This window comes from Somniosus microcephalus, unplaced genomic scaffold (assembly GCF_052327205.1).
Source record: "Somniosus microcephalus isolate GS21.2 unplaced genomic scaffold, FLI_Smic_1.0 scaffold440, whole genome shotgun sequence".
In the NCBI taxonomy this organism is placed as follows: Eukaryota; Metazoa; Chordata; class Chondrichthyes; order Squaliformes; family Somniosidae; genus Somniosus; species Somniosus microcephalus.
The window spans coordinates 175,860-247,159 of NW_028225627.1; the positions used below are offsets into that span (position 1 = coordinate 175,860).

The 71,300-nt window shown below is 45.9% G+C and overlaps 3 protein-coding genes across 8 annotated transcripts; all 3 read right to left on the reverse strand.

Moving 5' to 3' along the window:
* Positions 1-12,155: 12,155 nt before the first annotated feature.
* LOC147081757 (ferritin heavy chain, oocyte isoform-like) lies at positions 12,156-15,354 on the reverse strand. The gene is made up of 4 exons (XM_085980706.1): positions 15,205-15,354; positions 14,336-14,482; positions 13,449-13,574; positions 12,156-12,614 (listed from the first exon to the last, which is right to left on the reverse strand). Exons 1-4 carry the CDS (start codon positions 15,304-15,306, stop codon positions 12,468-12,470), a joined length of 522 nt encoding a protein of 173 aa, XP_085836832.1. The 5' UTR covers positions 15,307-15,354; the 3' UTR covers positions 12,156-12,467.
* Positions 15,355-31,843: 16,489 nt separating this feature from the next.
* LOC147081758 (ferritin heavy chain B-like) lies at positions 31,844-59,052 on the reverse strand. 6 transcript variants are annotated; one of them, XM_085980713.1, is made up of 4 exons: positions 34,848-34,997; positions 33,979-34,125; positions 33,092-33,217; positions 31,844-32,247 (listed from the first exon to the last, which is right to left on the reverse strand). In XM_085980713.1, exons 1-4 carry the CDS (start codon positions 34,947-34,949, stop codon positions 32,101-32,103), a joined length of 522 nt encoding a protein of 173 aa, XP_085836839.1. In that variant the 5' UTR covers positions 34,950-34,997; the 3' UTR covers positions 31,844-32,100. The 6 variants fall into 6 exon arrangements, with proteins under 6 accessions (XP_085836839.1, XP_085836838.1, XP_085836837.1 ...); XM_085980712.1 differs by lacking the exons at positions 33,092-33,217; positions 33,979-34,125; positions 34,848-34,997 and adding exons at positions 42,570-42,695; positions 43,091-43,237; positions 44,547-44,704 and having other exon boundaries at positions 31,884-32,247; XM_085980711.1 differs by lacking the exons at positions 33,092-33,217; positions 33,979-34,125; positions 34,848-34,997 and adding exons at positions 50,171-50,296; positions 50,539-50,685; positions 58,907-59,052 and having other exon boundaries at positions 31,958-32,247.
* Positions 56,226-58,102, reverse strand: LOC147081759 (ferritin heavy chain B-like). Its single transcript, XM_085980723.1, has 4 exons — positions 58,085-58,102; positions 57,423-57,569; positions 56,892-57,017; positions 56,226-56,545 (listed from the first exon to the last, which is right to left on the reverse strand). Exons 1-4 carry the CDS (start codon positions 58,100-58,102, stop codon positions 56,393-56,395), a joined length of 444 nt encoding a protein of 147 aa, XP_085836849.1. The 3' UTR covers positions 56,226-56,392.
* Positions 59,053-71,300: the final 12,248 nt, after the last annotated feature.

Consider the following 71,300-nt stretch of genomic DNA (forward strand, 5'->3'; position numbering starts at 1 on the left):
ACTATGTATTTGCCTGGTGTGCAGATCAGTTCAAAGTCATATCTTTGCAGCTTCATCATGAGTCATTGAATCCTTGGAGACATCTCATTCAGGTTCTTCTTCATGACAGCAACCACTGGGCTGTGGTCTGTCTCAACTGTGAAGGTGGGAAGTCCATATATGTAGCCATGAAACTTTTCTAGTCCAACTACCAAGCCTAGACATTCCTTTTCAATCTGGGCGTATCGACACTCAGTATCAGTCATAGACCTGGAGGCATAGGCAACAGGCTTCCAATCTTCACCCTCTGCTTGTAGCAAGACCGCACCTAGGCCATCTTTTGATGCATCTGTTGACACTTTGATTCTTTTTGTTGGGTCAAAGAAGGTGAGTACAGGTGTGGTTGTCAGCACTGTTCTGAGGTTGATCCACTCTTGTTCATGTCTTTCTGTCCATGCGAACTCATTTGTTTTACGTAACAGGTCTCGCAGACAGGCTGTCTTGGCTGACAAGTTAGGAATGAACTTTCCAATGAAGTTTATCATCCCCATGATGCGTAGCACTCCTTTTTTGTCAGTGGGTCAGTGCATTTTGAGTACGGCGTTTACTTTTTCCATATCTGGCTCTATTCCTTTACCAGATACATTATCTCCTAGGAAAGTGACTTCCTGGACGCCAAACTGACACTTGGCTTTGTTGAGCTTCAGTCCATTCCGGCATATGCTCTGTAGCACTTTAGTCAGTCTCTCATTGTGTTCTTTCAGTGTGGAGCCCCAGATGATGATGTCATCAACATAGACCCGAACTCCTTCCAGACCTTCAATTATGTGTTCCATCGCTCTATGAAAGATTTCAGATGCAGATATTATCCCGAAAGGCATTCTGAGGAAACAATACCTGCCAAATGGTGCGTTGAAGGTACAGTATTTGGTGCTCTCTTCATCCAGTTTTAGTTGCCAAAATCCTTGTGAGGCATCGAGCTTTTTAAAGTATCTGGCACCTGACATTTCACTGGTGATTTCTTCTCGCTTGGGAATCTGGTAGTGTTCACGTTTTATGTTTGCATTTAAGTCCTTTGGATCCATGCATATTCTTAGATCATTGTTCTTTTTCTTGACACATACCATGGAGTTAACCCAGTCTGTTGGCTCTTCGACTTTCCTGATGACTCCTAGTGTGGTCATTCTGTCCAGTTCATTCTTGAGCCGGTCATGCAGGGGTGCTGGAACTCTTCGTGGAGCATGTACCACTGGCTGAGCATCCTCCTTTAGCTGGATCTTGTAAGTGAATGGTAGAACTCCAAATCCTTTAAACACATCCTGGAAATTATTCACTACAGAATCCACCGAGTCATCTGGTCTGCTTATGGCACAGTTTATACGGTAGACTCTCTTAACCAGTTCTAAGTCCTCACAAGCTTTGTCACCCAGTAGTGAATCAAGTCCTTCAGCCACAACAGAAAACATGAGATGATGCACTTTGTCGTTGACTGTCACTTTAAGTCTGCATACACCTAAGCTATCTATTTTCTGTCCATTATAGCCCTTCAGTAGTACTGACTTTTTCTGTATTTTGGGCTTTTCTTTCATATTGTTAATGTCACTCATACTGATTAAGTTTGCTTTTGCCCCAGTGACTAGTTTCAATGCAACTAATGCTCCATTTACCTGCAGTGGGATCATCCATTTGTCCCTTTTACTGCATTGACGTTATGTTCAGCATTGTTTATTCCTGAGGGCTGCACATTTTCTGTATCCTTTTCTATATTGTCACATGACATCATTCCTACAAAAAATGTCTCACTTAAATCAGTGTCCTCAATCACATTAACTCGGACTTCATAGAGTCATAGAGTCATAGAGTTTTACAGCACAGAAAGAGGCCCTTCGGCCCATCGTGTCTGTGCCGCCCATCCATCCCTGTCCAGTCTAATCCCATTTTCCAGCATTTGGTCCATAGCCTTGTATGCAATGGCATTTCAAGTGCTCATCCAAATGCTTCTTGAATGTTGTGAGGGTTCCTGCCTCTACCACCCTTTCAGGCATTGAATTCCACATTCCAACCACCCTCTGGGTGAAAAAGTTCCTCCTCAAATCCCCTCTAAATCTCCTGCCCCTTACCCTGAATCTATGCCCCCTTGTGATTGACCCCCCCACTAAGGGGAAAAGTTCCTCTTTATCTACCCTATCTATGCCCCTCATCATTTTGTACACCTCAATCAGGTCCCCCCTCAGCCTTCTCTGCTCCAAGGAAAACAACCCCAGCCTGTCCAGCCTCTCTTCATAGCTGAGGCGCTCCATCCCAGGTAACATCCTGGTGAATCTTCTCTGCACCCTCTCCAAAGCAATCACATCCTTCCTATAGTGAGGCGACCAGAACTGCACACAGTACTCCAGCTGTGGCCTCACCAGCGTTTTGTACAGCTCCATCATAACCTCCCTGCTCTTATATTCTATGCCTCGGCTAATGAAGGCAAGTATCCCATATGCCTTTTTAACCACCTTATCTACCTGCTCCGCTGCCTTCAGGGATCTATGTACATGTACACCAAGGTCCCTCTGACCCTCTGTACTTCCTAGGGTCCTACCATTCATTGTGTATTCCCTTGCCTTATTTGTCCGTCCAAAATGCATCACCTCGCACTTTTCAGGGTTAAATTCCATTTGCCACTTTTCCGCCCATCTGACCAACCCGTTTATATCGTCCTGTAGCCTGAGGCTTTCCTCCTCGCAATTTACCACCCCACCAATTTTCGTGTCATCTGCGAACTTACTGATCATACCTTTTACATTCTCATCCAAATCATTTATGTAGATCACAAACAACAAGGGACCCAGCACCGATCCCTGAGGTACCCCACTGGACACAGGCTTCCAGTCACAAAAGCAACCTTCGACCATCACCCTCTGCCTCCTGCCACTCAGCCAGTTTAGGATCCAACGCGCCAAGGCACCCTGGATCCCATGGGCTCTTACCTTCTTGACCAGTCTCCTATGCGGGACTTTGTCAAAAGCTTTACTGAAGTCCATGTAAACCACATCCACAGCATTTCCCTCATCCACCCCCGTAGTCACCCCCTCGAAAAATTCAATCAGATTTGTCAGACATGATTTACCCTTGACAAAGCCATGCTGACTATCCCTGATTAACCCTTGCCTCTCCAAGTGGAGATTAATTTTTTCCCTCAGAATTTTTTCCAATAATTTCCCCACCACAGATGTTAGACTCACTGGCCTGTAATTCCCTGGTTTATCCCTGCTACCCTTCTTGAATAATGGTACTATGTTAGCTGTTCTCCAGTCCTCTGGTACATCCCCTGTGGCCAGAGAGGTTCTGAAAATTTGTGTCAGAGCCCCTGCAATCTCCTCCTTTGCCTCCCACAGCAGCCTGGGATACATCTCGTCCGGGCCTGGGGATTTATCCACTTTTTGGCCTGCTAAAACCGCTAGCACCTCCTCCCTCTTGATGCTAATATGTTCAAGTATGTCACAGTCCCCTTGCCCGATTTCTATGTCTGCATCGTCTTTCTCCATAGTGAACACAGATGCAAAAAATTCATTTAAAACCCCGCCTACATCCTCTGGCTCTACACACAGATTGCCACTTTGGTCCCTAATGGGCCCTACCCTTTCCCTGGTTATCCTCTTGCCCTTAATATACTTATAAAACATCTTAGGATTTTCCTTTATTTTGCTCGCCAGTGTTATTTCATGGCCCCTCCTCGCCCTCCTAATTTCTTTTTTAAGTATGCCCCTGCACTTTTTATACTCCTCTAGGGCTTCTTCCGTCTTTAGTCTTTTGTAACTGCCAAAAGCCCCCCTTTTATTTCTAATGCATTTTTGTATATCCCTTGTCATCCAAGGTTCCCTTTGCTTGTTGGTCCCACCCTTGACCTTTACAGGAACATGCTGGCGTTCTACTCTCTCTATTTCCCTTCTGAAAGTCTCCCACTGTTTTGATGTGGATTTTCCTATAAGCAGCTGCTCCCAGTCCACTTTGGCCAGATCCTGCCTTATCATATTAAAATCGGCCTTCCCCCAATTTAGAACCCTTATTTCCAGGCCGTCTTTGTCTTTTTCCATGACCACCTTAAATCTCACCGAATTATGGTCACTGTCGCCAAAATGCTCTCCTACTGACACTTCCACCACTTGCCCGGCTACATTCCCCAGAATTAGGTCCAGTACCGCCCCCTCTCTTGTAGGACTTTCTACATGTTGGCTCAAAAAGCTCTCCTGGATGCACTTTAAGAATTCTGCACCCTCTAAGCCTTTCACACTCTGACTGTCCCAATTTATATTGGGGAAGTTGAAATCCCCCACTATTATTACCCTATTATTTTCGCACTTTTCTGAGATTTGCCTACATATCTGTTCCTCTATCTCCCCCTGACTGTTTGGGGGCCTATAGTACACTCCCAGCAAAGTGCTTGCCCCCTTTTTGTTTTTAAGTTCTACCCATATGGCCTCATTAGAGGAACCCGCTAATATATCATCCCTCCTTACAGCAGTAATTGACTCCTTAATTAATATTGCAGCACCCCCTCCCCTTTTACACCCCCCTCTGTCTCGCCTTTAGATTCTATACCCCGGAATATTGAGCTGCCAGTCCTGACCCTCCCTCAACCATGTCTCCGTGATAGCAACAATATCGTACTCCCATGTGTTCAACAACAACTTCAGTTCATCCACCTTATTTGCAAGACTCCTTGCATTAAAATAAATGCCTTCCAGCCCTGCCATATTCTCTTTTGCCTTCACATATTTGCTCTGCCTTCCCAGCTGACTTGTTTTTCCCTCTGTATTTGGCTGTAAATCACCCCCTACTATAGTTCCACTCTGTACCCCAACCCCCTGCCAAGTTAGTTTAAACCCTCCCCAGCAGTGCTAGCAAACCTCCCCGCAAGGATATTGGTTCCCCTCTGGTTCCGGTGTAAACCGTCCGACTTGTACAAGTCCCACCTTTCCCAGAAGCAGACCCAGTGATCCAGGAAACTAAAGCCCTCCCCCCTGCACCATCCCTTTAGCCACGCATTCATCTGTTCTATCTTCCTATTCCTATACTTACTAGCACGTGGCACCGGGAGTAATCCAGAGATTACAACCTTTGAGGTCCTGCTCTTTAATCCTTCACCTAGCTCCCTAAATTCTTGCTGCAGGAACTCATCCCTCTTTTTACCTATGTCGTTGGTACCAATGTGGACCACGACCACTGGCTGTTCACCCTCCCCCTCCAGAATGCCCTGCAGCTGCTCAGTGACATCCTTGACCCTGGCACCAGGGAGGCAACAAACCATCCTGGATTCACGTCTACGGCCACAGAAACGCCTATCTGTTCCCCTTACTATAGAATCCCCTACCACTATTGCTCTCCCACTCTTTTTCCCCCCTTCCTGGGCAGCAGGAGCACCCCCAGTGCCAGGAAGTTGGCTGCTGCTGCCTTCCCCTGGTGAGTCATCCCCCTCAACAGTATCCAAAGCGGTATACTTGTTTGAAAGGGGGATGTCCGCAGGGGTTCCCTGCACTACCTGCCTGCCTTTGTTGCTCCGCCTGATGGTCACCCCCTGTGCTGCCCTACCCTGAGGCGTGAACAACTCGCAAAACGTGCTATCCACGAGCCTCTCAGCATCGCGCATGCTCCAAAATTCATCCACCCGCAGCTGGAGCGCCACAATGCGGTCTACAAGTAGCTGCAGCTGGATGCATTTCCCGCACACATGGTCGTCAGGGACACTGGCAGCATCCCTGACTTCCCACATAGAGCAGGAGGAGCAGAACACGGGTCTGAACTCTCCTGCCATGACTTACTCCTTTAATTAATTTTTAAAATTTATTCAATACCCCAGTTACAGGTATGCTCTAGGGCGCTTTATTTACCAACTATCCCCACTACACCACAGAATTTTAACACCACAGAATTCAAGCTTGTATTGAAAAAAGAGAAATACTCACCAACCAATCACCTACCTGCTCCCTGGTGACGTCACACACTGATTACTTTTTACCTCTCTCCCCGCTGCTGAGTTGGTATGCCTCGCCGCTCTCCGGTTTTTATACCGGTCTCACCACGCTGCTCCCGCTGGCCCGACTGGTCTCGGGCCTCGCCGCTCTCCGGTTTTTATACCGGTCTCACCACGCTGCTCCCGCTGGCTCGACTGGTCTCGGGCCTCGCCTCTCTCCGGTTTTTATACCGGTCTCACCACGCCGCTCCCGCTGGCCCGACTGGTCTCGGGCCTCGCCGCTCTCCGGATTTTATACCGGTCTCACCACGCTGCTCCCGCTGGCCCCGACTGGTCTCGGGCCTCGCCGCTCTCCGGTTTTTATACCGGTCTCACCACGCTGCTCCCGCTGGTCCCGACTGGTCTCGGGCCTCGCTGCTCTCCGGTTTTTATACCGGTCTCACCACGCTGCTCCCGCTGGTCCCGACTGGTCTCGGGCCTCGCTGCTCTCCGGTTTTTATACCGGTCTCACCACGCTGCTCCCGCTGGTCCCGACTGGTCTTGGGCCTCGCCTCTCTCCGGTTTTTATACTGGTCTCACCACGCTGCTCCCGCTGGTCCCGACTGGTCTCGGGCCTTGCCTCTCTCCGGTTTTTATACCGGTCTCACCACGCTGCTCCCGCTGGTCCCGACTTGTTGCCCTTTCTTTGCCAAACAATGCTTTTCAAAAGTAAAAACAAAGTGATTCTTTCCATGACATTTTGTGCACATTTTCCCAAACGCTGCACATTGTTTTAACTGGTGTTTGTAACCACAGCGTTTACAATTAAAAATTCCTTCCTCCGATTGCTTTTCACTTCTGTTCTGCCCATGTTTCTTCCCCTTGTAGGACACAGCACCGACAGCAGCACTTACTGCAATCGCATCATCATTGATTTCACTGAAAGTCTTGGCATGCTTTTGAGCTAGCTCGCTAGCTTGGCATATTTTCACAGCAATTTCCAATGTCAGTTCGGTTTCTCTCAACAGACGTTCCCTGACTTTTTTTTATCATGAATACCAAACACAATCTGGTCACGAATCATGGATGCTTTCAGCTCAGAGAAATTACATGTCTGTGCTTTCAGTTTCAGATCAGTCAAAAAGCTATCAAAAGTCTCATTTTGCTGCTGTGTCCGAGAACGGAAGATGTCCCTCTCGTAGGTTTCATTCTTTTTGGGAGAACAATGTGTATCAAACTTCTTTAGCGCATCGTCTAATTTTTCTCTGTTCTCCTCTGGATTAAATACAAATGTATTAAATACCTCTATCGCCTGTGGGCCTGCAACTGTGAGCAGCAACGCTATTTTCCTTGTGCCTGGCTTCGTACCGTACCCGATGGCAGCAATGTAGAGTTCGAATTGTTATTTAAAAGTCTGCCAATTGTAGTTGACATTTCCTGTGAGTTTCAAACGCTCTGGTGGCTTCAAATTCTCCATGTTGCGTTGCACAATATTCAGCAGATCTTACCAATCCTGGTACCATGTTATGTTCATTAATAACTAGTCGTTTTTATTAAGAACAGCTAGCTTTTGCTAGACACTTTATTGAGCACATGTGGACTAGGTACAGTATCTGTAGAGGCCTCCATCTTGACTGCTGCCTTGTGGGTAGCCTAGTGTATCGTGGGTTGCCCACTCTTATATACAGACAGCACCACCTAGAGTACCATTCCAGAATGACAGGTTACTGATCATTACAAAAACCTCCAGAACAGAGAAGAGTGAATTACATAAACCATACAACACAGAAATAGGATGTTTGGCCCAACTCTCTTCCGCAAACAGCAGTTGATGCTCGGTCAAGTGTTAATTTTAAATCTGAGATTAATAGATTTTGGTTAACCAAAGGTATTGAGGGATATGGGGCAAAGGCGGGTATATGGAGTGAGGTCACAGATCAGCCATGATCTCAATGAATGGAGGAACATGTTCGAGGGGCTCAATGGCCGTCTCCTGTTCCTATCCAGCTCATGTTGTTTATTCTCTACACAAGCAGTGGTCCTAATCCCAAGTGGCTGCCCTGTTCCTATACCATGGCATCTAATCTCGTTTAGGTACATCATTGGAGAGAGGTTCAGTTGTAACTACAGTGGTGTTTGAACTTGGCTCCCACCAGCAGTAAAAGTGAAGGTGGTCTCCCCAGAGTGTTAGAACAATCATGGGTGTGCAAGACACATGACGCATCAATCGGCTGAGCCATTACAAATGTCCAAAGAGCTTTCATTTCCCTTGTGGTGTGGAAAACCAATGTATTTTCCAGTTTAACTCCTAGAAACAGTCCAGCCAACATTTTAATGGGCCAGAAATTCGTGAACGGGGCTTGCCGCGCGTGCAAGCCCCGTATATGCACTTACCCGACGCTCCTGCCGATCACCTCCAGGGACGCCTGGAATTGGTGTTTCAAAAAGAAGAATCCCGGGCAGCGTATGACGTCACGCCGCCCAGGAGTGCAGCCAGCGCGAAGCCTGGAGCGTGCAGTGCAAGTGAGACACGCCCCTTAAGGTCTCATTGTAGTAGGACACGCCCCCAATCTCTCCAAGCAGCTGCAGAGGACTTTGCAGTTGCACAGCTGCAGGGAAAGTAAGTTATCTGCTATTTTATGAATGTTTTGTGAACTTTTATAAAATTTTAAAAACGTTTACATTATTTTGAAGAATCTGAAGTAGTTTTAAACAGAATTAAAGCAATTTAAAGACTTTTAAAAGCCCTAAAAGAATTTTTTGAATTCCATGTATTTATTTAGCAATGTCGTCGTCATACGTGTCTTCACACTGTTCCCTTTGGGGAACTGTATGAAGTGGTAGAAGGATTTATGGCCATGATTAACGCTCATTCCGTGACCGTACCCATCTTTGAACCAGCCATTAGGGCGGTTAGTCCTATGGCGGGAGGGTTTTACGGGCTCCCACAAGCTATACAAGGAGGGGGGGCCACCCACACCCACGGACGCAAATATCCCACTGGATGTCAACCCAGGATTTAGAGCCGGAGCTCCGACTCCACTTGCCAGGACTGTCTGGAGCGGGGTTCGAAACCCTACCCTGATCTGGCCCAGCGGCGGGGATCCTACCGCTATGCCAAAGGCCCAATCCGATTAGCAACGTGAAATGGCTGGAATGAGCACAATTCACGGCATTAAAAGAACTCACAATTGAACTGATGATGACCTCAGCAATCTCCTCAAGGAGGTGGAGGCGCAGCGCCTGCTCATCATTGGTAATGAGAAGTCAAAGGCGCCGCAAAAAGGGCAGATGATAGCTTGGTCTTTCAAGTGGCAGCATAGGGCTCCAGTCACGGGGAGGGAAAAGGCGCAGGAAACGTATGGGTGTCACCTTTTGTGCGGAGTGGGCCTTTTGCGTAGCAGTAAGCATCCCCACCGCTGGGCCAGAAGGAGTAGGGTTTCGAACCCCACTCCAGACAGTCCCGGCAAGTGGAGTCGGAGCTCCAACTATAAATTCTGGGTGGACATCCAGCGGGATACTTGCGTCCGTGGGTGTGGTTGGCCCCCCCCCCTCAAATGGGTTGTGGGAGCCCGTAAAACCCTCACGCCATAGGACTAACCACCCTAATGGCTGGTTCAAAGATGGTTACGGTCACGGAATGAGCGTTAATCACGGCCATAAATCCTTCCACCACTTCATACAGTTCCCGAAAGGGAACAATGTGAGGATATGTACGACCATGACCTCTTGCGCAATGCACCTCCTTGGACCCTCAGTCGCAGATGCGCGGGGACAAATCGTGCAATTGTTAAATTTTTCATTTTTTTTTACATGTAAAATGTTGGCCCAGTAATTCCCTTCCAAATGCGCGAGTACGGTCGGGGTACTTACGCGTCTGGCCAGAGGAAATGCCGGTTTTCAGCATGCACAGCGCATGTGGGGAAAACCGGCATTTCCTGTCCTCTGAACGAAGGGGTTCAGAGGCAAAACGCGTGCGCAGTAAAATTCGCCGCTTTCATTCATGATTTCAGTGAGGTCAAGTCCTTACAACTTACACATGAAAAAAGCATGGGTACAGTTGCTCCAGAGGCTGCGGAGGAAGATATTTCTTATCGTGGAGCTTCTGAAAGTATGTATGTCTGTATATATTCCTTTGCGTGTTATGTATATATTCCTTTAGTTATGTGTATGAATGTATTATTTAATTATGACTTTCAGAGAAAGTAACTTATTGGAAAATCATAATTAAAAACATACATTCATACACATTAGTAAAGGAATATAAAACATACATACATATACGTAAAGGAATATATGCGGACATACATACATAATTACTTACTCCTGATGAAAAGTTTCTTTCTTAAAAGTGCTGGAAATGTTACATTACTCATTTTAGAACACTCATTTTCACATTCCATTCACACAGCCACAATTGCTCCTTTTACCTACCGTTCTGAAAACCCGTTTAAAAAAAAAAATTTAAACTTTAAAACTTACTTAAAATTTCTTAAAATAACTTCCCTCCCTTTCCCAAACAAAAATATTGCCTTTCAGAAGCTCCACGATAAAATATATCTTCCTCCGCAGCCTTGGAACAACTTTACACCTGCTTTTTTCAAGTGTAACTTGTAAGGACTTACCCTCGCTGAATCCATGAATGAAATCTACGAAGTTCACTGCGCAAGCGCTGCCTGTGCAGTCGCACGCGCTGTGCCTAAGAACCCCTTCGTTCCGAGGTCTGGAAATGCCGGCGTTCCCCGCATGCGCTGTTTATGCTGAACGCCGGCATTTCCAACGGCCAGATGCGTGAGTACCCCGACCGTACTCACGCCTTTGGTCACGAATTTCTGGCCCATTATGAATCAGTCTATCCATGTATCCTCGCTCAGTGCTGGAGAGAATATTTAAAGGGCCCTTGTGGCTTGGTATTTTCAAATGGAGTTCATTCATTCCCTTTAGATGAACTATTTTTGAACAGCTTTAATGGATGTTTAATTTGTGGATTCTTCAGGAACACTCAGAAATCACCGCACACTTTGTGGGTTAAGGGCAGTCTTTTGGAACAGTTGTGGCCATTAGCAATATACCGAATGAATTATCGAAAATAATCTAGCTACTATTTGATCAGAATTAGCTAGTGGATCCCTACTGTCTTGTTTTGCACACTCTGGACAAAAATAATAAATTGCAGGACAATGGATTATTACAATTTAAACTCTTTTAATGAAGCATCAAGTCTGTAAGCTTTCTCAATCAATACAGCACCGTGTGGACAAGATGGAGTTAGGACCCCTGGGTCTTCTGAACAATAGCAGTCCTTACAGATGCCTGCAGGCCAATGACAACGCAACATGTGATCACGTGAATACAATCGGTATTGCTTCGATGCCTGCGGGCCAATGATAATTCAGTATGCAAATGTTACACCTACAACAATGCTGCTGCAATAGAAAGTAAGTTCGTTTTTGGTAGAAAAATCATTGGCTTGAATAGGATTTATATGATTGTGGCAGAGACCACATAGGGACAGTAACACAATTCACTATGTATAGGCAATGTTATCGCTCCACGTTATGTACGGAACTTGGTTGGGTTATCGGAGCAGGGTCCCTTTAAGAGTCGTCGATTGTGTGTCGATGTCACAGCCCTGCGACGGGGCCGAGTCCCTCAGTCCATGCGGAGAGTTAATAAAGCTAACACGTGTTTTTCTTTGCTGCTATGAAAGTCTCGCACTCTATTTCCAGTGACTCCTACATGATTACTGATTTAGCTTCACTTTACCCAACACCAACAAACTCCCCGTAGGACACACTACTGCTCGATTCAGACTAGTGCTTTACTTAATCCCAGACATCAAGTATTGCCGTGGGTGGGGCTAGAAAAAGAAAGTAACCTGGGAAAGAAAGAGAATGATAAACAGAAATGATCCTGCCCAAATGGAAGTTTCTAAGATGGCCAACGCTGTACTGTGTACACATGTCACACAGCTTTGGCAATCTAGTGTGTGACTTGTGCCATCAGTCAAATGTAAAGACAGCTCAATAGCAGATCATTCCCCCACCTTTACAGGTAAAAGTCTGAAGCAAGACACCAGGCATGTACTCTCCCTTCTCCTGACTGAAGAGTCACTACTGTCAGCACTAATTCAACCCCCTTCACCCTTGCCCATTTCTTAGTTTTAAACCACCACAGCTTAATGACTGTTTGCTGGCAGATGTTATAAAAAACCCTTTTCAGCAGGAACTGTTACCGAGAGCTCAGAAAACCATTAGAATCCTCTCCAGTGATGATTTGAAGATGTGGGCACAGCCATCCTGGGAGTGACTTCTGTATTTTGAACTTGGATCATATTACACAGCTGTGTATTGTGCAGTGGGATCTTAACCAGATCAGCTATTTAATTAAACAAAGACAAACCAGTTCAATGATGAATAACCTTTATTTCCATGTACTGTGACAGTTAGATGAGAAAACTGGGAAATAATGACAACCAAAGTATTCACCACCAGAAGTTGGTCACACTTCATTTCCAACCTGTATAGAACTAATGGTTCAAGAATCCCATTCAACTCAGGCTGTGCTTGTCAAACAGGTACTCTCCCATGCCATTCTCAGGGGCTCCCAGTCTCTTCAAGTTGGTGATGTGATCTCCAAGCTTCTTGATCATCTTCACTTGCTCATCCAAGTAGTGGGTCTCCAGGAAGTCACACAACTGAAAGTGAAAAACAAAGCACAATTAGCTCAGAGGAGACATCATCAAAGGCCTTCTGAGCTTCACCGCCCATGGAGATGGTCCTTTATCTTCTACTGGATGGGGTAACTGGTACAAGTGCTGCAGAGAAATAGGTGGATTGGACGTCAGATTAGATTTACTCCAGGAGTAATGCATTTACCAATTTAAAATTGGAAAGCAGAACCCCCTTCAGTTACAACTTATCCTTTGGTGTCCCAATTTCAATCTGCTTTATGCACTGGCCTCATCTCAGTGAGATCCTGATGTTGAAGTCTTTTGTGAAAGATCATCAGAAACCTATTGGGCATGGAGATATTGCTAAAGATCAGTGATCAGATTAAGCTCCCCAGATAGCCTTCAACTCACCCAAAACATGGCAAGTGTCAGCCATGGCTTACTGGTACCACTGCCAGTCAGAAGGCCCTGGGTTGTCCCATTTCAGAGAATTGAGTGAAAACCAACACTTCACTGCAGTACTGAGGGAGAGCTGCAATGTCAGAGGTATTGTCTTTTGGATAAAACAGTACACAAGGTCTTGTCTGCCCACATGGTACTATTTCAAAGAAAACAAACTGGAATGTCAGTGTCCTGGCCAATATTGATCACTAACCAACTTAATAAAACAGACTATCTGGTGATTTCTCTCATTTCTGCAGCAGGATCTTGGTGTGCAGATTGACTGCCATGTTGCAAACATTACAATAATGACACTTCAAGAAGTACTGAATTGGCTGTAGTGTTTTTGGACACCGACGACAAGGAAGGCACTGTAGATATGCAAATCTTTCTTTAAATGAGACATTAGGAACTTACATGAGGGTCAGTGTTCCCAGTGGAGAGTTGGTGTAGATCCAACAGACTCTGGTTGACATCCTTCTCCAGCTGCAGAGCTCTCTGCATCACCACTAGGCCATTGCTCCACTCATCCTGCTCTGGTTTCTGAGAGTTTGTAGGGGTGGGGTATAGAGTAACATTGGAAGAAATTAGTTAACAGACTTGAACATTTCAGGAGTTAGTCAGATCACAACTCAATGTCATTCTTGATATTCTAAGCCAGGATTTTAACCAGACAGTTCATCAAGAATTCTCTTTGGAATGAGTTATTTGACTTGAAATCACAGCACTATAGGCTCTAAAGTGAGATCACCTAAAATGGAGCACAATATTCCAAATGAGGTCTATCTAGCAGTAATTGCAGTAACACTTCCTTGCTTTCTATTCTATGCCAGAACATGAAGCCCACCTTTCAATCAGCCTTTTGTCTCTGCAAGCTAGCTTCTAAATGACATCTGTACTGGGACACACCCCAAATCCCTACACTCTTACATCTGATGTGAACATCAACCACTTCCTTCCAGTCAACCCCCTAGCCAGTCTCCAATTTTGCCCTGGAGCTCACTATAGACCCTAGCTCAGCAGATCACTATTTGCACATTTAGATCATATGCACTAGTCACCATCCAGTGGTCTATTTTATACCAACTGCCTCCTACTCCACCCAGTTTTATTGGGGTCACAAGGTTGCTTCTAATGCACTTCCAATTTCTGCCAGCAATCTCCTGCCTTCTGAAAATCCATGCATACAACAATCATTGAGCCTCCTCTTGGAACAACTTCCATGACTCAGATAATCTAGTATGAGGTAACTAGCCTACTTTTCACAAAACCATGGCAATTCTTCAAAGTTTGCTGAATCTAACCTTGACATCCTCCAGGACAACACGCCCCCCACGCATATTCTGGAATTTCAGCAGTTTCTCAGCATGCTCACGTTCCTCATGTGACTGCTCCTTGAAGAACTCGGCAAAGTGACGCAGGGCAACATCATCCCGGTCAAAGTAATACGACTGCAGGTAGAGAGAAAAATGGAAAAGAGACAATTGAAATCTAGATCTGATCCATGGCCAACTCAAATGGTAGCAACACCAATACTTTCCAAATCCTTTTTGAATATGTTGGAAGCTCCTCATTGAAGTAGCTCAACAGAATAGGAGGTTATGTTACTAGAAAATATTAGCGAGCTTTAATGCTTTTTGGAATAAAGCTCTCAACTACACTTGGTCAAAATATCTGTGGTATCTTCTTTTGTTCCCAGATGAAAGTCTAAAAGCAGAGAAGGAAAAGAGCCAAATCTTTAAAATTAAATAGTTTAACACCATCCTCAGGTGAGAAAGACTAACAGGATTCACTCAATTAGAGGGGGATAAAAACTGGCCAGAACCAGCCAATGTTTCACTAACTAGTCACCCAATTCAATCTAATTGTTGCCATCCAAGTTGGAAGTTGACTAGTTTTAGTGAATCTTCAAGATGAACCCTCCATTACAAACTTGATGAAACCCTGGAGTTAGTTTCAAATATAAACACATCAGAATAGGACAGAGCTATTACAGAGCAGGAAAGAGTCCTTCTGCAAGATCACTGTCTTAAGAGCATTCACTGGATTAAGACTGGGGAGGGCTATAGAGAGACCCTCTAAAGCCCATTCATTGACCTAGAGAAATTCTACCTGCTTAGAATAAAATAACAGCCTTAATTTTGAAATAGGACCCCAAAAATACAAAACTCACCATGGAGAGATAAACATAGGAGGAATAGAGCTCCATGTTGATCTGCTTGTTGACAGCATCCTCACAGTCCTTGTGATAGTTCTGACGCACTTGGGAGGCCATCTTAACTCTTCCTGTTGCAAAGCACTGAGCTCAAACTCCACTGTAGTAACAACCTAACCTCTACCCTCACAAGCTCCTGCATTTCAACAGGGTCTGGCATGATCAATGATGATTGACAATCCCTGTGAGCCAGTCAGGATCTTCCATCAATCCAGGCACCAATTAACAAAGGAGAGGGGGCGGTGTGTGATACCCAGAGCCAATCAGAGCTTTGGAATACAGAGGTTTGGATGATTATTCTGTGATGTCATTGCTGTTGGTTTCTTTGACTTTCCTCAAACTGAATTTGAAAGCGTCTCTGTTCTCAGAATCAGAGTTTCACAACATATCTCAAAGAGCTCGATGAAATTCCACCCTACAGATGGTGTCGAGCACAGCCGGCTCTAAGTTAACCCGTCTCTCGGAGAATTGATGGGCATCTCGGTGGCTCCAGAATGAGTCCGTGATACCAAGGTTCACAATGTTGACCACAATAGATTGAAAGAGACTGACCTACACCAGTCAGTCTGCAGTGGATCTGCAAAGCAGCCCACAACGAGTTGGGGAAATGGAAAGTGGATCAGTGGGGAGCTTCAGACAGAATCTGTTGCTCCGTCACTGTAAAGTGCGATGTGGACTTTTATCCCCATGAAATTTAAGAGCTGTAAAGTCCTGTGGTTAGTTTGCACTGTTTCCTCATCTCCTGCAAACCCCGGGTCTGTTTTGAGGAATGGTTTTATACCAGAAAGGTCAAGTGTCTCGTGTTTTCTCGACCGATGCTGCCTGACCTGCTGAGTGTCTCCAGCGTTTTCTGTTTTTCTTTGAGATTTCCAGTATCATAGAGTCATAGAGTAATACAGCACGGATAGAGGCCCTCGGCCCATCGTGTCCGCGCCGGCCATCAAGCCCTGTCTAATCTAATCCCATATTCCAGCATTTGTTCCGTAGCCTTGTATGCTATGGCATTTCAAGTGCTCGTCCAAATGCTTCTTAAATGTTGTGAGGGTTTCTGCCTCCACAACCCTTTCAGGCAGTGAGTTCCAGACTCCAACCACCCTCTGGGTGAAAAAGTTCTTTCTCAAATCCCCTCTAAACCTCCCGCCCTTTACCTTGAATCTATGCCCCCTAGTTATTGACCCCTCTACTAAGGGAAATAGCTCCTCAGCATCCATCCTATCTATGCCCCTCATCATTTTGTACACCTCAATCATGTCCCCCCTCAGCCTCCTCTGCTCCAAGGAAAACAAACCCAATCTGCCCAGTCTCTCTTCATAGCTGAAGCGCTCCAGCCCTGGTAACATCCTGGTGAACCTCCTCTGCACCCTCTCTAACGCGATCACATCCTTCCTGTAGTGTGGCGACCAGAACTGCACACAGTATTCCAGCTGTGGCCTAACCAGTGTTTTATACAGCTCCATCATAACCTCCTTGCTCTTATATTCAATGCCTCGGCTAATGAAGGCAAGTATCCCATATGCCTTTTTTACCACCTTATCCACCTGTTCCGCCGCCTTCAGGGATCTGTGTACTTGCACACCCAGATCCCTCTGACCCTCCGTCTTGCCGAGGGTCTTTCCATTCATTGTGTATTCCCTTGCCTTGTTAGTCCCCCCAAAGTGCATCACCTCGCACTTTTCCGGGTTAAATTCCATTTGCCACTGTTCCGCCCATCTGACCAACCCATCTATATCGTCCTGCAGACGGAGGCTACCCTCCTCGCTATTTACCACCCTACCAATTTTTGTATCATCCGCGAACTTACTGATCATACCCTTTACATTCATATCCAAGTCATTAATGTAGACCACAAACAGCAAGGGACCCAGCACCGATCCCTGTGGTACCCCACTGGCCACAGGCTTCCAGTCACAAAAACAACCTTCGACCATCACCCTCTGCCTTCTGCCACTAAGCCAGTTTTGTATCCAATGTGCCAAGGCACCCTGGATTCCATGGGCTCTTACCTTCTTGACCAGTCTCCTGTGCGGGACTTTATCGAAGGCCTTACTGAAATCCATCTATACCACATCCACTGCATTACCCTCATCCACACACCTAGTCACCCCCTCAAAAAATTCAATCAAATTAGTCAGACATGATCTTCCCTTGACAAAGCCATGTTGACTATCCCTGATTAATCCTTGCCTCTCCAAGTGGAGACAAATTTTGTCCCTCAGAATTTTTTCCAAGAATTTTCCCACCACTGATGTTAGGCTCACTGGCCTGTAGTTCCCCCGTTTTTCCCTACTACCCTTCTTGAATAATGGTACTACATTAGCGGTTCTCCAGCCCTCTGGCACATCCCCTGTGGCCAGAGAGGTCCTGAATATATGTGTTAGAGCCCCCGCAATCTCTTCCTTTGCCTCACCCAGCAGCCTGGGATACATTTCATTCGGGCCTGGGGATTTATCCATTTTTAGGCCAGCTAAAACCGCCAATACCTCCTCCCTCTCGATGTTAATATGTTCGAGCATATCACAGTCCCCCCGCCCTATTTCTATGTCTACATCGTCCTTCTCCATCGTGAAAACAGATGCAAAAAATTCATTTAGAACCCCTCCTACATCTTCCGGCTCCACACACAGATTGCCACTTTTGTCCCTAATGGGCCCTATTTTTTCCCTAGTTATCCTGTTACCCTTAATATACTTATAAAACATCTTAGGATTTTCCTTTATTTTGCTCGCCAGTGTTATTTCATGGCCCCTCCTTGATCTCCTAATTTCTTTTTTAAATATCCCCCTGCACTTTTTGCACTCCTCTAGGGCTTCCTCCGTCTTTAGCCTTTTGTATCTACCAAAAGCCCTCCTTTTTTTCCTAATCCATTCTCGTATATCCCCTGACATCCAAGGTTCCCTGTGGTTTTTGGAACCACTCTTGACCTTTACGGGAACATGTTGCCATTGTATGATCTCAATCTCCCTTCTGAAAGCCTCCCATTGCTCCGATGCGGATTTTCCTACAAGTAGCTGATCCCAGTCCATTTTGGCCAGATCCTGCCTTATCCTATAAAAATCGGCCTTCCCCCAATTTAGAACCTTTATTTCCGGCCCATCCCTGTCCTTTTCCATGACCACCTTAAATCTTACCATATTATGGTCACTATCACCAAAGTGCTCACCTACTAGCACTTTTTCCACTTGGCCGGCCACATTCCCTAGAATTAGGTCCAGTACTGCCCCCTCTCTTGTAGGACTTTCTACATGCTGGCTCAAAAAGCTCTCCTGGATGCACTTTAAGAATTCTACACCCTCTGAGCCTTTCACACTCTGACTATCCCAGTTAATATTGGGGAAGTTGAAATCCCCCATTATTATTACCCTATTATTTGCACATTTCTCTGAGATTTGCCGACATATCTGTTCCTCTATCTCCCCCTGACTGTTTGGAGGCCTATAGTACACTCCCAGCAAAGTGCTTGCCCCCTTTTTGTTTTTAAGCTCCACCCATATGGCCTCATTAGAGGAACCTGCTAATATATCATCCCTCCTTACTGCAGTAATTGACTCCTTAATTAATATTGTGACACCCCCTCCTCTTATACCTCCCCCTCTGTCTCGCCTGAAGATTCTGTACCCCGGAATATTGAGCTGCCAGTCTTGCCCCTCCCTCAACCATGTCTCCGTGATAGCAACAATATCATACTCCCATGTGTTTATCAGCACCTTCAGTTCATCCACCTTATTTGCAAGACTCCTTGCATTAAAATAGATGCCATCCAGCCTTGCCCTCATATATTTGCCCTGTCTACCAAGCTGACTTGTTTTTTTCTCTATAATTGGCAGCACATCACCCCCTATTTCAGCTCCCCTCTGTATCCATTCCCCCTGCCAAGTTAGTTTAAAGCCACCCCAACAGTGCTAGCAAACCTCCCCACAAGGATATTTGTCCCGCTCTGGTTCAGGTGCAACCCGTCCGACTTGTACAAGTCCCACCTTTCCCAGAAGCAGGCCCAGTGATCCAGGAAAGTAAAACCCTCCCCCCTACACCAACTCTTTAGCCACGCATTCATCTGCTCTATCCTTCCATTCCTATACTTACTAGCACGTGGCACTGGGAGTAATCCAGAGATTACAACCTTCGAGGTCCTGCTCTTTAATCTGTTACCTAGCTCCCTAAATTCTTGATGCAGGACCTCCTCCCCCTTCCTTCCTATGTCGTTGGTCCCAATGTGGACCACGACCTCTGCCTGCTCACCCTCCCCCTTAAGAATGCCCAGTAGCCGCTCAGTGACATCCCAGACCCTGGCCCCAGGAAGGCAACAAACCATCCTGGAGTCACGTTTGCGGCCACAGAAATGCCTATCTGTTCCCCTTACGATAGAATCCCCTACCACTATTGCTCTCCCACTCTTTTTCCTCCCTTTCTGAGCAGCAGAAGCGTCCCTGGTGCCAGGAAGCTGGTTGCTGCTGCCTTCCCCTGGTGAGTCATCCCCTTCAACAGTATCCAACTTGGTATACTTGTTTGAAAGGGGGATGTCCGCAGGGGTTCCCTGCACTTCCTGCCTGCCTCTGTTGCTCCGCCTGATGGTCACCCGCTGTGCAGCCCTACCCTGAGGCGTGAACAACTCGCTAAATGTGCTATCCACGACCCTCTCAGCATCGCGCATGCTCCAAAATTCATCCACCCGCAGCTCGAGCATCGCAATGCGGTCTACAAGTAGCTGCAGCTGGATGCATTTCCCGCACACATGGTCGTCAGGGACACTGGCAGCGTCCCTGATTTCCCACATGGAGCAAGAGGAGCAGAACACGGGTCTGAACTCTCCTGCCATGACTTACTCCTTTAATTAATCTAAAAAATTATTCAATACCCCAGTTACAGGTATACTCTAGGGCGCTTTATTTACCAACTGTCCCCACTACGCCAGAGACCCTAGAAATTTAACACCACAGAAGTCAAGCTTGTATTGAAAAGAAATACTCACCAACCAATCACTTACCTGCTCCCTGGTGACGTCACACTCTGATTACTTTTTACCTCTCTCCTCTGCTGTTGCTTTGGTATGCCTCAGTATCTGCAGTATTTCGGTTTGTGTTCCTATCCTGTTGTAACTCTGGTCCAACTACCAGGCATTTAATAGGACCACAAAACTGTTATGTTCATTAATAACTAGTCGTTTGTATTAAGAACAGCTGGCTTTTGCTAGACACTTTATTGAGCACATGTGGACTAGGTACAGTATCTGTAGAGGCCTCCATCTTGACTGCTGCCTTGTGGGTGGCCTAGTGCATTGTGGGTAGCCCACTCTTATATACATACAGCACCACCTAGTGTATCATTCCAGAATGACAGGTTACTGATAATTACATCCCCCTTTCTTTGAGGTTAAACAAATTCAGTATCAATCAATATCAATCAATAACAGCATAAACATCTTCAACAGTCAATACATTTTCAATGTCGTTTTCTTTGTACTCAAAGATTAAGTCTATCAGGCTTTTTTACTTCACGTGTGGATCTTCTCAGCACAGGTAAGTCTGATGTTTTTTCATGAGAGCCTGTATGTGTATTTGTGTTAGATTGTTGTGGTGGTCAGTGACAAGATTCAGTTGCGGCATTGTCATCGATTTGCTCTTCGATTGTCTCTTGTGTTTTTAGGAGGGAACGGCGGTTCCTCCTGAGAATATGTCCTTCCTCAGTTCTAACAGTGTATGACCTTGGTCCTACTTCCTCAAGAACTGTAGCTTTCCTGTTCCATGCATCTGGATCCTCAATCCTGACAACATCATCCCTTGTCAATGGTTTCAGAGTTTTGGATGACTTGTCATAGTATGATTTCTGTTTCAGCTTTAACAGTTGAAGTCTCCGTCTCAGTTCCTTACTCTGCTTTTCTTTTGCACAGCAGGGTAGCGTGGTACGCAACTTGCGACCCATTAGGAGTTCAGCAGGTGAAGAACCAGAGTCTAAAGGCAAGGCTCGGTATCTCAGCAGGACGAGATAAGGATCAGACTTGCTTTCTGTCGCTTTCTTCAGTAGCTGCTCGAGAACTTGAACTCCTTTCTCTGCCTTACCATTCGACTGAGCGTACAAAGGACTGGATGTGATGTGTTGAAAGTCATAATGTGCTGCAAACTGTTGCCACTCCTTACAGTTGAAGCACAGACCATTGTCGCTAACGGCAATCCTGGGAATTCCATGTCTGGCGAAGATGGATTTCACACGCATTATGACACTGCTTGCTGTGGTGCTTGAGAGCAGCGCCATCTCAGGATAGTTAGAATAGTAGTCAATCACTATTAGATAGTCTTTACCATTTTGCCATGGTGTTGTTGGTATGTCAGCTACTATCATTGGTTCCTTTGCTTGTTTGTTTTGGTGTTTCTGACATGTCTCACATTTGCCTATCATGTTCTCAATGTCCTTATTTATACCAGGCCAATAAACAGTGTCTCTTGCTCTCCTTTTGCATTTTTCAATTCCAAGGTGTCCCTCATGAATCCTTTTGAGCACGTCTTGACGTAGAGCCTGTGGAATTACTATTCTGTTCTGTTTTAGTAATAGTCCACTTGCGACACTCAATTCTGACCTTATGTGAAAATATTTTGGACAGGAACCTTTTGGCCAACCATGATGAATGTTCTCTATTACTGTTTGTAATACTGTATCTTTTACTGTTTCTTCTGCTATTTGCTTTGATTTTGTGTCTGACACGGGCAGCGCAGCAGTGACCATGCTCACATGAACATCCACGTCTTCTTCAGTAGAGCTCACATGACTCATTGTGGGTGCTCGGGATAGTGCATCTGCTAACACTATGTATTTGCCTGGTGTGCAGATCAGTTCAAAGTCATATCTTTGCAGCTTCATCATGAGTCGTTGAATCCTTGGAGACATCTCATTCAGGTTCTTTTTCATGACGGCAACCAGTGGGCTGTGGTCTGTCTCAACTGTGAAGGTGGGAAGTCCATATATGTAGCCATGAAACTTTTCTAGTCCAACTACCAAGCCTAGACATTCCTTTTCAATCTGGGTGTATCGACATTCAATATCAGTCATAGACCTGGAGGCATAGGCAACAGGCTTACAATCTTCACCCTCTGCTTGTAGCAAGACCGCACCTAGGCCATCTTTTGATGCATCTGTTGACACTTTGATTCTTTTTGTTGGGTCAAAGAAGGTGAGTACAGGTGTGGTTGTCAGCACTGTTCTGAGGTTGATCCACTCTTGTTCATGTCTTTCTGTCCATGCGAACTCATTTGTTTTACGTAGCAGGTCTCGCAGACAGGCTGTCTTGGCTGACAAGTTAGGAATGAACTTTCCAATGAAGTTTATCATCCCCATGATGCGTAGCACTCCTTTTTTGTCAGTGGGTCAGTGCATTTTGAGTACGGCATTTACTTTTTCCATATCTGGCTCTATTCCTTTACCAGATAGATTATCTCCTAGGAAAGTGACTTCCTGGACGCCAAACTGACACTTGGCTTTGTTGAGCTTCAGTCCATTCCGGCATATGCTCTGTAGCACTTTAGTCAGTCTCTCATTGTGTTCTTTCTGTGTGGAGCCCCAGATGATGATGTCATCAACATAGACCCGAACTCCTTCCAGACCTTCAATTATGTGTTCCATCGCTCTATGAAAGATTTCAGATGCAGATATTATCCCGAAAGGCATTCTGAGGAAACAATACCTGCCAAATGGTGCGTTGAAGGTACAGTATTTGGTGCTCTCTTCATCCAGTTTTAGTTGCCAAAATCCTTGTGAGGCATCGAGCTTTGTAAAGTATCTGGCACCTGACATTTCACTGGTGATTTCTTCTCGCTTGGCAATCTGGTAGTGTTCACGTTTTATGTTTGCATTTAAGTCCTTTGGATCCATGCATATTCTTAGATCATTGTTCTTTTTCTTGACACATACCATGGAGTTAACCCAGTCTGTTGGCTCTTCGACTTTCCTGATGACTCCTAGTGTGGTCATTCTGTCCAGTTCATTCTTGAGCCGGTCATGCAAGGGTGCTGGAACTCTTCGTGGAGCATGTACCACTGGCTGAGCATCCTCCTTTAGCTGGATCTTGTAAGTGAATGGTAGAACTCCAAATCCTTTAAACACATCCTGGAAATTATTCACTACAGAATCCACCGAGTCATCTGGTCTGCTTATGGCACAGTTTATACGGTAGACACTCTTGACCAGTTCTAAGTCCTCACAAGCTTTGTCACCCAGTAATGAATCAAGTCCTTCAGCCACAACAGAAAACATGAGATGATGCACTTTGTCTTTGACTGTCACTTTAAGTCTGCATACACCTAAGCTATCTATTTTCTGTCCATTATAGTCCTTCAGTAGTACTGACTTTTTCTGTATTTTGGGCTTTTCTTTCATATTGTTAATGTCACTCATACTGATTAAGTTTGCTTTTGCCCCAGTGTCTAGTTTCAATGTAACTAATGCTCCATTTACCTGCAGTGGGATCATCCATTTGTCCTCTTTTACTGCATTGACGTTATGTTCAGCATTGTTTATTCCTGAGGGCTGCACATTTTCTGTATCCTTTTCTATATTGTCACATGACACCATTCCTACAAAAAATGTCTCACTTAAATCAGTGTCCTCAATCACATTAACTCGGACTTGTTGCCCTTTCTTTGTTTTTACTTTTGAAAAGCATTGTTTGGCAAAGTGATTCTTTCCATGACATTTTGTGCACATTTTCCCAAACGCTGCACATTGTTTTAACTGGTGTTTGTAACCACAGCGTTTACAATTAAAAATTCCTTCCTCCGATTGCTTTTCACTTCTGTTCTGCCCATGTTTCTTCCCCTTGTAGGACACAGCACCGACAGCAGCACTTACTGCAATCGCATCATCATTGATTTCACTGAAAGTCTTGGCATGCTTTTGAGCTAGCTCGCTCGCTTGGCATATTTTCACAGCAATTTCCAATGTCAGTTCGGTTTCTCTCAACAGACGTTCCCTGACTTTTTTTTATCATGAATACCAAACACAATCTGGTCGCGAATCATGGATGCTTTCAGCTCAGAGAAATTACATGTCTGTGCTTTCAGTTTCAGATCAGTCAAAAAGCTATCAAAAGTCTCATTTTGCTGCTGTGTCCGAGAACGGAAGATGTTCCTCTCGTAGGTTTCATTCTTTTTGGGAGAACAATGTGTATCAAACTTCTTTAGCGCATCGTCTAATTTTTCTCTGTTTTCCTCTGGATTAAATACAAATGTATTAAATACCTCTATCGCCTGTGGGCCTGCAACCGTGAGCAGCAACGCTATTTTCCTTGTGCCTGGCTTCGTACTGTAGTGTCCGTGTGTAGATAAAGACACTGAAGACAGGAGTTGGTTCATAGGTATTTACTAAGCAAGTCTGGGGGGGGTTTCTAAAGGATATACACAATACACAGGCTTACATAGCCCAAGTGGCAATTACCGGCATTACGCACACCTGGGACTCTTAAAGGCACATACACCACAATTCCTCCCCTTCTAGCTAACTAGTACATCATATTTTAAGTAGTTATTAATTACATGTTATATGCAAAATAATATACATTGCTGTATTAATTAATTATAAGTTAATCTCTCAGGAGGCTTCCTGACTCGGTCCGGATAACGCCTCGGGGGTGTAGTAGTTTCTGGTGGTGTAGTAGGTTCTTCTGGCAAGGCTGATTCGGCTTGAAGGCCAGTGTCGGGTTCATCGGGCTCCAGTATCACCGGATCGGAGGTAGATATGGGTATCTCTACTTCATCGTTAGATGTATAGAGTGGTGGTGTAGGTTGTCCCTTTTCGGATGACTTGATGATTTGGTCAGCATGGCGCCTTATTATGCTGTCTCCGATGTCCACGGTATACATCAGTGGTCCTAATCGTGTGCAGATAGTTCCAGGCTGCCATTTCTCGGTACGGTAGTCCCGGGCCAAAACCGGTTGGCCTATCTGGAAGGCCCTAGTTGGCCTTTCATTCATGCCCTGAAACTGCCGGTTCTCCACGTCCCTTCGGATGTTGGGCTTGACCAAATCCAGCCGGCATCTTAGGTTTCTATTGTAGAACATCATGGCGGGAGTTTGGTTAGTAACCATATGCGTTGCATTCCTATAAGCAAATAAGAAGTTATCCACCTTGTGCTGAAGTTTTATGTCTTCATTACCCATGGCCTTGATGGCCTTCTTGAAGGTCTGGACAAACCTTTCAGCCAATCCATTGGTGGCGGGATGGTATGGGGCGGACGTGTAGTGCTTTACCCCATTGTTCTTTAAGAACTTTCTGAATTCTTCGGACACAAATTGCGGTCCATTATCAGAACATATCTGCTCCGGCAGCCCATTCCTGGCAAATATGGTCCTTAATACTGTGATGGTTTTTTCCGTGGTGGTGGAGGACATCTTTATTACCTCCGGCCACTTGGAGTGTGCATCAACTGCGATTAAGAACATTGAGTCCATAAATGGACCAGCAGAGTCGATGTGCACCCTTTGCCAGGGAGATGAGGGCCACTCCCATGGATGTAGAGGGGCCTGTGGTGGAGCATTTTGGACCTTCTGGCATCCTAGGCAGCTCTTGGTCATGTCTTCGATGTCTCCATCGATACCTGGCCACCATACAAACGCCCTAGCTAGGTTCTTCATTTTCACTCCACCCAGATGCCCCTCGTGAAGCTCCTTTAGCACTTTATCCTGGAGTTTGGGTGGAATCACCACTCTGGATCCACACATCAAGGTTCCTCAGCACACTGACAGCTGTTCTCTTCTTTGCGAGAATGCTGGCAACAGTGGTTCGCCATGTGCTGGCCATCCCTTCACTGTTAAATCGTAGACCCGTGAGAGAGTAGGGTCATTTCTTGTCTCCCTTTCAATGGCAGAATTTGTCACCGGTAGACAGTTCGCTATGGTAGAGTGGAATATCTCTACTGGGTCTACTGTAGGTGCCTCTTCTATCGTTGGCAACGGTAGGCGTGATAAACCGTCAGCATTCCCATGCTGTTTTGACCCTTTGTATTCAATGTTGTATTGGTGTGCCCCTAGAAAAAGGGACCACCTCTGTAGTCTTTGTGCCGTCATAATGGGGACACCTTTTTTAGGGTTGAATATGGAGATGAGGGGTTGATGGTCAGTCAGCAAGGTAAATTTTTGTCCGTGTAGGTAATGGTTGAATTTCTTCACTCCCCATACCAGGCTGAGTGCTTCCCTGTCTATCTGGGCATAGTTACGCTCAGCTGAGTTCAACGAGCGTGACGCAAAAGCTATCGGCCGTTCCGAGCCATCAGGGAATCTATGGGACAATACCGCTCCTATGCCGTAAGGGGATGCATCGCACGCCAGTCTGATTGGTAGTGATGGGTTGTAATGAGCCAAAATTTTCTCGGATGTGATTAAGTCTTTACATTTATGGAAGGCACGTTTACAGTCTTCATTCCATTTCCAAATCACTCCTGTCTGTAGAAGATCATTAAGAGGGTGTAGAATAGTTGATAAGTTCGGTAAAAATTTATGATAGTAATTTATTAATCCCAGGAATGACCTTAATTGTGAAACATTTTCAGGTGCTGGGGCTTTTATAACTGCTTCAATTTTCTCAGGTGACTTATGCAACCCTTCCTTATTAATTATGTGGCCACAATATGATATCTGATTTTGGAAAAATTCGCACTTGGGGCGATTTGCTCGTAGGCCCCGTTCTTTCAGCCTAGTGAGCACCTGCTCCAAATTGGCAAGGTGCTCGTTGTCGTTTTCTCCTGTTATAAGGATGTCGTCTAGGTAGCATTGAGTCCCCGGAATCCCTTGCAGGACTTGCTCCATAGCTCTTTGCCAGATAGCTGGGGCTGATGCTATTCCAAAAACCAGTCGATTGTACTGGTACAGGCCTTTGTGTGTGTTTATTGTGAGATACTTTTTAGAGGTCTCCTCAACCTCCATCTGTAGATATGCCTGTGCCAAGTCAATTTTTGTGAAACGTTTCCCTCCGGATAGTGAGGCGAAAATATCTTCTATCCTCGGAAGAGGATACTGTACCGTGTGAAGGATCGGGTTTACAGTCACCTTAAAGTCCCCACAGATGCAAATTTTTTCCTGTTCCTCAGAGTTATTTTTCAATGTTTTTTTCATGACTGGAACGATGGGTGTTGCCCATTCGCTCCGATCTATTTTGGATAATACGCCTGCCTTTTCCAAATTCTTCAGCTCTGCCTCGACTGCCGGACGTATTGCGTATGGCACCGGTCTTGCCTTAAAAAATTTTGGAATTGCTGTATCTTCCACTTTTATTGAGGCGGTGATGCCTTTCAAGGTTCCTAGTTTCTCTTGAAACACTTCTTTGGCGTTGGCCAAGATGTCTTTTAATCGTTCAGGTATGATGTCATCATTGTTTTTTTCCTTACTGGTCACCGTCAGTGCCTGAATGGAGTGCCAGTCTAAACGTATCTTCCTTATCCATTCACGTCCCAACAACGGTGGACCACCATCTTGTAGAATGTATAAATACAACTTTTGTATTTCTTTGCCGTTGTATACCACAGGCACCCTTATTTTTCCTTTGGGGTAGACTTTCTGCCCCGTATATGTTTTTAAGATAATGGATGTGTCTTTTAGAGGTATATGCGAAAATAGCCTCTCGTAATCTCGTCGATTTATTACGGTTAGAGCTGATCCTGTATCTAGCTCCATTTTAACTGGGGACCCTGCTATTGTGAGGGTATCCCAAATGGTTTGGTAATCCTCTTTGGCAAGTACATTATGTAATTTGAGACAGCTTAGTCTCTTGTTTCCGGAGTCGCTATCGCTATTCTGGTCTTCGGAGCTATTGTCCGTCATCATTTGTACCTTCCTGTACTTTTCTTTATTGATTTTTTGTTTTCTGCCAGTGGATTTATTTTGTCCAGATTGGCATATCCGTGCAATGTGTCCAATCTTACCACATTGCCTGCATGCTTTGCCCTTGAACCAGCAGTCCCTCTGGTTATGGGTGGATCTGCCGCAGCGATAACATCTTCCGAACTCCTGTGTCATTTTATGGGTGCCGAAGTCCTGTGTCTCTTGTTGTATCTCTGCAGCTCCTTTTGCTGCTGCTTCGTATGATACAGCCATACTGAAAGCTTTGTCCAATGTTAAATCTTTTTCAGAAAGCAGTCTTTTTTGTGTTCCTTCACTTAAGAGACCGCAAACAAATTTGTCTCGAAGATAATCCGATAGTCCTGCTCCGAATTGGCAGTACTTTGATAGCTTTCTTAATTCGGTTAGGTAATCAGCGTTACTTTCATTCTTGTGTTGATTTCTCTTGAAGAACTTGAATCGTTCCGCTATCAGCAGCGGTGTTGGGTTTAAATGCTCCTGCAGGGTATCAACAATTTCTTTAAAAGTCTTGTCCTTTGGTTTGGCTGGAGTGATTAAATTTCGTAACAGCCCGTATGTCTTCGCGCCCATTAAGTTCAGAAGTACTGAAGCTTTTTTTTCATCTGTTATTCCATTTGCAGTGCAATAAATCTCTACTCTTTCCACGTATGTGGTCCAATCTTCTATTTCGCCATCAAAAGCCTCAATATTACCAGATTTAGGCATTTCAGAAAAGATATGGCGCTTCCGACGCTTTTTTTTTTCTGTCTGTAGCAACGATATGGCACTTCCCGTGCTTTCCCGCCGCTGCTACCGATAACAACGCTGTTTTACTGTGGTTTCCGTTTATTCACTGTTGGAGACTCGTTCCCGACGGAGGTCTAAACGCTGACCTGCTTGCCGCGCCGGCCGTCTCTCGAGTGCACCCTCCCAGTCCGTTATTGCTTGCCTCCGATTTTGCTGCCTGTCTCAGCTGTAGAGCCCGCCGCTGGAGCTCCAGCCTGACGCCCAGGAAGGATTAGCGCAGTACCTGTCACCAGCTTGGCCAGCTGGTGAAATCACAGTTTCTCTTCCTTGAGTCTTCTGGACGCTGGAGGAATCGAAGTCCTTGAGGTGCTGCCGAATTGCAGGTAGGTCTGTTTCCACTTCGTCGCCACTGCAGTGTCCGTGTGTAGATAAAGACACTGAAGACAGGAGTTGGTTCATAGGTATTTACTAAGCAAGTCTGGGGGGGGGATTCTAAAGGATATACACAATACACAGGCTTATATAGCCCAAGTGGCAATTACCGGCATTACGCACACCTGGGGCTCTTAAAGGCACATACACCACAATTGCTCTTAAAGGCACATACACCACACGTAGCGTACCCGATGGCAGCAATGTAGAGATCGAATTGTTGTTTAAAAGTCTGCCAATTGTAGTCGACATTTCCTGTGAGTTTCAAACGCTCTGGTGGCTTCAAATTCTCCATGTCGCGTTGCACAATATTCAGCAGATCTTACCAATCCTGGTACCATGTTATGTTCATTAATAACTAGTCATTTTTATTAAGAACAGCTAGCTTTTGCTAGACACTTTATTGAGCACATGTGGACTAGGTACAGTATCTGTAGAGGCCTCCATCTTGACTGCTGCCTTGTGGTTAGCCTAGTGCATCATGGGTTGCCCACTCTTATATACAGACAGCACCACCTTGAGTACCATTCCAGAATGACAGGTTACTGATCATTACAAAAACCTCCAGAACAGAGAAGAGCGAATTACATAAACCATACAACACAGAAATAGGACGTTTGGCCCAACTCTCTTCCGCAAACAGCAGTTGATGCTCGGTCAAGTGTTAATTTTAAATCTGAGATTAATAGATTTTTGTTAACCAAAGGTATTAAGGGATATGGGGCAAAGGCGGGTATATGAAGTGAGGTCACAGATCAGCCATGATCTCAATGAATGGAGGAACATGTTCGAGGGGCTCAATGGCCGCCTCCTGTTCCTATCCAGCTCATGTTTATTCTCTACACAAGCAGTGGTCCTAATCCCATGTGGCTACCCTGTTCCTATACCATGGCATCTAATCTCGTTTAGGTACATCATTGGAGAGAGGTTCAGTTGTAACTACAGTGGTGTTTGAACTTGGTTCCCACCAGCAGTAAAAGTGAAGGTGGTCTCCCCAGAGTGTCAGAACAATCATGGGTGTGCAAGACACGGGACGCATCAATCGGCTGAGCCATTACAAATGTCCAAAGAGCTTTCATTTCCCTTGTGGTGTGGAAAACCAATGTATTTTCCAGTTTAACTCCTAGAAACAGTCCAGCCAACATTTTATTATGAATCAGTCTATCCATGTATACTCGCTCAGTGCTGGAGAGAATATTTAAAGGGCCCTTGTGGCTTGGTATTTTCAAATGGAGTTCATTCATTCCCTTTAGATGAACTATTTTTGAACAGCTTTAATGGATGTTTAATTTGTGGATTCTTCAGGAACACTCAGAAATCACCGCACACTTTGTGGGTTAAGGGCAGTCTTTTGGAACAGTTGTGGCCATTAACGATATACCGAATGAATTAGTGAAAATAATCTAGCTACTATTTGATCAGAATTAGCTAGTGGATCCCTACTGTCTTGTTTTACACACTTTGTACAAAAATAATAAATTGCAGGACAACGGATTATTACAATTTAAACTCTTTTAATGAAACATCAAGTCTGTAAGCTTTCTCAATCAATACAGCACCGTGTGGACAAGATGGAGTTCAGAGCCCTGGGTCTTCTAAACAATAGCAGTCCTTACAGATGCCTGCAGGCCAATGACAACGCAACATGTGATCACGTGAATACAATAGGTATTGCTTCGATGCCTGCGGGCCAATGATAATTCAGTATGCAAATGTTACACCTACAACAATGCTGCTGCAATAGAAAGTAAGTAAGTTTTTGGTAGAAAAATCATTGGCTTGAATAGGATTTATATGATTGTGGCAGAGACCACATAGGGACAGTAACACAATTCACTATGTATAGGCAATGTTATCGCTCCACGTTATGTACGGAACTTGGTTGGGTTATCGGAGCAGGGTCCCTTTAAGAGTCGTCGATTGTGTGTCGATGTCACAGCCCTGCGACGAGGCCGAGTCCCTCAGTCCATGCGGAGAGTTAATAAAGCTAACGCGTGTTTTTCTTTGCTGCTATGAAAGTCTCGCACTCTCTTTCCAGTGACTCCTACATGATTACTGATTTAGCTTCACTTTACCCAACACCAACAAACTCCCCGTAGGACACACTACTGCTCGATTCAGACTAGTGCTTTACTTAATCCCAGACATCAAGTATTGCCGTGGGTGGGGCTAGAAAAAGAAAGTAACCTGGGAAAGAAAGAGAATGATAAACAGAAATGATCCTGCCCAAATGGAAGTTTCTAAGATGGCCAAAGCTGTACTGTGTACACATGTCACACAGCTTTGGCAATCTAGTGCGTGACTTGTGCCATCAGTCAAATGTAAAGACAGCTCAATAGCAGATCATTCCCCCACCTTTACAGGTAAAAGTCTGAAGCAAGACACCAGGCATGTACTCTCCCTTCTCCTGACTGAAGAGTCACTACTGTCAGCACTAATTCAACCCCCTTCACCCTTCCCCATTTCTTTGTTTTAAAGCCACCACAGCTTAATGACTGTTTGCTGGCAGATGTTATAAAAAACCCTTTGCAGCAGGAACTGTTACCGAGAGCTCAGAAAACCATTAGAATCCTCTCCAGTGATGATTTGAAGAAGATGTGGGCACAGCCATCCTGGGAGTGACTTCTGTATTTTGAACTTGGATCATATTACACAGCTGTGTATTGTGCAGTGGGATCTTAACCAGATCAGCTATTTAATTAAACAAAGACAAACCAGTTCAATGATGAATAACCTTTATTTCCATGTACTGTGACAGTTAGATGAGAAAACTGGGAAATAATGACAACCAAAGTATTCACCACCAGAAGTTGGTCACACTTCATTTCCAACCTGTATAGAACTAATGGTTCAAGAATCCCATTCAACTCAGGCTGTGCTTGTCAAACAGGTACTCTCCCATGCCATTCTCAGGGGCTCCCAGTCTCTTCAAGTTGGTGATGTGATCTCCAAGCTTCTTGATCATCTTCACTTGCTCATCCAAGTAGTGGGTCTCCAGGAAGTCACACAACTGAAAGTGAAAAACAAAGCACAATTAGCTCAGAGGAGACATCATCAAAGGCCTTCTGAGCTTCACCGCCCATGGAGATGGTCCTTTATCTTCTACTGGATGGGGTAACTGGTACAAGTGCTGCAGAGAAATAGGTGGATTGGACGTCAGATTAGATTTACTCCAGGAGTAATGCATTTACCAATTTAAAATTGGAAAGCAGAACCCCCTTCAGTTACAACTTCTCCTTTGGTGTCCCAATTTCAATCTGCTTTATGCACTGGTATGCACTGGCCTCATCTCAGTGAGATCCTGCTGTTGAAGTCTTTTGTGAAAGATCATCAGAAACCTATTGGGCATGGAGATATTGCTAAAGATCAGTGATCAGATTAAGCTCCCCAGATAGCCTTCAACTCACCCAAAACATGGCAAGTGTCAGCCATGGCTTACTGGTACCACTGCCAGTCAGAAGGCCCTGGGTTGTCCCATTTCAGAGAATTGAGTGAAAACCAACACTTCACTGCAGTACTGAGGGAGAGCTGCAATGTCAGAGGTATTGTCTTTTGGATAAAACAGTACACAAGGTCTTGTCTGCCCACATGGTACTATTTCAAAGAAAAAAAACTGGAATGTCAGTGTCCTGGCCAATATTGATCACTAACCAACTTAATAAAACAGACTATCTGGTGATTTCTCTCATTTCTGCAGCAGGATCTTGGTGTGCAGATTGACTGCCATGTTGCAAACATTACAATAATGACACTTCAAGAAGTACTGAATTGGCTGTAGTGTTTTTGGACACCGACGACAAGGAAGGCACTGTAGATATGCAAATCTTTCTTTAAATGAGACATTAGGAACTTACATGAGGGTCAGTGTTCCCAGTGGAGAGTTGGTGTAGATCCAACAGACTCTGGTTGACATCCTTCTCCAGCTGCAGAGCTCTCTGCATCACCACTAGGCCATTGCTCCACTCATCCTGCTCTGGTTTCTGAGAGTTTGTAGGGGTGGGGTATAGAGTAACATTGGAAGAAATTAGTTAACAGACTTGAACATTTCAGGAGTTAGTCAGATCACAACTCAATGTCATTCTTGATATTCTAAGCCAGGATTTTAACCAGACAGTTCATCAAGAATTCTCTTTGGAATGAGTTATTTGACTTGAAATCACAGCACTATAGGCTCTAAAGTGAGATCACCTAAAATGGAGCACAATATTCCAAATGAGGTCTATCTAGCAGTAATTGCAGTAACACTTCCTTGCTTTCTATTCTATGCCAGAACATGAAGCCCACCTTTCAATCAGCCTTTTGTCTCTGCAAGCTAGCTTCTAAATGACATCTGTACTGGGACACACCCCAAATCCCTACACTCTTACATCTGATGTGAACATCAACCACTTCCTTCCAGTCAACCCCCTAGCCAGTCTCCAATTTTGCCCTGGAGCTCACTATAGACCCTAGCTCAGCAGATCACTATTTGCACATTTAGATCATATGCACTAGTCACCATCCAGTGGTCTATTTTATACCAACTGCCTCCTACTCCACCCAGTTTTATTGGGGTCACAAGGTTGCTTCTAATGCACTTCCAATTTCTGCCAGCAATCTCCTGCCTTCTGAAAATCCATGCATACAACAATCATTGAGCCTCCTCTTGGAACAACTTCCATGACTCAGATAATCTAGTATGAGGTAACTAGCCTACTTTTCACAAAACCATGGCAATTCTTCAAAGTTTGCTGAATCTAACCTTGACATCCTCCAGGACAACACGCCCCCCACGCATATTCTGGAATTTCAGCAGTTTCTCAGCATGCTCACGTTCCTCATGTGACTGCTCCTTGAAGAACTCGGCAAAGTGACGCAGGGCAACATCATCCCGGTCAAAGTAATACGACTGCAGGTAGAGAGAAAAATGGAAAAGAGACAATTGAAATCTAGATCTGATCCATGGCCAACTCAAATGGTAGCAACACCAATACTTTCCAAATCCTTTTTGAATATGTTGGAAGCTCCTCATTGAAGTAGCTCAACAGAATAGGAGGTTATGTTACTAGAAAATATTAGCGAGCTTTAATGCTTTTTGGAATAAAGCTCTCAACTACACTTGGTCAAAATATCTGTGGTATCTTCTTTTGTTCCCAGATGAAAGTCTAAAAGCAGAGAAGGAAAAGAGCCAAATCTTTAAAATTAAATAGTTTAACACCATCCTCAGGTGAGAAAGACTAACAGGATTCACTCAATTAGAGGGGGATAAAAACTGGCCAGAACCAGCCAATGTTTCACTAACTAGTCACCCAATTCAATCTAATTGTTGCCATCCAAGTTGGAAGTTGACTAGTTTTAGTGAATCTTCAAGATGAACCCTCCATTACAAACTTGATGAAACCCTGGAGTTAGTTTCAAATATAAACACATCAGAATAGGACAGAGCTATTACAGAGCAGGAAAGAGTCCTTCTGCAAGATCACTGTCTTAAGAGCATTCACTGGATTAAGACTGGGGAGGGCTATAGAGAGACCCTCTAAAGCCCATTCATTGACCTAGAGAAATTCTACCTGCTTAGAATAAAATAACAGCCTTAATTTTGAAATAGGACCCCAAAAATACAAAACTCACCATGGAGAGATAAACATAGGAGGAATAGAGCTCCATGTTGATCTGCTTGTTGACAGCATCCTCACAGTCCTTGTGATAGTTCTGACGCACTTGGGAGGCCATCTTAACTCTTCCTGTTGCAAAGCACTGAGCTCAAACTCCACTGTAGTAACAACCTAACCTCTACCCTCACAAGCTCCTGCATTTCAACAGGGTCTGGCATGATCAATGATGATTGACAATCCCTGTGAGCCAGTCAGGATCTTCCATCAATCCAGGCACCAATTAACAAAGGAGAGGGGGCGGTGTGTGATACCCAGAGCCAATCAGAGCTTTGGAATACAGAGGTTTGGATGATTATTCTGTGATGTCATTGCTGTTGGTTTCTTTGACTTTCCTCAAACTGAATTTGAAAGCGTCTCTGTTCTCAGAATCAGAGTTTCACAACATATCTCAAAGAGCTCGATGAAATTCCACCCTACAGATGGTGTCGAGCACAGCCGGCTCTAAGTTAACCCGTCTCTCGGAGAATTGATGGGCATCTCGGTGGCTCCAGAATGAGTCCGTGATACCAAGGTTCACAATGTTGACCACAATAGATTGAAAGAGACTGACCTACACCAGTCAGTCTGCAGTGGATCTGCAAAGCAGCCCACAACGAGTTGGGGAAATGGAAAGTGGATCAGTGGGGAGCTTCAGACAGAATCTGTTGCTCCGTCACTGTAAAGTGCGATGTGGACTTTTATCCCCATGAAATTTAAGAGCTGTAAAGTCCTGTGGTTAGTTTGCACTGTTTCCTCATCTCCTGCAAACCCCGGGTCTGTTTTGAGGAATGGTTTTATACCAGAAAGGTCAAGTGTCTCGTGTTTTCTCGACCGATGCTGCCTGACCTGCTGAGTGTCTCCAGCGTTTTCTGTTTTTCTTTGAGATTTCCAGTATCATAGAGTCATAGAGTAATACAGCACGGATAGAGGCCCTCGGCCCATCGTGTCCGCGCCGGCCATCAAGCCCTGTCTAATCTAATCCCATATTCCAGCATTTGTTCCGTAGCCTTGTATGCTATGGCATTTCAAGTGCTCATCCAAATGCTTCTTAAATGTTGTGAGGGTTTCTGCCTCCACAACCCTTTCAGGCAGTGAGTTCCAGACTCCAACCACCCTCTGGGTGAAAAAGTTCTTTCTCAAATCCCCTCTAAACCTCCCGCCCTTTACCTTGAATCTATGCCCCCTAGTTATTGACCCCTCTACTAAGGGAAAAAGCTCCTCAGCATCCATCCTATCTATGCCCCTCATCATTTTGTACACCTCAATCATGTCCCCCCTCAGCCTCCTCTGCTCCAAGGAAAACAAACCCAATCTGCCCAGTCTCTCTTCATAGCTGAAGCGCTCCAGCCCTGGTAACATCCTGGTGAACCTCCTCTGCACCCTCTCTAACGCGATCACATCCTTCCTGCAGTGTGGCGACCAGAACTGCACACAATACAATACAATACAATACAAATCGCTTTATTGGCATGATAAGGTACATCTTATGTTGCCAAAGCATCAAAATACATTTATGGTTGAACACATAAACGCGGTTCCATTCATACAGTGTATAAACAGATATATCCCTGAGTTTATAAATATATTTTCGCCTTGTTTATATATACTCTTGTCTTAGTTTACTGGTTGTCCCTCTGTTCATGGCAAGCTGTAACATAGTGTGCCGCCAGTGTTACACAGCTTCTCTCCTCCCCCAGTAGGAATGGGAGTTTTTGGTTGTCAGTCAGATTTCTGAATTCAGGGCATATTTGTGAGAATTTTTGATAGAAATTCTCTCTGATGCCCTGATATTTTCCACAGGCTGTGAGGAAGTGCATCTCTGTCTCAACTACTCCCTGACTGCAGTGAGAGCATATCCTGTCTTCTCTTGGCAGCCTGGTCTGCCTGTGTCTGCCTTTTTCGATCGCTAGGCTATGTTCGCTAAGTCTGTACCTTGTCAAGGTTCTTCTCAGTTTGTTATCCTTTACCATGGTCAGGTAATCAGCTATGTTGTATTGTCTGTTTAGGGCCAAGTAGCAATTGAGTTTGCTTTGGGTTTTTGTTGTTTCTGCCCAATATGTCAGATATTTTTCCTTTTGCTTAGCGACGATTGTGTTGGGTCGAACTATTCCAGCTGTGGCCTAACCAGTGTTTTATACAGCTCCATCATAACCTCCTTGCTCTTATATTCAATGCCTCGGCAAATGAAGGCAAGTATCCCATATGCCTTTTTTACCACCTTATCCACCTGTTCCGCCGCCTTCAGGGATCTGTGTACTTGCACACCCAGATCCCTCTGACCCTCCGTCTTGCCGAGGGTCTTTCGATTCATTGTGTATTCCCTTGCCTTGTTAGTCCCCCCAAAGTGCATCACCTCGCACTTTTCCGGGTTAAATTCCATTTGCCACTGTTCCGCCCATCTGACCAACCCATCTATATCGTCCTGCAGACTGAGGCTACCCTCCTCGCTATTTACCACCCTACCAATTTTTGTATCATCCGCGAACTTACCGATCATACCCTTTACATTCATATCCAAGTCATTAATGTAGACCACAAACAGCAAGGGACCCAGCACCGATCCCTGTGGTACCCCACTGGCCACAGGCTTCCAGTCACAAAAACAACCTTCGACCATCACCCTCTGCCTTCTGCCACTAAGCCAGTTTTGTATCCAATGTGCCAAGGCACCCTGGATTCCATGGGCTCTTACCTTCTTGACCAGTCTCCTGTGCGGGACTTTATCGAAGGCCTTACTGAAATCCATCTATACCACATCCACTGCGTTACCCTCATCCACACACCTAGTCATCCCCTCAAAAAATTCAATCAAATTAGTCAGACGTGATCTTCCCTTGACAAAGCCATGTTGACTATCCCTGATTAATCCTTGCCTCTCCAAGTGGAGACAAATTTTGTCCCTCAGAATTTTTTCCAAGAATTTTCCTACCACTGATGTTAGGCTCACTGGCCTGTAGTTCCCCGGTTTTTCCCTACTACCCTTCTTGAATAATGGTACTACATTAGCAGTTCTCCAGTCCTCTGGCACATCCCCTGTGGCCAGAGAGGTCCTGAATATATGTGTTAGAGCCCCCGCAATCTCTTCCTTTGCCTCACCCAGCAGCCTGGGATACATTTCATTCGGGCCTGGGGATTTATCCATTTTTAGGCCAGCTAAAACCGCCAATACCTCCTCCCTCTCGATGTTAATATGTTCGAGCATATCACAGTCCCCCCGCCCTATTTCTATGTCTACATCGTCTTTCTCCATCGTGAAAACAGATGCAAAAAATTCATTTAGAACCCCTCCTACATCTTCCGGCTCCACACACAGATTGCCACTTTTGTCCCTAATGGGCCCTATTTTTTCCTTAGTTATCCTCTTACCCTTAATATACTTATAAAACATCTTAGGATTTTCCTTTATTTTGCTCGCCAGTGTTATTTCATGGCCCCTCCTTGATCTCCTAATTTCTTTTTTAAGTATCCCACTGCACTTTTTGCACTCCTCTAGGGCTTCCTCCGTCTTTAGCCTTTTGTATCTACCAAAAGCCCTCCTTTTTTTCCTAATCCATTCTCGTATATCCCCTGACATCCAAGGTTCCCTGTGGTTTTTGGAACCACTCTTGACCTTTACGGGAACATGTTGCCATTGTATGATCTCAATCTCCCTTCTGAAAGCCTCCCATTGCTCCGATGCGGATTTTCCTACAAGTAGCTGATCCCAGTCCATTTTGGCCAGATCCTGCCTTATCCTATTAAAATCGGCCTTCCCCCAATTTAGAACCTTTATTTCCGGCCCATCCCTGTCCTTTTCCATGACCACCTTAAATCTTACCATATTATGGTCACTATCACCAAAGTGCTCACCTACTAGCACTTTTTCCACTTGGCCGGCCACATTCCCTAGAATTAGGTCCAGTACCGCCCCCTCTCTTGTAGGACTTTCTACATGCTGGCTCAAAAAGCTCTCCTGGATGCACTTTAAGAATTCTACACCCTCTGAGCCTTTCACACTCTGACTATCCCAGTTAATATTGGGGAAGTTGAAATCCCCCATTATTATTACCCTATTATTTGCACATTTCTCTGAGATTTGCCTACATATCTGTTCCTCTATCTCCCCCTGACTGTTTGGAGGCCTATAGTACACTCCCAGCAAAGTGCTTGCCCCCTTTTTGTTTTTAAGCTCCACCCATATGGCCTCATTAGAGGAACCTGCTAATATATCATCCCTCCTTACTGCAGTAATTGACTCCTTAATTAATATTGCGACACCCCCTCCTCTTATACCTCCCCCTCTGTCTCGCCTGAAGATTCTGTACCCCGGAATATTGAGCTGCCAGTCTTGCCCCTCCCTCAACCATGTCTCCGTGATAGCAACAATATCATACTCCCATGTGTTTATCAACACCTTCAGTTCATCCACCTTATTTGCAAGACTCCTTGCATTAAAATAGATGCCATCCAGCCTTGCCCTCATATATTTGCCCTGGATCTCGCTACCACATGGAGTAGTTGAGGCGAAGAGCAGAAATGCATTTAAGGGGAAGATTGGTAAGAAGGGAATAGAAGGATATGCTGATCGGATTAGATGAAGAAGGGCGGGAGGAGGCTCGTGTGGAGCATAAACACTGGCACGGAGCAGTCGGGCCAAGTGGCCTGTTTCTGTGCTGTAAATTCGATGTAATTCTTAAAACACGGGCTCCTGTAATGTTTTTCACATCGAGTGGGCTGAAGACTTTGTTTTGTCTGAAACATGAAGCCATCCAACCCGTCAGCACGCAAACCCATCCCGACTCGTAGAATTGCGGCTCATCGTCGTGTGAAATGTGGGGACTCAGATACCCCAGAAATGCCTCTGAGAGATGCAAAGACATCAACGTGGAATGGCGGAAGACGGCAATTTCATTGCACCCGCTGCAGTTCTCAGCTAAGTTCCTAAATTAGCGTGTAAACACTGGCGTGTTGCAGCTGCAGCATCATCAACGGATGAATTCATTCCTGGGGGTGAAGGACACAAATGGAGATGCAGTCGGATTTGGAAAGGATGATTGCTATTTGGTATGAACTGCACAATGGGCCTGAATACCAATCAATACATTTAAGGAGCAGCTGCCGGTATTGGGTTTATACATTGATGGAACAGGCAGGGAGGGGGAAAGAGTTTCAGGAGAAGTATCTATTTAACTTGGGTGTTGTCCTTTGTGCATTTAATGAAATACATTTACTGCTTCCAGAAGGATTATATTTTGTGGGAATACAGTTCCACACGGATTCCTCGTCCTTCAATACCTTACCCAAGACCATGAGTGTTGGCAGGATAGTCAACCATGGTGGGAGAGGGGGGAAGGAGAGGGGTCCAAGAACAAAGCCCAATAGGGTATTCACACTTTCCCAGTAAGAAACCTTTGAATTCTCTACCCCAAAGGGCTGTGGATGCTGAACCATTAACTATATTCAAGGCTGAGATAGATTTTTAGATTGTAGTGTGATCAAGGGATATGGAGATCGGGCTGGAAAGTAGAGGTGAGATTGAAGATCAGCCATGATTTTATTGAATGGTGGAGCAGGCTCAAGGGCCGCATGGCCTACTCCTGCTTCTAATTATGTTATGTGGATAGCAAGCCGATATGGCAATTGTTGATTCTCCTCCACCACCACTTCAATTGTAATCCCCTTATCATGAGTTCAGTGAGCTCCAACATTGCTGGTCTGTGCAGCAGTTATTTGTTTCGCTGCCCAGAAAGGCTATAGCGGCACTGGTGAGTTTGTTAACAGAGTTACCCCCACTAATGACTGATGGGGATCTGTAGCAGTTTACTGAATACAAACTGCTCTTCCCCAGGGAAAATATAATTCTTAGAGAATGCTAAACCAGAGCTTTCTCTTCATTGGACTGAAATGACAGAACACAGTCACAGCAAATCATCCTTGTGTTTATTATAACTTGTATTTCATTGTAGTGGCTAAATTATAACTCTCCAAGCTCTCAAGGGCAGGGGGAATATTCATCACCATGGCAACAAGTACTTCTATTGAACTGCCTAGACCCCAAGCTTTGGAATGCCCTCCCTAAACCTCTCTGCCTCCTTTAAGACTCTAAAACCGAATTCTGACCAAACTTCAAGGGGCCCTGGTCCCATTAGCTCATTTGGCTGAACACACCTTTGTACATTAAGTTGTTGTATTACAACATTGCAGTTTGCTTGCAACACAAGATTGACAAATATCCAAGAAATACATAGAATATCCAAGTTAAATAAATTAAAATTACCGCAGCAAAAAAAAGAGAACTGTTCCCATTGGTGGAAGGGTCGAGAACCAGAGAACACAGATTTAAGGTGATTGGCAGGGGGCCCACAGACGACATGAGGAAAAACTGAACAGAGCGAGTGGTCAGCATCTGGAATGCACTGCCTGAGGTTGATAGAGGCAGACTCAATCTCGGTTTCCAAAAAGGGAACTAGACAAGCACCTGAAGGAAAAAATGGCAGGGCTCCACAGAAAGGGCAGGGTGTGGTACTAGCCGAAGTGCTCCTGCAGAGAGCCGGCATGGGCTCGACAGGCCGAATGGCCTCCTGTGCTGTAACCATTCTATGACCAAATCCCATGACAACACTGCTGCACAGCCCAGTGTAATACTGGAAATGTAAGCAAGTTCACAGAACATCACAGAAACCCCACAGTGCAGATAGAGGCCATTTCGGCCCATCGAGCTTGCACCGACACACATCCCACTCGATCCCCATAACCCCTACACCAACACATATCCCACCCTATCCCAGTAACCCCACGTATTTAATCCCCCCTAACGCTAAGGTTCAATTTATCATAGCCAATCAACCTAACCTGCACATCTTTGGACTGTGGGAGGAAACCAGAGCACCCGGTGGAAACGCACGCAAACACGGGGAGAATGTGCAAACTCCACACAGAGAGAGTCACCCGAGGCCGGATTCGAAACCGGGTCCCTGGCGCTGTGAGGCAACAGTGCTAACCACTATGCCAACTGGAACAAAAACCACTAAAATTTACAAGCAGACAAAATCCAGTCCAATATAGAACATTTTATTTACAGTTAGTGACATTTCACATTAAGAGCCCAGGTCTCTCAGCTCTTGCACAAAGTCACAAGCCATCATTCCCTACAAGACAGGAGTCTCGCACACAATTATAAATACAAGTACTAAACACAATAGGCTTCATCCCTGCAGTCACTCTTCCCCCAGGGTGTGCTTGTCAAACAGGTACTCTCCCATGCCATTCTCAGGGGCTCCCAGTCTCTTCAGGTTGGTGATGTGATCTCCAAGCTTCTTGATCATCTTCACTTGCTCATCCAAATAGTGGGTCTCCAGGAAGTCACACAACTGGGGAAAAGAGGGAAACTAGTTATGTCCAGCAGCAGATTTCAAGGAACATCCTAGCTTCCCCCCCCAAGAGTGTTTAATCCACTTGGACTGCAGGATAGTCTGGTGGTGCAATTGAGATTAATGGAATCACTGCATCATTAGATTAAACTTCCTGCACAATAGGGGCATAGATCCTAGAATCACTGGGACACATTTACTAGTCACTGTCCACAGTAGGCCAACCTCCCACCACTCAAACCTAAAAAAGGCACCAACACAGCTATTGGGCGTGAAGATCTTATAAATAGGCTCAAGTTTCCACCACCTCCAACTGAACATATGCCCACATTACAGCATCAAGAACTTACATGAGGGTCGGTCCTATCAGTGGCGAGTTTGTGCAGATCCAGCAGACTCTGGTTGACATTCTTCTCCAGCTGCAGAGCTCTCTGCATCGCCTCCAGACCATTGCTCCACTCATCCTGCTCTGGTTTCTGGAAAGGGAAATTCAGACAGTTCACTGTATAATGGAATAAACAAACAAGAAAGTATTGAAGGAAATTAGGGGTGCAAATATCTAATTTTACCATGAACCAATGTGTTAGAAGAAAATAGAACTACGGCATTAAGCCAACACAACTACTGGAGTCAAATCACAGATGTATTTAAGGGGAAGCTAGATAAGTACTAGGGAGAAGTGTATAGAAGGATATGCAGATAGGGTTAGATGAAGCACGGTGGGAGGTGGTTCGTGCAGGATACACTCCATCATGGACCCACTTGGTCAAATGGCCTATGTTATAAATTGGAACAAATTGCTTTAGAAAGTATTTAAAACAATCAGTCTACGGGGACCCAGACAGAAGGTCACTCGTTTATTGAGCCAAACCTTGATGTCCGCCAAGATGATTCGGCCTCCACGCCGATTCTGGAATTTCATCAGTTTCTCCGCGTGCTCCCGTTCCTCGTGTGACTGCTCCTTGAAGAACTCGGCAAAGTGACGCAGGGCAACATCATCCCGGTCAAAGTAGAAGGACTATGGAGAGATCAGAAAAGTAGTTGGGTATCCCAAAGCAGATCAATCATGGGTATCGTACATAAAGCCAACCTGGATTATGCTTTCTTTCAAAGGGTTCAAGTCTCACTGAACTCGTTGTACATGAAAACTAGCACAGGCCTACTTACTGCACTAACCTGGTAGCGAGTGGACAATCTTACCCCTAGCAATAGGGGAACTGGCCAATGGAAATGGCAAAAGAACCAGAGGCTACAGGAGGAAACTCAAGTGCATGCGCTGCCTGAAAGGGTGGTGGGAGCAGATTAAATAGTAACTTGCAAATATTGGCCCAGATCTAATGCCAAGGGGCACTAAACAAACCCGTTAAAGTAGAGTCTAGTCACAGTGCACAATATGTAGTACATCAAAGAGAAACTGGTCTGAGTCTTACTGGCTACATTCATCCCATGAACTAAAATTACCACAAGCAGCATTAATTTGGCACCTTCAACACTAATCAAGGTATGTGATACCAAGGAATAAAGGTTCATAAACCTTCAGAATTTGAAGTGCTTGGTCATGGTCAAGAAGTAGGAAAGCAGAGGAGTTAAGGGAGAGTTCCCCTGAGTAGGGTCAAAGTGGCTGAAGGATTTACCACCATTAAAGCAAAGGGAGCTAGAGAAAAAGACAGAAGGGCACAAACTAGTACTTAAAACTAGGAGGTTAAGAATATTAGGAACAGGAGTAGGCCATTCAGCCACCCAAGCCTGCTCCACCATTCAATTTGGTCATTGCTGACCTGTAGCTTTACTCCATCCCCCTGGAGACCCTTACCCAACAAAACATCTGTCTTGAAAGCTCCAATTGTCCCAGCATCCACAGCTTGCGGGATGGGAGGGCAGGAAAAGAAAGCGTTCTGGATTTCCACCACCCTTGTGTGAAAAAGTGCTTCCTGACTTCCCTCCTAAATGGGCTACTTCTAATTTGAAGATTACATCCCCTCATTGCAAAAGCAAGGTAGGAAAAAGCCATGGGGTGATTTAGAAGTGAGGATAAGAATTCTGAATGCCACACATTGAATGCAGAGTGTATTCCAAATATAATCTTCAACACCCTCACAAGAGCCCAGGAGAGAGTCATTAAGATACTCAGAATAAGGTTCAGCTATTGCAAGGACCTGGAGAGGCAGTTTGTTAATGCATACACAAGCTGATAAATTGCATTATTATAGCTTTAAAAAATGAATTAACTGTGCATAGATTGAGGGGTGGGCTAGATACAGCACAGAATTTAGTAAAGTCACATTACATAGTCTCCATTGTGAAGTGGTCAGAAATACAAGACTCACCATGGAGAGATAAACATAGGAGGAATAGAGCTCCATGTTGATCTGCTTGTTGACAGCATCCTCACAGTCCTTGTGGTAGTTCTGACACACTTGAGAAACCATCCTAATTATTAGTTTTATTTTAAAAATCTAAGCTTTGTTGAAGTAAGAAACTGAGATTTAACCAAACTCCTAATATTTATACCGCTGGATAATCCAGGGCGTGGCCGCCTAGATGATGAGTGACATTCCTCAATACCCAATCAGAAGTGGCAGCCTCTCTCAGAGCACCAATCAAGTAAAGGGAGGCGGGGAGATGACTCCCAGAGCCAATCAGAACTTTGAAAAATGAGTGTCATTGGCTGACAAGGCAATAAGGACCCCAAGGGAAGGGAACAGTAGCCTCGTGGTAAATTGACTGAACTAGTAATCCAGAGGCTTTGATTAATGGGACGTGAGTTGAAATCCATCCACAGCAGCTGGGGCATTTAAATTTATAGAAAAAAAAGAAGGATCCCAATCGCCCTGACTTTCCTCAAACACAGTTTGAATATCTGGAATCACAGGCTTATCTTTCGGCTAATCCATTGGGACGATTAAATCATCAATCAGAAACATTTAAACCATAAGTTACCCCCTTTTTAAAGGGGCACAAACAATAAGTTCCAAATTATGACAAAACTAAAATAAAAACCTTTTAAATTATAATTGAGTTCCCTGGATCCACTCTGCACTCCAGTCCCTCTGGTGCCCACCGGTTAGGGAAAGCCTCAAAGGGAACCATGAGACACTGCGTGCTCCCTCTTCAGGGACACCCAGGCATTGGTTGTAGCCACGGAAGAGAGGCGGGCAGCCGGAGCGAACACCCCCCACCCCATCGACCGCGCTCTGCCTGGACCAGTTGAGGGCCACCTTGCCCAGGTTAATTGAATCCTCCGTTGTTTGCGAGTCAGTGTCTTTTTAATAGTTCTGCGTGGTTCAGTGGGTTGGTCATTTTCAGGTATCTGTGGGTTTGAGGCAACATCCAACCAGATCAGTGAATCTGCAAAGCGGGTCAGGCGAATGGAAAGTGCGTGTGAAATAGCAGAGGCTCTGACCATCATTTTCCAATCTTCTCTGGCTTCAGGTGTGGTGCCAGAGGACTGGAGGACTGCTAACGTGGTACCGTTGTTTAAAAAGGGACCATGTACAGCAAGCACCTCAAAGCACTGGAGAGGTACCACCGACGCTGCCTCCGCAAGATCCTGCAAATCCATTGGCAGGATAGACACTCCAACGTCAGTGATCGCGCTCAGGCCAACATCACCGGCATCGAAGCTTTGACAACGCTCGATCAGCTCCGATGGACGGGTCACATTGTCCGCATGCCCGATACGAGACTCCCAAAACAAGCGCTCTACTCGGAGCTCCGGCACGGCAAGAGAGCCCCAGGTGGGCAGAGGAAGTGCATCAAGGACACCCTCAAAGCCTCCTTGAAAAAGTGTAACATCCCCACCGACACCTGGGAATCCCTGGCCCAAGACCGCACAAAGTGGAGTAGAAGAATCCGGGAAGGCGCCGAACACATCGAGTCTCTGCGCCGGGAGCAAGCGGAAGCTAAGCGCAGGCAGCGCAAGGAGCGCACGTCAACCCAAGCACCCCACCCACCCGCCCCCTTCAACCACCGTCTGCCTCACCTGTGACAGAGACTGCAGGTCCTGCATTGGACTCATCAGTCACCTGAGAACTCGTTTTAAATGTGGAAGCAAGTCATCCTCGGTTCGGAGGGACTGCCGAAGGAGAAGAAGAAGTTTAAAAATGGAGAATGGGATAGACCGAATAATTACAGGCCAGTCAGCCTAACCTCAGTGTTGGGAATATTATTGGAAACATTTCCGAGCGACAGGATAAATCTTCATTTAGAAAGACACGGATTAATCAGGGACAGTCAGCATGGATATGTTAAGGGAAGGTCATGTCTGACTAACTTGATTGAATTTTTTGAGGAGGGTCGATGAGGGTAGTGCGTTTGATGTAATCTATATGGATTTTAGTAAGGCTTTTGATAAGGTCCTGCAAGGCAGACTGGTCACAATAGTAAAAGCCCATGATATCCAAGGCAAAGTGGCAAGTTGGATCCAGAATTGGCTCAGAGGCAGGAAACAAAGGGTAATGGTCGAAGGGTGTTTTTGTGACTGGAAGGCTGTTTTCAGTGGGGTTCCGCAGGGCTCAGTACTGGGTCCTTTGCTTTTTGTGGTATATATCAATGATTTAGACTTGAATGTAGGAAGTATGATTAAGAAGGTTGCAGATGATACAAAAATTGGCTGTGTGGTTGATAATGAAGAAAGCTGAAGACTGCAGGAAGATATCAATGGACTGGTCAGGTGTGCAGAACAGTGGCAAATGGAATTCAATCTGGAGAAGTGTGAGGTCATGCATTTGTGGAGGGCTAACAAGGCAAGGGTTAAATGGTAGGACACTGAGAAGTGCAGAAGATCAGAGGGACCTTGGAGTGCATGTCCACAGATCTCTGAAGTTAGCTGGACAGGTAGATAAGGTGGTTAAGAAGGCATACGGGATACTTGCTTTATTAGCCGAGGCATAGAATATAAGAGCAGGGAGGTTATGCTTGAAATGTATAAAACACTAGTTAGGCCGCAGCTAGAGTACTGCGTGCAGTTCTGGTCACCACATTACAGGAAGGATGTGATTGCACTAGAGAGGGTACAGAGGAGATTTACGAGGATGTTGCCTGGGCTGAAGAATTTTAGCTATGAGGAAAGATTGGATAGGCTGGGTTGTCCTATTTATCCCTCAAATAAAAACAGAAAATGCCGGAGACACTCGGCAGGTCAGGCAGCGTCTGTGAAGAGAGAAACAGAGTCAACGTTTCAGGTCGATGACCTTTCGTCAGAACTGGAAAAAAGCCGGAAATGGAACAGATTCTTAAGCAAGTGAAGAGGCTGGGAAAGGGGGGAGGGGAGGAAAGAACAAAAGGGACGGTCTGTGATAGGCTGGACGGCAGGAGAGATTAAGAGACATTGAGAGATATTCAAGGCAAAGGGAGATGGTAATGGGACAGGTTAAGAAACAAAGGATGGCTCTAGATGAAGTGTAAATTGTGCTTTCTTTTAATATTAATCCCTCAACCAACATAACAAAAACAGATGATCCAGTCATTATCACAGTGTTGTTTGTGGGAGCTTGCTGTGTGCAAATTGGCTGCTATGTTTCCTACATTACAACAGTGACTACACTTCAAAAAGTACTTCATTGGCTGTAAAGTGCTTTGAGACTTCCGGTGGTCGTAAAAGGCGCTACAGAAATGCAAGTCTTTCTTTTCCCTAGTCTCATTCTTTTGTATTTTCCCACATTATATGCCATTTTCCACCCAGCTATCCCGATCCCTTTGTATTTGTAGGTCCGCCTCACCCCCATTATTAGATTCATGCCAGCTTTAAATGATGGTTAACTGTGTATGTGTGTTTTTGTAATGTTATAAATATTACCTTTTGCACGAGTACATTCCATGTCTTTGACATGTACTGGGGTAAGTCTGGTCTATCCGCCGGGGAAAGGATGTTGGAGTTAAGCTGACAGGATTGGGGGGATTGCAGGAAGAGAGAGGCAATCACTGTGTGTACTCTTTTTGAGCAACCCATAAACAAAGAGACTAACTAAACTCAAAACATTAAGTGAAACTTAACAAATCAAGTTGAAATTTGGTTGCTGGGTGATGAATCACTCCAGTCCCCACCGGTCGCAGGAGGCCTCGAGCGTGCCGGGTTCACCGCGTGCTCCATCTCCAAGGACACCCGGGCACGAACATGGCCGCGGAAGAGAGGCAGGCAATCCGGCTGAACGACCCCCCGGACCAATTGATGGCTTTTTTAGCCAGGCCCAGGCCGACAAGGGTGACCGTAGATCAGGAGCGTGGGACTGAAGTGCAACCAAAAAAAGCGAGGAGCAGCCCCTTCAGGTAATGAAAGAGGGGCTGCAACCTCTCACATTCTATGTAAACGTGAAACACGGACTCCTCCAGGCCGCAAAAAATGCAGGCGGCCTGGGAGTCCGTGAACCTATTTAAAACCATATTGCACAGGACCGCTCCGTGCAACACCCTCCAGGCCAAGTCCCCGATGGAACAAGGGAGGACTCCCGCGTAGAGAGCCCTCCATTGGGGACCTCCGCCACCGCCGGTCAGCAAGACGCCACGCCATGGCGTGTGCAGACAGCAGACGGCAAAGTGGAGTGTGTGTGCAGGAGCAGCCCGTACAGGAAACTCCTCCGCGCGGAATGAAAAGGCACGGAGGGTCTTTCCTCGAGACGGCGCAAGTTGTGAGGAGCTGGTTCCAGAGGAGAGTTTCGGGGCCGGGCGCCGATCAGGAACTCCGTCTGAACGGGGGTGAGCTCGGACGGGATCGCCCCCGTGCTTAAGCCGCCGCGATACACCTAGTGGAGTCAGGGCCCAGTGCCACTTTCACTGACTCGATGGCTTTGACTGCGAGCCGGACGTTGGCCCAGGACAGGCGCCGTGCCAGCTCCTCCGGCGCCATGCAGACCACTCCTCCGCCATAGAGCAGATACCCGACTCTGGTCACCTTGCCAGGCACAGCCCTGCACGCCGCCAGCCACCCGAACCCACAGTCGTGGAGGTGTGGATTCCTGAGCAACGGCTCCCGCAGGAGAGCCGCCGCTCCCGACGGGGGGAGAGTTCCGCCTGGAAGCGACATAGTTCCAAACCCATAGCAGTTCCTGGTAGAAGACAGGCAGCTCCCGCAGGCTGGCACGCATGCCGCCCACTTTCACAAACAGGAGCTGCGTGGCGTAATTGAGGCGGTGCAGCTGGTGGAAGAAATACGTCGCCAACGCACACCATCTCAGAGGACACAGCCCAGCGTAGCTCTTGTCTGAAGACAACCAAATGTTATCAGAAAATAAGCAACCACTCAAATTTACAAGGAGACAAAATCCAGTCCAATGTTGGACAGTTTATTTACAGTTAGTGACAGTTGATATTACAGAGCCCAGGTCTCACAGCTCTTTGTACAAAGTCACACAACCCATCATTCCCTGAAGGACAGGGTCTCCCACACAATTATATAAACACGAGTACTGAACACAATAAGCTTCAGTCACTCTCCCCCAGGGTGTGCTTGTCAAACAAGTACTCTCCCATGCCATTCTCAGGGGCTCCCAGTCTCTTCAAGTTGGTGATGTGATCTCCAAGCTTCTTGATTATCTTCACTTGCTCATCCAAGTAGTGGGTCTCCAGGAAGTCACACAACTGAAAAGAAACAAAGTGAAACTAGTTATGGCCAGTAGCAGATATCAAGGAACATCCAAGCTCCCCCCACTTCCTCTAGAGTTGGGATTTTAATCCTCTTGGACTGGAGGATAGTCAAGTGGTGTAATTGAGATGATGTAAATTTGCTCAAATGATCTAGTAATTCCTGTACAATAGATGCTTAGATCCTGGAACCACTGCGACACACTTATTCTCAATGTCCACATAAGGCCAACTGTCCCATCCTCACCCCAACCCCCTTAAGAACCCAGGAGACACCAACACAAAGCGATTGGGCATGTAGATTGTTGAATCAGCTCAAGGACAGCAAGGTTCCACCACCTCCAACATACCCAAAAACCCACCAAGAACTTACATGAGGGTCAGTGCTCCCAGTGGAGAGTTTGTGCAGATCCAGCAGACTCTGGTTGACATTCTTCTCCATCTGCAGAGCTCTCTGCATCACCTCCAGACCATTGCTCCACTCATCCTGCTCTGGTTTCTGAAGGTGAAAGTCACAGTTCACTTACAATGAATTAAACAAAAAAGACACAAGACAGCACAAGGAAAACAGGGGTGAAAAGCAGCCAGAAATCCATGTTACCATGAACCAATGTGTCACAGGAATATAGAATGACAGCATTAAGCCACCAGAACCATGGATTCAAATTGGAACTAATTGCTTTAGAAAGTATTGGAAACAAGGGGAACCCGACAGAAGGCCACTCATTTATTGAATCCAACCTTGATGTCCTCCAAGATGATTCGGCCTCCACGCCGATTCTGGAATTTCATCAGTTTCTCAGCATCCTCGTGTTTCTCATGTGACTGCTCCTTGAGGAACTCGGCAAAGTGACGCAGGGCAACATCATCCCGGTCAAAGTAATAGGACTGTGGAGAGAATTTTAAACAGCTTCAGCAGACCTAGATCTTCATATACAATGCAAGATTATATTTACCCCTAGTTAGCTAGTGAGTTCTTAATCTTGCAAAAATAGATAGAACCATAGAAGATAGGAGCAGTAGTAGGCCATTCGGCCCCTTGAGCCTGTTCCAACGTTTAGTGAGATCATGGCTGATCATCCAAACAAGTACCCTGTCCCTGGCTTCTCCCTTGATCCTGAAGATACTATTGGTTAACTCGCAAAATGCAATTCACTTCACTAATCTGAACATGTTGGCCAGCTTCTCCTCCCAAGAACCAGGATGAAACAGTCAACCAACAAATAAAAACTATAAACTACAGTTCAGGATTATATTTCATGACCAGTCAAACTAAACTCTACTGCTGGATAAGTAGTCCCTCCTCTACTTCCAGTCAGTCAGTCAGTCAGTCATTCAGATGAGATGTTAAACAGAGGCCCTGTCTGTCCTCAGGTGGATGTGAAAGATCTCAAGGCACTACTTCAGAGAACAGGGGAGTTCTCTCCAGATTCCCAGGCCAATATTTATCCCTCAACCAAAACAGATGATCTGATGAGTCTCATTGTTTGTGCAAGCTTACTGTGCACAAATTGGCTGCTGCATTTCCCACATAACAGGTGACTTCATTGACTACCTCCCAAAGTGCCTTGTAGCCAAAGAGATCTAGGCACAGTGAACAAGGCTTCAACACCAGGATTCCCAGAACTTCACTTCCAGTTAAAGAGAAAGCTAGTGAGGACCTGCCATCATGTCACTCACTACAGTCACCCCACTGAAACTGAACTTTGTTTCATATCAACAAGCACCAACAGTCACTTGACCAGGTTTGTGCTCTTCTGTTACAAACTCAGGCAGCAGCTGAGCTCGTTCCATATATTAAACCTGCTCAACAGAGTGCAGCTGCTACAAGGAGCAGGCCATCAACACAACAAGCTCACCCTGAAGTACTCACTGCTCAAAGATTGCTTCCCCAGGTAAGGAAGTCAAGAGAAATATAGTTTAAAGCCAGTTCATGGAACTACAGAATGTCCAGCTTTTAAGAATACAGCAACAAGGAATACAAGACTCACCATGGAAAGATAAACATAGGAGGAATAGAGCTCCATGTTAATTTGCTTGTTGACATCATCCTCACAGTCCTTGTGGTAGTTCTGACGTACTTGGGAGGCCATCTTCACTATTTCCTGTTATACTATTACTGCTCACGATCACCTAGAAAGTTCAAAAACTAACCCTTTCTAACTCAAGCTCTTGTATTTATACTACTGGGACAGCCTGCATTCAAACAAGGAATGACATCACCAATGATGATTGACAATCCCTGAGAGCCAATCAGGAATCTTTCCTGAATCCAGGCACCAATTAACAAAGGAGAGGGGGTGTGGGGGAGGAGGGGGGGGGACCCAGAGCCAATCAGAGCTATGGAAAACCGGCAGGTTTGGGAGATCAGTCTCGGTGATGTCACTGCTTTTGGGTTCCTTGACCTTCTTCAAATCGGAAAGTCTCTCGTTGTTCGATGCTCTCATTTGAATTAAATGACAATTTGCTGCTTTTCTAAAGCTCAAGGTGCTGAGAATCATCCTTCGCTATCGATGAATTTTCCTACAATCGTTCCTTCATCGTCGCTGGGTAAAAATCCTGGAACTCACTGCCTAACAGCATTGTGGGAGTACCTTCACCGCACGGAGTTCAAGAAGGCGGCTCACCCCCACCTTCTCCAGTGCGACTCGCGCCGAGCAATACATTCTGGCCGTTGACAGCGACGCCCACATCCCGTGAATTAATATTCTAAAAATGGAATAAATTGATTGGAAACATCTTTGTGTGTTATGGAACATACACCAGAGTATTATTCATTTCACATTTTCAGATTCTGTAGAACCGGGACCCATGAGGCTTGACTTTCCATTAAATATTTCTCCCCATCACACAATCCCTTCGGATGTAAAGACAGAAATTTCTCTTCCAGAAAAAACAGGCAAGTTCCCGATGGCGGGGAGTCCAGAACCAGGGGTCACAGTCTAAGGATAAGTGGGAAGCCATTTAGGACTGAGATGAGGAGGAATTTCTTCACCCAGAGAGTGGTGAACCTGTGACATTCTCTGCCACACAGGGCAGTTGAGGAAAATTCATTAAATATATTCAAGAAGGATTTGAATATATTTCTTGAGGCTAAAGGGATCAAGGGATATGGGGAGAAAGCAGGGACAGGGTACTGAATTTGGATGATCAGCCACGATCTCATTAAATGGCTGAACAGGCTCGAGTTGCCGAATGGCCGACTGATGCTCCAATCTTCTATGTTTCTCTGTGTATTTTCTAGCCCGTCACTCGGGGAGCTGCTACCAGGGCTGTGCTTCTTTGTAGTCAGACTGTAGGAAATGTTTCGGCACGGAGCGGGGTGAACGTCGACCTCATAGATTTTGTGAGATGCAAACAGTTACCATTAGTGCCGTTCTGACCTCAGTGCGGGGAGTGCTTGCAGCCGAACCGCACCCGAGTTCAACGTGTTAAATTGGTATAGAACCTCGGTTAGACTACACTTGGAGTACGGTGCACGGTTCTGGTCTCCATAGAATCATAGAATAGTGCAGCACAGAAGGAGGCCATTCGGCCCATCGAGTCTGTCCCGGCTCGTTCAAAGAGCAATCCAGTTAGTCCCACTCCCCCGCTCTTTCCCCAGGAACCTGGAACTTTTTTCTACTTCAAGTATTTATCCAATTCCCTTTTGAAGGCCACTATTGAATCTGTATCCACCGCCCCATCAGGCAGCGCATTCCCAATCCTAACCACTCCTTGTGTAACAACGTTTTTCCTCCTGTCGCCTCTGGTTCTTTTGCGAATCATCTTAAATCTGTGTCCTCTGGTTAGCGACCCTTCAGCCATTGGAAACAGTTTCTCTTTATTTACTCTTTCGAAACCCTTCATGATTTTAAACACCTCTATCAAATCTCCTCTTAGCCTTTTCTGCTCGAAGGAGAATATTACAAAAAGGATATAGAGGCACTGGAGAAGGTGCACATTTGATTTACAAGGATGATAGCAGAACTGAGAGGTTATATCTATCAGGAATGACTGAACAAGCTGGGGCGCTTTTCTCTAGAAATAAGAAGGCTGAAGGGTGACCTAATGGAGGTCTTTAAAATTATGAAGGTGTTTTGATAAGGTAGATGGAAAGAAAATGCTTTCACTTGTGGGGGAGTCCAGAACTGAGGGCCATAAATATAAGATAGTCACTAATAAATCTAACAGGGGATTCAGGAGCAACTTCTTCAGTGGTGAGAATGTGGAACTCGCTACCACATGGAGTAGTTGAGGCGAAGAGCAGAGATGCATTTAAGGGGAAGTTTGGAAAGAAGGGAATAGAAGGATATGCTGATCGGATTAGATGAAGAAGGGCGGGAGGAGGCTCGTGTGGAGCATAAACACCGGCACGGAGCAGTCGGGCCGAATGGCCAGTTTCTGTGCTGTAAATTCGATGTAATTCTTAAAACACGGGCGCCTGTAAAGTTTTTCACATCGAGTGAGCTGAAGACTTTGTTTTGTCTGAAACATGAAGCCATGAAACCCGTCAGCACGCAAACCCATCCCGACTCGTAGAATTGCGGCTCATTATCGTGTGAAATGTGGGGACTCAGATACCCCAGAAATGCCTCCGAGAGATGCAAAGACATCAACGTGGAATGGCTGAAGATGGCAATTTCATTGCACCCGCTGCAGTTCTCAGCTAAGTTCCTAAATTAGCTTGTAAACACTGGCGTGTTGCAGCTGCAGCATCATCAACGGATGAATCCATTCCTGGGGGTGAAGGACACAAATGGAGATGCAGTCGGATTTGGAAAGGATGATTGCTATTTGGTATGAACTGCACAATGGGCCTGAATACCAATCAATACATTTATGGAGGAGCTGCCGGTATTGGGTTTATACATTGATGGAACAGACAGGTAGGGGGAAGAGAGTTTCAGGAGAAGTATCTATTTAACTTGGGGGTTTTTACTTTGTGCATTTAATGAAATACATTTACTCCTTCCGGAAGGATTATATTTTGTGGGAATACAGTTCCGCACGTATTCCTCGTCCTCCAATACCTTACCCAAGACCATGAGTGTTGGCAGGTTAGTCAAACATGGTGGGGGAGGGGGAAGGAGAGTGGTCCCAGAACAAAGCCCAGTAGGGTACTCTCAGTTTCCCAGTAAGATATTTTCAAATTCTCTACCCCAAAGGGCTGTGGATGCTGAACCATTAACTATATTCAAGGCTCAGATAGATTTTTAGATTGTAGTGGGATCAAGGGATATGGAGATCGGGCTGGAAAGTAGAGGTGAGATTGAAGATCAGCCATGATTTTATTGAATGGTGGAGCAGGCTCAAGGGCCGCATGGCCTACTCCTGCTTCTAATTATGTTATGTGGATAGCAAGCCGATATGGCAATTGTTGATTCTCCTCCACCACCACATCAATTGTAATCCCCTTATCATGAGTTCAGTGAGCTCCAACATTGCTGGTCTGTGCAGCAGTTATTTGTTTCTCTGCCCAGAAAGGCTATAGCGGCAGTGGTGAGTTTGTTAACGGAGTTACCCCCGCTAATGACTGATGGGGATCTGTAGCAGTTTACAGAATACAAACTGCTCTTCCCCAGGGAAAATATAATTCTTAGAGAATGTGAAACCAGAGCTTTCTCTTCATTGGACTGAAATGACAGAACACAGTCACAGCAAATCATCCTTGTGTTTATTATAACTTGTATTTCATTGTAATGGCTAAATTATAACTCTCCAAGCTCTCAAGGGCAGGGGGAATATTCATCACCATGGCAGCAAGTACTTCTATTTAACTGCCTAGAGCCCAAGCTTTGGAATACCCTCCCTAAACCTCTCTGCCTCCTTTAAGACTCTAAAACCTACTTCTTACCAAGCTTCAGGGGTCCCTGGTCCCATTAGCTCATTTGGCTGAACACACCTTTGTACATTAAGCTGTTGTATTACAGCATTGCAGTTTGTTTGCAACACAAGATCGACAAATTTCTTAGAAATACATTGATATTCTAAGTTAAATAGATCAAAATTACCCTGCCAAAAAAATAAATAGAACTGTTCCCATTGGTGGGAGGGTCGAGAACCAGAGGACACAGATTTAAGGCGATTGGAAGGGGGCCCAAAGACAACATGAGGAAAAACTGAACGCAGCGAGTGGTTAGGATGTGGAATGCACTGCCTGAGAGGGTGATGGTGGCAGACTCAATCTCGGTTTCCAAAAGGGAATTAGACAAGTACCTGAAGGATAAAATGGCAGGGCTCCACAGAAAGGGTAGGGTATAGTACTAACCAAAGTGCTCCTGCAGAGAGCCAGCATGGGCTCGACAGGTCGAATGGCCTCTTGTGCTGTAACCATTCTATGACCAAATCCCATGACAACACTGCTGCACAGCCCAGTGTAATACTGGAAATGTAACCAAGTTATGCTAACTGGAACAAAAACCACTAAAATTTACAAGGAGACAAAATCCAGTCAAATATAGAACAGTTTATTTACAGTTAGTGACATTTCACATTAAGAGCCCAGGTCTCTCAGCTCTTGCACAAAGTCACAAGCCATCATTCCCTACAGGACAGGCGTCTCGCACACAATTATAAATACAAGTACTAAACACAATAGGCTTCATCCCTGCAGTCACTCTTCCCCCAGGGTGTGCTTGTCAAACAGGTACTCCCCCATGCCATTCTCAGGGGCTCCCAGTCTCTTCAAGTTGGTGATGTGATCTCCAAGCTTCTTGATCATCTTCACTTGCTCATCCAAGTAGTGGGTCTCCAGGAAGTCACACAACTGGAAAGAGAGGGAAACTAGTTATGTCCAGCAGCAGATTTCAAGGAACATCCTAGCTTCCCAAAAGAGTTCAATCCACTTGGACTGCAGGATAGTGTTGTGGTGCAATTGAGATTAATGGAATTACTGCATCATTAGATTAAACTTCCTGCAGAATAGGGGCATAGATCCTAAAATCACTGGGACACATTCACTGGTCAATGTCCACAGTAGGCCAACCTCCCACCACTCAAAAACCTAAAAGGCACCAACACAAAGCTATTGGGCGTGAAGATCTTTTGAATAGGCTCACGGTACCACCACCTCCAACTTAACAAATGCCCACATTACAGCTTCAAGAACTTACATGAGGGTCAGTCCTAACAGTGGCGAGTTTGTGCAGATCCAGCAGACTCTGGTTGACATTCTTCTCCAGCTGCAGAGCTCTCTGCATCGCCTCCAGACCATTGCTCCACTCATCCTGCTCTGGTTTCTGGAAAGGGAAATTCAGACAATTCACTGTACAATGGAATAAACAAACAAACAAACAAACAAAGTATTGAAGGAAATTAGAGGTGCAAATATCTAATGTTACCATGAACCAATGTGTTGGAAGAAAATAGAACTACAGCATTAAGCCAACACAACTACTGGAGTCAAATAACAGATGTAGTTAAGGGGAAGCTAGATAAGTACTAGGGAGAGGTGTATAGAAGGATATGCAGATAGGGCTAGATGAAGCACAGTGGGGGGTGGCTCGTGGAGTATAAACTCTGTCATAGACCCACTTGGCCAAATGGCCTGTTTGTTATAAATTGGAACCAATGGCTTTAGAAAGTATTTGAAACAATCAGTCTACGGGTCCCAGACAGAAGGTCACTCGTTTATTGAGCCAAACCTTGATGTCCTCCAAGATGATTCGGCCTCCACGCCGATTCTGGAATTTCATCAGTTTCTCAGCGTGCTCCCGTTCCTCGTGCAACTGCTCCTTGAAGAACTCGGCTAAGTGACGCAGGGCAACATCATCCCGGTCAAAGTAGAAGGTCTATGGAGAGATCAGAAAAGTCATTGGGTATCCCATGGCAGATCTATCATGGGTATTGTACATAAAGCCAACCTGGATTTTGCTTTAATTCAAAGGGTTCAATTCTCACTGAACTTGTGGTACATGGAAACTAGCACCGGCCTACTTACTTCACTAACCTGGTAGCAAGTGGACAATCTTACCCCTAGCAATAGGGAAACTGGCCAATGGAAATGGCAAAAGAACCAGAGGCTACAGGAAGAAACTCAAGTGCATGCACTGCCTGAAAGGATGGTGGGAGCAGATTAAATAGTAACTTGCAAATATTGGCCCAGATCTATTGCCAAGGGGCACTAGAAACAAACCCATTAAAGTAGAGTCTAGTCACAGTACACAATTCATGTGGTACATCAAAGAGGAGAAACTAGTCTGAATCTTACTGGCTACATTCATCCCATGGAACTAAAATTACCACAAGCAGCATTAATTTGGCACCTTCAACACTAATCAAGGCATTTCAGAGGAGAACCACATACCAAGGAATAAAGGTTCATAAACCTTCAGAATTTGAAGTGCTTGGTCAAGGTCAAGAAGTAGGAAAGCAGAGGAGTTAAGGGAGAGTTCCCGAGTAGGGTCAAAGTGGCTGACGGATTTACCACCAGTACGGCAAAGGGAGTTAGCGAAAAGACAGAAGGGCACAAGCTGAGAGTTAAAACTAAGGTTAATATTAGGAACAGGAGTAGGCCATTCAGCCACTCGAGCCTGCTCCACCATTCAATTTGATCATGGCTGACCTGTAGCTTTACTCCATCCCCCTTGAGGCACTTACCCAAGAAAAGCATCTGTCTTGAAAGCTCCAATTGTCCCAGCATCCACAGCTGGGGGGAAAAGCAGGTAAAGAAAAAAAAAAAAAAAACAAAGTGTTCCAGATCTCCACCACCCTTGTGAAAAAGTGCCTCCTGACTTCCCTCCTAAAAAGGGCTATTTCTAATTTTAAGATTACATCCCTTTATTGCAAAAGCAAAGTAGGGAAAGGCCATGGAGTGATTTAGAAGTGAGGATAACAATTCTGATTTCCACACATTGGAATACACTCTGCATCCAAATATAAACTTCAACAACACACAAGAGCCCAGGAAAGAGAGTCATTAAGATACTCAGAATATGGTTCAGTTACTGCAAGGACCAGAGAGGCAGTTTGTTAATGGACACACAAAATGATAAATTGCATTATATTTTAGCTTTAAAAAATGAATTTACTGTGCATAGATTGAGGGGTGGGCTAGACACAGCACAGAATTTAGTAAAGTCACATTACACAGTCTCCATTGTGAAGTGGTCAGAAATACAAAACTCACCATGGAGAGATAAACATAGGAGGAATAGAGCTCCATGTTGATCTGCTTGTTGACAGCATCCTCACAGTCCTTGTGGTAGTTCTGACACACTTGAGAAGCCATCCTAATTATTATTATTTTTTGCTAAATCTAAACTTTGTTGAAGTAAGAAGCTGGAATTTAACCAACCCCCCAAACTCCTACTATTTATACCGCTGGATAATCCAGGGCGTGGCTGCCTAGATGATGAGTGACATTCCTCAATACCCAATCAGAAGTGGCAGCCTCTCTCAGAGCACCAATCAAGTAAAGGGAGGAGGGGAGATGACTCCCAGAGCCAATCAGAACTTTGAGTGCATAATTGGGCTGGAGAACCAAATTTTAATTTGATTATTAAGGTTTATTTGGAGTTTTATTGGTTTATTTACAGTTTTATAGGTTATTTACAGTTTTTATTTGTCTAAATTTATGGGTTCACAAAAAAGAGGATCAGAACTTTGAAAAATGAGTGTCATTGGCTGACAGGGCAATAAGGACCCCAAGGGCAGGGGATGGTAGCCTAGTGGTTAAGTTACTGAACTAGTCATCCAGAGGCCTTGAACTAATGATCTGAAAGACCTGGGTTTAAATTCCCACAGCAGCTGGGGAATTTAAATTTATAGAAAAAAAAGAAGCATCCCAATCGCCCTGACTTTTCTCAAACACAGTTTGAATATCTGGAATCACAGGCTTATCTTTAGGCTAATCGATTGGGACGATTAAATCATCAATCGGAAACACTTAAACCATAAGTGGCCCCTTTTTAAAGGGGCACAAACATTAAGTTCCAAATTATGACAAAACCAACATAAAAACCTTTAAAATTCTAATTCAGTTCCCTGGATCCACTCTGCACTCCAGTCCCTCTGGTGCCCACCGGTTATGGAAAGCCTCAAAGGGAACCGTCAGACACCGCGTGCTCCCTCTTCAGGGACACCCAGGCATTGGTTGTAGCCGCGGAAGGGAGGCGGGCAGCTGGAGCGAACACCCCCCCCATCGACCGCGCTCTGCCTGGACCAGTTGAGGGCCACCTTGCCCGGGTTAATTGAATCCTCCGTTGTTTGCGAGTCATTGTCTTTTTAATAGTTCTGCGTGGTTCAGTGGGTTGGTCATTTTCAGGTATCTGCGGGTTTGAGGCAACATCCAACCAGATCAGTGAGTCTGCAAAGCGGGTCAGGTGAATGGAAAGAGCGTGTGATGAATGTGACAAACACAAGCGCTCAGAAGTAAGAGAGGAAATAGCAGAGGCTCTGACCATCATTTTCCAATTTTCTCTGGCAGAGGACTGGAGGACTGCTAACGTGGTACCGATGTTTGAAAAGGGACCATGTACAGCAGTCACCTCAAAGCACGGGAGAGGTACCACCAACGCTGCCTCTGCAAGATCCTGCAAATCCATTGGCAGGAGAGGCGTACCAACGTCAATGATCTCGCTCAGGCCAACATCCCCAGCATCGAAGCTTTGACCACGCTCGATGAGCTCCGATGGACGGGTCACATTGTCCGCATGCCCGATACGAGACTCCCAAAACAAGCGCTCTACTCGGAGCTCCGGCACAGCAGGAGAGCCCCAGGTGGGCAGAGGAAAGGCTTCAAGGACACCCTCAAAGCCTCCTCGAAAAAGTGTCACATCCCCACCGACACCTGGGAATCCCTGGCCCAAGACCGCACAAAGTGGAGTCGAAGAATCCGGGAAGGCGCCGAACACATCGAGTCTCTTCGCCGGGAGCAAGTGGAAGCCAAGCGCAGGCAGCGCAAGGAGCGCACGTCAACCCAAGCACCCCACCCACCCGCCCCTTCGACCACCGTCTTCCCCACCTGTGACAGAGACTGTAGGTCCCGCATTGGACTCATCAGTCACCTGAGAACTCGTTTTTAATGTGGAACCAAGTCATCCTCAGTTCGGAGGGACTGCCGAAGAAGAAGAAGAAGAAGTTTAAAAATGGAGAATGGGATAGACTGAATAATTACAGGTCAGTCAGCCTAACCTCGGTGTTGGGAAAATTATTGGAAACTGTAGTGTATGTAACTGTTCTACCTTTAAGAGAACTATATTAGGTGTGGCACTACTTTATCCTGGCTGGGGTATAATGTAATACCGACGGTGACCACACCGGTATATAAGTGCTGTGGCAGAACTTATTGGGCAGATTCGCCCTGACCTTCGAATAGTAAAGTCCTGTTTAAGTTACTCTTGTAGTCTGTGTATTACTTCGCTATACAACCCACAGACTTTACAGTGGCGACGAGTTCGATCTTACCCTGCGGCAACAATACTTCTGAAGAAGTAAACGAGTGTTGAGAAGAGGCACCCGCCCTCGTCGTTTTGCTGAGAGAAAACTCGAGTCTGCAGACCAAGAAAGGAGGAAGATTTCAAACACGAAGTCTTCCATCAGCAACAGGCACGGATTGTCCCTTCTGCCACGGTGGTGAGTGAGCCGATCAACACGAGAAGCAAGTCGGCCACGGTGACTGTGAGTAAAGGGAAAATAGAAACAAATAAACGGAGGATAAGGGCGGTGCACTCGACCACGGTCGAGGGGGAAAGGAGCCGGACAGAAGTCGGGCCCAGAGGCGCTGAGACTGGGGCAGCGTGGAGCAGAAGCCGCGGTACAAACGGGCCGGGGAGCGTCGTGAGACGACTAGACCGCGACAGCGAAAAAGGCCGGACAAATACCGCGACCACGAGGCGCTGCGACCGGGATCGTAAGGCGCGGGAAGATATAAACATAAATAAGCCACGGAGAACTCAGCCGCAGCCGGGGAGGAAAGCACCGGACTGCGAGAAGCTGGGAGGCGCGATTGGGGTGAAAAAGGCCAGACAGTGACTGAGGCCACGAAGCGCTGCGACCGGATCGTAAGGCGCGGGAAGAGATAAAAATAAATAAACCGCGGAGAACGCATCCGCAGCCGGGGAGGAAGCACCGGACTGCGAGAGGCTGGGAGGAACGATTGGGTGAAAAAGGTCGGACAGTGACCGAGGCCACGAAGCGCTGCGACCGGGATCGTAAGGCGCGGGAAGAGATAAAATAAATAAATCGCGGAGAACTCAGCCGCAGCCGGGGAGGGAAGCACCGGACTGCGAGAGGGCTGGGAGGCGCGATTGAGAGCCGCGCGAGTGGGAGAGACAGAGCCCGAGCGAGAGCCGCGCGAACGGGAGAGACAGAGCCCGAGAGAGAGCGAGCGAGAGCCGCGCGAGCGGGAGAGACAGAGCCCGAGGAAGACTGAGCGAGATCCAGCCCAGCGGCTGAAACTGTTCGCCGTCAACGGGTTGTACCCAGCACCGGAGAGACAGAGCCCGAGCGAGGGAGACTGAGCGAGATCCAGCCAGCGGCTGAGACCGTTCGCCGTCAACGGGCTGTACCCAGAGCCGGTTGCCCGGCCGAGAGAAGGGAATGCGCTGAAGCCGAAGCGCAGGCTGCGAACCCCGAAAGCCAGCGGCTGTCGCCCGAGGGAAAAGCTTACCCCTCTTGCCAGGGGAAGAAAAGCGGGAACCGTCATCTTGAAAGTGGGCGGGGAAAGAAGATAAGCGCGGGAAACCGCGGGAAGCCGCCAGTAGGCGGAGAAAAAGACAGAAGCGGGAACCGCCATTTTGAAAGGGGCGGGGAAAGAAGATAAGCGCGGGGAAACCGCCATCTTGGAAAAAAAAAAGAGTTAAAGAAATATTTCGTTGTTGTTTATCAGGGAGGTGAAGATGCCTAAGCGTGGTAACATCAACGATTTCGATTCCGAGGTAGAAGATTGGGCCACGTATGTAGAACGCATTGAGATATATTGTGAGGCCAATAAAATAGAGGATGATGATAAAGCTATAACCTTGCTAAACTCGATGGGGGCGAAGACATACGGGCTATTGAAACATCTTCTAGCACCAGTTAAACCGGCGGATCAAACCTTCGATAATATTGTTGCTGTTCTGAAGGATCACTTGAACCCCACACCGCTGATGTTGGCGGAACGATTCAAATTTTATGCGAGAACGCAACGGAAAGAGGAAAGCAACGCGGAATACTTGGTCGAACTGCGTAGGCTAGCGAAATACTGCCAGTTTGGAAGAAATCTGACAGAGGCATTGCGAGACAAGTTCGTGTGCGGGTTGTCGAAGGAAGGAATGCAAAAGCGACTGCTCGAAGAGAACGACCTTACACTGGATAGGGCTGTCCTTATTGCAGCATCACACGAAGCCGCAGCGAAAGGAACTGCGGAAATGCAGCTGAAGGCAGCGGTCCTCAGTGTGGATCAAATTACTTCGGGTGCAATGAAATGTTATCGTTGTGGGAAGACAACACACGACCAGAACCAATGCTGGTTTAAAAACCAGGACTGTAGGAAATGTGGCAAACTGGGTCACATAGCGAAAGTATGCCGGTCAGGGAAGAAGACCAACAACCAAAAAAAAAAAAGCCATCACAGGAAAAGTACAACAAAGTACACAAGGTGGTTGAGAAGAGTTCAGATGAACAGAATTTGGATTCAGACCCAAGCGGCCAGGAACTGGGTAGTCTGAGAATTCATAATGTGAGTAAGGAAGCTGACCGACAAACTATCTGGGTCATGCTAAAAATAGCCGGAGTCCAAGTGAGAATGGAATTGGACACTGGATCAGCCCTATCAGTCATAAATCGAAGGGATTACAACCGGCTATTCTCACATATACCCTTGAGAGATACCAAGTTCGTATTGCAGACATACACGGGGCATAAAGTATACCCCATGGGAAAGATAAGAGTCAAGGTGAGAGACAGGGGCAAAGAACACCCCGGAATGGACTTATACGTACTACCTGAGGGAGGACCACCACTTCTAGGACGGGAGTGGATCAAGAAAATAGACATGGAATGGCACTACCTCAAAGCAATAACGAGTGAGGACTCGGGGCAGACAATCAGCTCAGACTCTGAAACGGATGACGATAAGACCAGCCCAAGCATGAAAGACAAGTCTAAAATGAACTTGCTGACTACGGTTGGTAGAACGAATGTGGGCATAAAGGCTTATGCTCCAGAGGAGAACAAAGTTTCAGAACAGAATTCCTCTGAACAACAACAACATAGCTTGACAGAGAATTCTGAGTCTGTTCAAGTTACAGACATATATATTACTGAGGAACATCGAGCTCGAACGCAAACTTATTTCAGATTACGACAGCAATTAGAACAATTGAATTGCCGTCTCGAGCAAGAGATGAAAGCAATGAAAAAGTTCTATGATACCGAATGGGAGAATCTGGAAAGACAACAGAAGCAGCTGGGGAAGAAAAGGGAGCAGGAGCACACAAACCGTCTGCACGAGGAGGCCAAACGAATCAAAGCTGATTCGGCTTCTGAAGGGGCGTGCTCCAATCCGGTGGAACAAGATGGGCCGCAACTGAAGGCGCTGGTTAGCAGGTTGCAGGCAGAAAAAGCTGAGTTGGTCGACATGACTTCCGAGCTCCTACTGAAGTTGGGTGCAGCATCACCGGACGATTCATTTGTGGAAATTCGAATGATGGGGGCTGCGGATGATGGCGAAGTAGAAGCAGCAAAGGAGCCCCAGGACAAGGTTCTAAACAGCCCTGCAGCTAATGGAAAAGGGATGAGGACAGAAGAGTTAACAGTCAGCCAACTCGTCCAGGGCAAGGTTATAAACAGCCCTGTAGTTAATGGAAAAGGGATGATGGCAGAAGAGTTAACAGTCAGCCAACTCATTCATATGCTGAGGGATAAAACTCTAAAATGGGAAAAACTTAAATACGAGCCTCAATCTTCAAAGGGAAGGGAGCTCTCAAAAGTCATTGGAAGAGCTGAGGTGGCAACCCAGACTGAGAAGTCTGCAGCAGAACAGCCCTTGGATGCCAAAAGTACGCTGACGCACGGCAATGTAGAACAACAGAATACTGAAACAGCTACTTCAGTAGAGGGATTGAATAGTCCGATCAATCAATCTCCGAATGAAGTTGAATTATTGAAATCACAAATGAGGTCATTAGTAAAAGACTTGCAGGAAGCCCAGAAAAAGCAGGATGAATCTGAACGCATGATGAAGTCTCTTCAGGACAGATGTCGGGATTTGGAACAAAAGTCGGCTAACGTCCAGCTGGGTAAGGAGCAAATAGAAGACCCTCTCGCGGGCCTAGCTCAGGACGACACCGAATATTACCATGATCTGTTGAGTGACACTGAATATTACGAGGACCTGGTCTGCCCAGCTTGTGCCGAGAACTCCCAAAGTGCCGAAATCAGGATGAATCACTTAAAGTCTAAGGAACATAGGGAGATGGTGGCGTTACAGCTGGTAGCTGACAATGGAGCCCCGAGAGTCTCCAAGAAGCAAAAAAGGAAAAGACGAAGCAGAAGATGATAACCATCTGAACCATTATTACCTCTACCCGATCACACACGTGGTCCCCCGAACGGAGCCAAATCAGTTGGAAAGTAGGAAAATTTCCCAAGGCAATCCAACTGTTTTTTGTTTGTTTTAAAAAGTCAGCAATGCTGGTTCAGAAGTGATGGAAGTAAAGCTGTTAAGTCTAGGGAAGGACTATGGGATGAGTCCCTCTAGCAAGGTGACCCGACTACACCACGGAGGCGTGGTCCGGACCGAGTCAAGAAGATCGGAGACTGAATCTGTGAACTGTTTCCCGCAGAGACTGAATCTGTGAACTGTTTCCGCAGAGACTACCTCTGTGAACTGTTGTAACATGAAGTTGGATATGTTATGATGTTATGTCAATGGGGAATAAGTATGTTGTAAGCTAAAAAGGGAGGATTGTAGTGTATGTAACTGTTCTACCTTTAAGAGAACTATTGTATGTAACCGTCCACCTTTAAGAGAACTATTTTAGGTGTGGCACTACTTTATCCTGGCTGCTGTATACTGTAATACCGACGGTGACCACACCGGTATATAAGTGCTGTGGCAGAATTTATTGGGCAGATTCGCCCTGACCTTCGAATAGTAAAGTCCTGTTTAAGTTACTCTTGTAGTCTGTGTATTACTTCGCTATACAACCCACAGACTTTACACCCTGGCCTGTGATTCCCCAAAAGCGGCCACACTATGAGTCAGGGACTCAATGGTCTGAGGCAACTGTCCCACAACCCCCATGAACTCCTTGTGGCGCCGCTCCGAATCCGCCGACATTTGATCAAGGAGGCGCACCTCCTGGGCGAGGTCCGTCTCCGGACTGGAGGCCAGACTCTCCCTCTGGGGAGAAGGCCGCCGAGCTGGCCGACCCTTCCCGCGTGCCTGGACGCCACTGGGCCCAGCAACTGCCCTCCCCTGCAACACTTCCCCCCTCTGGGGAGAAGGCCGCCGTTCTGCCCGAACCTTCCCGCGTGCCTGGACGGCACTGGGCCCAGGAGCTAAACCCCCCTGCAACACTTCCCCCTGGCTCTCCTCCAGGCAAGACGTGTCCCCTCCATTGCCATCCCCTGGCTCAGATGATGCTTCCCCCGATGTGCCGCCTTCCTGTTGGTCCTCGTCGTGCTCCTCTTCCGAGGGTCTGGCACTCTCTGCTTCAGGGACCTCCTCCTCACCAGCTGAAAGAAGGAAGGCACAAGAGTAGCTTTACAGTGAGGACAGGGCGTCAGCGAGGGAGGCATGAGTGGTGGCATTCAGCGCATTGGTCGGACAGTGGCAAAGGATGTAGATCTGATGCGCTAGGGGAACGAGAGAGGTCCAAACGGTCATGTCCTTACCATTTGGTCGCAGCACAGGGTCGGCATCTCCAATGGCAACAGGGCCAACCACCCGGCCACGCATGAGTCGAGCCATGCTCTCCTCCAGCTCACTGAGCTCCTGGAACTGGGCACGACCTCCCCCGGTGACATTCTGGCTCTTCAAATTCCGGGCCATCTTGGCCTGCAAGAGAAAGGACGGCCTCTAAGTACATTGTGGTGGCCTGTTGTTGTGTGCACTGCCTCCCATGGTCGAATAGCTTGGCCAGTGTGGTGCCCTGTTGTTGTGTGCACTGCCTCCCATGGTCGAATAGCTTGGCCAGTGTGTTAAGTGCAGAAAGTGCTATTGAGGATCATGCCAGTGCCATAGCTGCGGGAGGAGAGCTGGCCATTAGGCCTTTGAGGTCCCTTTGCCCATAATGTGAGGTGCACATGCAAGGATGAGGAGGACACTGGAAAGATTACTCACCCTGACCATCCGAGTGAGGTCGTTGTACTTCTTGCGGCATTGGTCACCAGTCCTGGGGACATCGCTGTTGACTGACACCCTGTGGGCGATTTTCCTCCAGGCTCTCCTGTACTGCCTCCTGGGCGCCTTCTTGCCACTGTCCGGTCACAAGATCTCTTTGTACCTTTCCAACCCCCTAACCAGCACCCTCAAAACATGCTGGGAGAAGCGCTGCACTCATTCACGGGCCTTCTCCATGGCTTCAGGCGCTATTTGGGTCCACCAGCAGTGTTCAGGCCTAGCTGCAGGGCACCACTATCCAGGGCGTGGCTGCAGACAAAGTTGACCCTTCCCCCTTTAAGAGCTGGCCGGCGTCAGGGTGTCTGCTGTCAATCAAAATATGACCGCACCTGCACTGCGCCCGGCCTCGGCGTTATCAGTCCGCACCGCCGGCTTAGCGCCTGAAGATAGGAGTGCAACGCCAGTTTCAGCGCTCGCCCAAACTCTTGGCCAGATCTACTGAATTTCGGCGAAGTGACCTGCAGTTTCCGGCGGGCGCTGACTTTAGCGACCGCCCGACTTTACCGCCCCAAAAGTGGCTATACTGAATTTCTAGGCCCGTATCTTTTACTGTTTCTTCTGCTATTTGCTTTGATTTTGTGCCTGACACGGGCAGCGCAGCAGTGACCATACTCACATGAACATCCACGTCTTCTTCAGTAGAGCTCACATGACTCATTGTGGGTGCTCGGGTTAGTGCATCTGCTAACACTATGTATTTGCCTGGTGTGCAGATCAGTTCAAAGTCATATCTTTGCAGCTTCATCATGAGTCGTTGAATCCTTGGAGACATCTCATTCAGGTTCTTTTTCATGACGGCAACCAGCGGGCTGTGGTCTGTCTCAACTGTGAAGGTGGGAAGTCCATATATGTAGCCATGAAACTTTTCTAGTCCAACTACCAAGCCTAGACATTCCTTTTCAATCTGGGCGTATCGACACTCAGTATCAGTCATAGACCTGGAGGCATAGGCAACAGGCTTCCAATCTTCACCCTCTGCTTGTAGCAAGACCGCACCTAGGCCATCTTTTGATGCATCTGTTGACACTTTGATTCTTTTTGTTGGGTCAAAGAAGGTGAGTACAGGTGTGGTTGTCAGCACTGTTCTGAGGTTGATCCACTCTTGTTCATGTCTTTCTGTCCATGCGAACTCATTTGTTTTACGTAGCAGGTCTCGCAGACAGGCTGTCTTGGCTGACAAGTTAGGAATGAACTTTCCAATGAAGTTTATCATCCCCATGATGCGTAGCACTCCTTTTTTGTCAGTGGGTCAGTGCATTTTGAGGACGGCGTTTACTTTTTCCATATCTGGCTCTATTCCTTTACCAGATAGATTATCTCCTAGGAAAGTGACTTCCTGGATGCCAAACTGACACTTGGCTTTGTTGAGCTTCAGTCCATTCCGGCATATGCTCTGTAGCACTTTAGTCAGTCTCTCATTGTGTTCTTTCAGTGTGGAGCCCCAGATGATGATGTCATCAACATAGACCCGAACTCCTTCCAGACCTTCAATTATGTGTTCCATCGCTCTATGAAAGATTTCAGATGCAGATATTATCCCGAAAGGCATTCTGAGGAAACAATACCTGCCAAATGGTGCATTGAAGGTACAGTATTTGGTGCTCTCTTCATCCAGTTTTAGTTGCCAAAATCCTTGTGAGGCATCGAGCTTTGTAAAGTATCTGGCACCTGACATTTCACTGGTGATTTCTTCTCGCTTGGGAATCTGGTAGTGTTCACGTTTTATGTTTGCATTTAAGTCCTTTGGATCCATGCATATTCTTAGATCATTGTTCTTTTTCTTGACACATACCATGGAGTTAACCCAGTCTGTTGGCTCTTCGACTTTCCTGATGACTCCTAGTGTGGTCATTCTGTCCAGTTCATTCTTGAGCCGGTCATGCAGGGGTGCTGGAACTCTTCGTGGAGCATGTACCACTGGCTGAGCATCCTCCTTTAGCTGGATCTTGTAAGTGAATGGTAGAACTGCAAATCCTTTAAACACATCCTGGAAATTATTCACTACAGAATCCACCGAGTCATCTGGTCTGCTTATGGCACAGTTTATACGGTAGACTCTCTTGACCAGTTCTAAGTCCTCACAAGCTTTGTCACCCAGTAGTGAATCAAGTCCTTCAGCCAGAACAGAAAACATGAGATGATGCACTTTGTCTTTGACTGTCACTTTAAGTCTGCATACACCTAAGCTATCTATTTTCTGTCCATTATAGTCCTTCAGTAGTACTGACTTTTTCTGTATTTTGGGCTTTTCTTTCATATTGTTAATGTCACTCATACTGATTAAGTTTGCTTTTGCCCCAGTGTCTAGTTTCAATGTAACTAATGCTCCATTTACCTGCAGTGGGATCATCCATTTGTCCTCTTTTACTGCATTGACGTTATGTTCAGCATTGTTTATTGCTGAGGGCTGCACATTTTCTGTATCCTTTTCAATATTGTCACATGACACCATTCCTACAAAAAATGTCTCACTTAAATCAGTGTCCTCAATCACATTAACTCGGACTTGTTGCCCTTTCTTTGTTTTTACTTTTGAAAAGCATTGTTTGGCAAAGTGATTCTTTCCATGACATTTTGTGCACATTTTCCCAAACGCTGCACATTGTTTTAACTGGTGTTTGTAACCACAGCGTTTACAATTAAAAATTCCTTCCTCCGATTGCTTTTCACTTCTGTTCTGCCCATGTTTCTTCCCCTTGTAGGACACAGCACCGACAGCAGCACTTACTGCAATCGCATCATCATTGATTTCACTGAAAGTCTTGGCATGCTTTTGAGCTAGCTCGCTAGCTTGGCATATTTTCACAGCAATTTCCAATGTCAGTTCGGTTTCTCTCAACAGACGTTCCCTGACTTTTTTTTATCATGAATACCAAACACAATCTGGTCACGAATCATGGATGCTTTAAGCTCAGAGAAATTACATGTCTGTGCTTTCAGTTTCAGATCAGTCAAAAAGCTATCAAAAGTCTCATTTTGCTGCTGTGTCCGTGTACCTCTCGTAGGTTTCATTCTTTTTGGGAGAACAATGTGTATCAAACTTCTTTAGCACATCGTCTAATTTTTCTCTGTTCTCCTCTGCATTAAATACAAATGTATTAAATACCTCTATCGCCTGTGGGCCTGCAACCGTGAGCAGCAATGCTATTTTCCTTGCGCCTGGCTTCGTACCATACCCGATGGCAGCGATGTAGAGTTCGAATTGTTGTTTAAAAGTCTGCCAATTGTAGTCGACATTTCCTGTGAGTTTCAAATGCTCTGGTGGCTTCAAATTCTCCATGTCGCGTTGCACAATATTCAGCAGATCTTACCAATCCTGGTACCATGTTATGTTCATTAATAACTAGTCGTTTTTATTAAGAACAGCTAGCTTTTGCTAGACACTTTATTGAGCACATGTGGACTAGGTACAGTATCTGTAGAGGCCTCCATCTTGACTGCTGCCTTGTGGGTAGCCTAGTGCATCGTGGGTTGCCCACTCTTATATACAGACAGCACCACCTAGAGTACCATTCCAGAATGACAGGTTACTGATCATTCCAAAAACCTCCAGAACAGAGAAGAGTGAATGACATAAACCATACAACACAGAAATAGGATGTTTGGCCCAACTCTCTTCCGCAAACAGCAGTTGATGCTCGGTCAAGTGTTAATTTTAAATCTGAGATTAATAGATTTTTGTTAACCAAAGGTATTAAGGGATATGGGGCAAAGGCGGGTATATGGAGTGAGGTCACAGATCAACCATGATCTCAATGAACGGAGGAACATGTTCGAGGGGCTCAATGGCCGCCTCCTGTTCCTATCCAGCTCATGTTGTTTATTCTCTACCCAAGCAGTGGTCCTAATCCCATGTGGCTGCCCTGTTCCTATACCATGGCATCTAATCTCGTTTAGGTACATCATCGGAGAGAGGTTCAGTTGTAACTACAGTGGTGTTTGAACTTGGCTCCCACCAGCAGTAAAAGTGAAGGTGGTCTCCCCAGTGTCAGAACAATCATGGGTGTGCAAGACACGTGACGCATCAATCGGCTGAGCCATTACAAATGTCCAAAGAGCTTTCATTTCCCTTGTGGTGTGGAAAACCAATGTATTTTCCAGTTTAACTCCGAGAAACAGTCCAGCCAACATTTTATTATGAATCAGTCTATCCATGTATACTCGCTCAGTGCTGGAGAGAATATTTAAA

Excerpts from the sequence above, each read along its gene's own strand:
- LOC147081757 (XM_085980706.1), bottom strand. The coding sequence starts at position 15,306 with ATGGCCTCCCAAGTGCGTCAGAACTATCACAAGGACTGTGAGGATGCT. Across the intron at positions 13,575-14,335 it reads TTGTCCTGGAGGATGTCAAG|AAACCAGAGCAGGATGAGTG; the intron begins GTTAGATTCAGC and ends ACAAACTCTCAG. Across the intron at positions 12,615-13,448 it reads CTGGGAACACTGACCCTCAT|TTGTGTGACTTCCTGGAGAC; the intron begins GTAAGTTCCTAA and ends TTTCACTTTCAG.
- LOC147081758 (XM_085980709.1), bottom strand. The coding sequence starts at position 51,890 with ATGGCCTCCCAAGTACGTCAGAACTACCACAAGGACTGTGAGGATGAT. Across the intron at positions 50,686-51,788 it reads CCTATGTTTATCTTTCCATG|TCCTATTACTTTGACCGGGA; the intron begins GTGAGTCTTGTA and ends TTCTCTCCACAG. Across the intron at positions 49,795-50,170 it reads CTGGGAGCACTGACCCTCAT|TTGTGTGACTTCCTGGAGAC; the intron begins GTAAGTTCTTGG and ends GTTTCTTTTCAG.
- LOC147081759 (XM_085980723.1), bottom strand. Across the intron at positions 57,018-57,422 it reads TCATCTTGGAGGACATCAAG|AAACCAGAGCAGGATGAGTG; the intron begins GTTTGGCTCAAT and ends TTCCCTTTCCAG. Across the intron at positions 56,546-56,891 it reads CTGTTAGGACTGACCCTCAT|TTGTGTGACTTCCTGGAGAC; the intron begins GTAAGTTCTTGA and ends CTCTCTTTCCAG.